This window comes from Ostrinia nubilalis, chromosome Z (assembly GCF_963855985.1).
Source record: "Ostrinia nubilalis chromosome Z, ilOstNubi1.1, whole genome shotgun sequence".
Classification (NCBI taxonomy): Eukaryota; Metazoa; Arthropoda; class Insecta; order Lepidoptera; family Crambidae; genus Ostrinia; species Ostrinia nubilalis.
Window position 1 is genome coordinate 12,770,842 of NC_087119.1, and position 72,089 is coordinate 12,842,930.

Here is a 72,089-nt window from a genome sequence, read left to right on the forward strand (position 1 = left end):
AATCCCTTTCATGGCCGGTCCAGAAATTATAACTATACAAAATCTGTTCAATAATGACATAAACAATTTGTTACTTCAAATATTTTTAAAATAGCCTACAACAATGGACTGAAAATGACGTTTTAATGTTCGAAAGGGGCCGAGGCAGGGTTTTATTTTATGCTGGTCATCAAAATATTGTAAACATCAGACATACAAAAATGAAAATTCTCATTGGCGTTGTAAGGAAGTCATTATTTTACGTTTTCGTGCCGCATCGCATCGCAAGCGTTAAAGGCCCCGTTTCCACTCCTCCTACTGCTCCTACTCTGTTCTCCACTGGTAGAGGGACGAGGACCAATATGTCCTTATGCTCCTATCGGAACCAAACTATTTCAATCAAACTAGTAATTCTTAAGATTAGCGCGTTCAAACAAACAAACAAAAAACTCTTCAGCGTTTTAATATGAACTTGTTGTTGTTGATTTTTGGCGTCGAACCTTGGACCAGGCATATAGCTAAGCAATGCAATCGTGCAGGAGGGGACAAGGAAGAGAGGCAGCCACATTAGGTAACACAGAGTCGTTCAGGAGAGTGTCAGGAAGAGGTGCAGCAACCGCAGTTAAGGAACGGCTGGGACAAACAAGGATAAGCGAATGAAACTCGTGAGCCTTGTTAGGGTTACACTGATTAAGGCGACCCTTTACAAGGCTTGGAAGCATGTGGGTAACAAGCCATTGGACGTGGAGAGGGTCATTAATTATACGTATATTTTCTACTTTGCCGAACTTTAGCGCGAGAACGGTTTGTCCAAAACATATGAATTTGGTCTTATTCAATGCAGGATTAAGTGCCCTTTAACCGTCATGAAGACCACTTTTCGATAGGGTAAGTCCTTTACGCGGTATAACCGGAAAACCGAAAAAAAGCCGCTTTCGGGGGCCCCCACCACTTCAGCACAACTCCGTCGAAGTCGAAAACTTAGGAGAGTCTTAATGGGCAACCAATGAAGCCATTAAAGCAAAAAAATCTTTTGTAGGAATTATTTCCGATTTAATCAATTTTTGTGTTTAATTCTACTGGCCTAATAGTATTAGAATGGGTTGGACTAACGAATTTGTAATTTTTTCACGATTGGACCAATCGCGCCTAAACGACTATAAACGTACGTTTGAAAACCGCCAACGCGGCAACGCTCGAAAATCGCCTTGTGGGATAACGCTTTGAAAAAAATAAAATCTGAATATTTTTTTGTTTTATTTATAGTTTGTAAATGTCTAAACAGAAGTTAATTTCAAATAATTGCATTATTTCGGCGTATTCTTCATTCAATATATCAGCTACTTGCTTCCAATAACTTCGTTTAGGTTCATCATCTTGAATTTGAATACTGACTTGTTTCAGTTCTGAAAAAAAAAACTGGATATAGGACCTACTTACTTTCCCCGTAACGCAAGCATATTAATTGCTTATTTTGGGGCTAGATAGCGCTGTGTGAAATTGTCCAAAGATATTTATTTATTATTTACTAGCGGCCGCCCACGACTTCGTACGCGTGGATCCCGTTTTACCCCCTTCATCTATCTTACGCGGTTTAGATTTTTTCATACATAAGTTTTTTCCCGCTACCTCCCGTTCCCGTGGGAATTTTGCAATATCCTGTTGTAACTAAGCTTTAAGTTTACTAAGACACCTGCATGCCAAATTTCAAGCGTCTAACTTAAGCGGTTTAGATTTTTCATACAAAAGGATTTTCCCGCTTATTCCCGTTCCCGTGGGAATTCCTAAGTATGCTATAACCTGCCCAGGAGTACGAAGAATAATTGTACTAAGTTTCGTTGAAATCCGTCGAGTAGTTTTTGTTTCTATAAGGAACATACAGACAGACAGACAGACAAAAATTTTACTGATTGCATTTTTGGCATCAGTATCGATCACTAATCACCCCCTGATAGTTATTTTGAAAATATATTTCATGTACAGAATTGACCTCTCTACAGATTTATTATAAGTATAGATTTACTTTCATTGTGTATTAATTTAGTTACAGTGCGACACAAAAGAGTAGAAATTTAATGAGGGCACCACTGCCGTTCACATAGCAACCCCGATAGCGCGACTAGATTGGTCGTGATGCTTGATTTTTTTTAGTACTTATTTGGGGCCATTCGTTTATTACGTAAGATGCATAGCAGTGGCGGCGTAGCATGGGTTGGCCCAGCACCCCCCTCCCCCCATAAGTCCTTACAGACTTACAAGAGGTTGAGGTAAGACACCCCAGAATGGTCTGGTGCCCCCCATGATTTTTGGGTTACCGATTGAATGAATGAATGATGATGAAAGATGTTGTCATACTGGCGCCAGTGAGTACTAATCTGCGCGACTGTTGTCACCCCCTGATGAGTGGCACCCGCCCGGGGCGGACCGCCCCCACCGCCCCCACCGCCCCCCCCTTACGCCGCTAGTGCCTGATGTTATTAGTAAGTAAGTAGGATTATACATACTTATTATACTTTTTTTTCGAACCCGGGACCTCTTGGCATAGTAGTCCATTTTAGAACCAATACACCAAACGGCCGACAATTATAATAAATATTTAATACTAACTATCACACACGCCACACGCTATGATCTGAAGCATTTTCCTGAGATCGACCTCGTCGGCCACAGCGCCGACGTACATGAACCGCACCAGCCTCGGCATAAGCTCGAACACTCTGCGTAGAGGGAATGTCGCGAACCTCCATTGATGTATGCTCAACGTTACTGCAAAAATGAAACAGGATTTTCAAATTGAAACCCGCTCAATATTCACTACATGTTTCCCGCCATGATTTGAGAGGAACGCTCGCAGAACCTGAAACAATTTTTGTTGTTGTCTGATTTTAGAAAAATTGTCGTGGGTGACTAAGCTAGAAATTGCTTTCTTTTCCTGTGCATAGCTGTAATAAATAATCGTTTTATGGTATTTATTTTGAATGAAAAAAAAACAGCGTCCCGCTACGGTTGTTTAGTGGAACATGATCTTTCGTGCTCAGGGCACTGGTTGTTCTAGACTTCGAGAATATCTAATCGCAAAGCAGAGTGGTGAATCCGACTTCCTGAAAGATATGGACTATGGTCAATGGTCATCTATGGTCCTACATCTACGGTAGGTATGATTGTACATTATTTATTTATTTACCAAGATTGTGCGCGTAACGAAAAGCAACATGGCGAATAAAACAACTCAGATCTGAGTCTTGCCGTTGCTTCATTTTCATGTCTATACCCAATTGAAGATGAGTTTCCCGAAGTGGTATGCTGGGCGTCAAAAATCTTCTTACATTATCGTAGTCGCGTATACGAACTGAAACATAGATAAATTAAGTAATCTACAGAATGTAAAGTTGCAAATTTTGTCAAAAGCAGATCAACACCTAATAGGTAATTTACAGGTTTTATCTTTCGATAGTACCTTCTGGATTATATTAATTACTCATTAGAGTTATTATGTTAGTAACTGTGCCCGCGACTTCGTACGCGTGAAAACCCGTTTTTGCAACATTTTTCATTGTTGCTCTGCTCTATTACTTGTAGCGTGATGGTATATAGCCTATAGCCTTCCTCAATAAACGGGCTTTCTAACACCGAAAGAATTTTTCAAATCGGACCAGTTCCTGAGATTAGCGCGTTCAAGTAAACAAACAAACAAACTCTTCAGCTTTATAATATTAAGTATAGATGGTACAGGTAGGTATCTACCTATCTACAGTTACTGAAATAACTTCCTAACTTCGAATGGATCTAAAACCTTTTTGCCGCTGAAACTTTTCTAAAGCGTTCAAGTGGTTCAAGTAACAGTGACGAGCTATTACAGATGCACCAGAAAGTCGATAATTTATATTATGTTTTAATTACAGAATGACATCAGCAAATACAGGTCTGGGCAGGCGATGGTGACGCGTCGCCAGGCCGTGTCCGGGATGTCGTAGCCGCCTATGCCCAGCGCGGCGTCAGCTCGACCCGGGGTCTGGTCTTCCCGGCACATCAACTAAGAACGTGGTTAAAATATTTAGGTAAGTTGAATACTTATTTACTTTAAATTATATTTGACTAATGTTACCGTGCACTCATAAGCCTAAATATAGGTTTTTGTCAGAAGTAAGTAGGTTCACCACATTTGTCCAAAAGGCGATGGGGATCGAAATACCGCGCCTCTTACTGACGTCGTTGGCTATTTAATTACCACCAATCAAACATCAATTTCCTTAATTTTGGTCTTTTAAATGTAATGTAGTCCTCCCTCTGAACTCCTCCGCTAATATGGCTAAGAACTATACACTATACGGGACTAGGTATTCCCAACTCTCGTTCCCACCGCTGCACCTCCTGTGTATCCAAAATCTACAGCTTAACCGCCAATAAAAACCCGAGTAGGTATATAATAAAGTATCAGCAATTTATTACACCGATCTTGTCGCGACAAGGAAAAATTTCTGTACTTTTAAGCGATTTTGTGAAAAATATTATTGGCAGGTAGTTGCTAATTGCTCATAAGATAGGCCCCCTGAATTGATAATTTTATTGTCCGTGGTGCATAATCTTTTCTTAAAGGTTTTAAACCTTTGTTTGTCACCTGTCATCCACTTAGCAATGGAGGGAAATCGAACCTTAATTTCGAACTCCTCCTATGTTCTTCTGATTTTAATTTCGTTGCGGGTCCAATGACAGTTTAACTTTCCCCCGGGACAAACTTGACCTTCATTGGTTGAGTTTTTGTGGCGGTGAAGCTGTAGATCCTGGCTACACAGGAGTTGCAGTGGTGGGAACGAGAGGTGGGAATAGTCCCGTAGGTATATAGTAAAGGTCAAGTTTGTCCCGGGGAAAGTTGTACTGTCATTGGATCTGCAACGAAATTAGGTAATCAGAATAACATAGGAGAAGTTGGAAGAGTAAGGTTCAATTCGCTCCACTGTAGTAACTTTCTTTCTCACTCTCAATCTTTTTATATATGTTACGGTTAATGTGATAAATTGAAAATTATTAATAATAACCGGTTATTATTCGGCATGTGACGATGCACAGCATCTGGTGAGAGATGCGTCTACTTCCGGTGTAGTTTTTTTTCAATTTTATACCATAAATGACGTCATTTCCGCAATTATTTAATAGGAATTGATTTGACTTACTTCCGTTTGCCGCCATTTTAGTCACCTGGGGGCGAGCTTGCTCGGAGTTCTTCATAGCGTCTTTAACTTCCAAACTAGCAACATCGTAAGCAGAAACTCTGCTCAGATTTTTACTGAAATAATTTATTTCTCAACGTTCTTATACTAAGTTTAAAATTAAAAAGTGCAATTGACCGCGCGTGTGTGACCGCGAACGACATGTACGTGATGGTGGTTGGCGCCAAAGGGGACGAGTGTCTTCCGGACGACGAGCAGGTGGACCCAGAGCGTCGGATACCGGAGAAACTCGGACCCCGGCGAGATTCAAAACGGATGAAACGAGGTACGTGGGATTCTGATAGCTTTAACACTCTTTTCGATCAAATGAGCATTCTCGCGAATCTCTTTATTGTATAAATAGATTGAATAACGTACCCACAACCATCTTATACAATTTTAACGGCGGCCCCGTCAGCCCCAATCGCAAACATTACCAATCAAAACATAATAATATCTTTATTTGCTTAGACTGATTAAATTAGTTCTTACAAATCGTCAAATACTAATAAGTAAGTAACCTTTACCTACACATCTTATTATCTTTAAAGCAAATACATAAGCCTCAAAATAACTCCCTTTGATTTAGAACAAAAAGCCAAGGATTCCAAATCAGTCCCTTCAGGTCCCCTTGACGACCAATAAGTCAAAATGACCATCCACTCAGCAAATTCTATGGAAGCTGCCTTTGAGCGTACCTATCTTGGGCATTGGCAGGCGTCATCATTTTGCGGAGGTCAACCTTTTACCTGACAACGGTTCCAGGGATGCGTCTGCCATTCACCTCCAAGCCGATGCTTGCCCCTGCAACGCCGTGCTTTATTCAGCGTCTTAACACTCTTGACTGTCTAGCGCTGACCAAATAAGAATAGCAAAGTCAAGTGACTTTCCACTCAGCAAATTCTACGGAGGCTGCCTTTGAGCGTATCTTAGGCCGTGGTAGGCGTCATCAGACTGCGGAGGTCAACCTGTTACCTGACAATGGTTCCAGGGATGCGTCTGCTATTCACCTCCAAGCCGGTGCTTGCCCCTGCACCTGCAACGCCGTGCTTTATTCAGCGTCTCAACACTCTTGACTGTCTAGCGCTGACCAAATAAGAATAGCAAAGTCAAGTGACTTTCCACTCAGCAAATTCTACGGAGGCTGCCTTTGAGCGTATCTTAGGCAGTGGCAGGCGTCATCAGACTGCGGAGGTCAACCTGTTACCTGACAATGGTTCCAGGGATGCGTCTGCCATTCACCTCCAAGCCGGTGCTTGTCCCTTCAACGCCGTGCTTTATTCAGCGTTTTAACACTCTTGACTGTCTAACGCTGACCAAATAAACCGAAATCCTGTTAAAACAGGTGCTGAAATTACCAGATAAGGCACTGCTCAGCATGAGCCTGCTCCTCACAATATTCCTTCGCAAGAAGGACAGACCAAACAACCTATTCTATTAAACGTCCTAATCATTAGATACAATTATGTAAGTATTGAATTGATCCGATCTGAAGTAGTTGAATGCTAAATAAAATTCTAAATCTGGATGCAGATACCGATCACAGAGACACCGCCGGCCTCTCCGCATGTCTTGTCAAGGTACCCTAAAATTATCAATCTCTCGTTCTCTACTGCATACCGAAAAACATTAATACAATTACAAACTACTTACTAAACCTCGTCACCTTTGACAAACCAGGCGAGACAGCAACTACTGGAACGGAAGGTTAGTGTGTAACATTTTATCTTCTGGAACACCTTAAACCTTGTCAATTACGTGAACTCAGGTTCAACAAGTCGTCATCTCTAAGGATTTTGTCGGTAAATACGAAATCTATACGACTCAACAAGTGCCTATAATGGTAAGCTTGATCTCCAGTGAGGGCTCATCACAACTCGACCCCACACAACCGATCCAATACACAAGACTCCAGCTCAGCATCTCTTAACAACCATCTGGATGTCTACAAAATATCAGAAATCATAATCAGCGATGGGGGATTTCTCATTCTTTCATTCATTTCATGTGCGTTCACTAATTTTGCTATCGGACAATCAAAGCATAGCCTATACTCGAAACTAAGGGAGGAAGGGGCACATTCAGAGCCTCTATTGGAACTGTCTCTCTAACTTTTCAACTTGAAAAACATCACCTCCTTTCGGTCCAGTCGGGTAAAAATAGCTCTGACAGCGCAAAATATTATCTCCCAGGTCGATTCAATCAAATTTATCTGACGATCTAGGTCGATTTACGGGGAAAACAACCTACTTAGTGGCATCTCCTGGGTTCAAATCTAAAGGTAAATATTCCAAAAGTTCGGGAAACTGGATATCCAGAGACCCCACAGAGATTCACCAGCAGCCTTTGCAACGACTTCAACCAGGGTGGCTATGGTGGTAAACTAGGCTAAATCTTTGCTGTCCCGTTTCTCACCACAGCAAAAGGTACCTGCTTAGCACCTCGAAGTGACCTTTCTGGCTTTTCTTAGCAGGGTTCGAAGCCGACCCTCAAAATACAGAATCTCCACCAGTTCTTACCACATGGTGACCTCCACGTCAGGATCAGGTAACATGTATTTTTTTAGTATGTTGAGTTGGGGGTAATAAGGTATCGTTCCTAAAACATACCTGGCAAAAACCCACTTTAAAAACTTATAAAATAACCTGGCCTTGGTGGTTAAACTAATGGCCTAAGGAAAACAGTCGTAGCTATATACTTACCTCTTGAAGCTCGACAGCAAGATTTATTTGCTAGACTAAATCGTTTATCTACTCTTCTATTACCTTTATGCCCTGTGGGTCTAGACAAAATTCACTTTAAAATCGCAAACCAGTCGAAGGATGGTCGATTAGCCTTCTTTTTTCTATATGAAGTTATAATGTATCCAATTTTCGATTCGATCAAAAAGTGCTACTTGTCTAGGGGGGCTGGTATTACTAATCTAAAACTATATTAAAGATAACTTTAATTTTCTTACTAAGCATAAGAGCTTAACCAATTTCACTTCCCGATAAAGGCCTTAAACCCAACAGTAGGTATCTAAAATGTGACCTTTACGAGGCTTCTCGTAGACTAGCTTATGTATATTTTTCTCCTACCATCTACATCAGCTGCTGACATGACAAAACATAGTCTCACCTGAATAATTTCAAGATTAAGTTAATAAACCTTGACCTACGAGTAAGTTCGGCACCGTTACGGCATCATACAAACAACTGGGAAAAATAAAACAACAGCAAATCCCAAAAAAACAACATAGGTATGCCCTAGCTACGGTTGCGTAAGTTACTGGAATCAGGCGAGCAGAGGCGAACAGCGGAATATAATAACACATTATTTATTTATTTTTCAACACCAAGTAATACTAGGAATCTACATGGATAAAAACAGTATAAAGGTTGTTGGATTTAAAACCTCTCCTGGCATTGTTGACTTCGTTGTGGCATCTTTAATTTGGGTTGATATTTAGCCATAGATTAAATTATTTGATGAGATATTGGTGTAGGCAGAACAATAATAGCAATATTATAAGGCAGACACTTTTATTAACTGATCTACGACCGATACACCAAATAACATATTATTTAATTAATAACTTTCAATCAACAGATCTAAAGCATGCATGTTGGATACTCTTCAATCACATCGTACGCCTGTATTATAAACTTATGTTGATGACTCGCATGAATCTTACTGCCATACGGGCAAATTATATCAATACACACTCAATCTGCATTTTAATGAGGAAAGAATTTCTGAATTCAGTTCAGTAGCTTTCCAGTTTATTCATTTCAAACATACAAACCCTCCTACTTTGTGATATTAGTGCTGCTCTCACTGTGCATTTAGAACAAAACATGTTAATACCCTGAAATTAATCATGTTCTAATCTAGTTCTGTTACAGAAACTCGAAAACTTTCATCACATAGCGCCATTGGTAAGTAGTCACCAGGAGCTAATAAACAAGTCTCTCACCAGATGCTGTGCATCGTCACATGCCGAATAATAGTACAAGTTTTACAAAACAATAAAACTTGTATTATTGAGCAGAGACGATGCACAGCATCCCAAGAAGGCCTCCTGGTGAGCTCTCTATGAAGAACTCCGAGCAAGCTCGCCCCCAGGTGACTAAAATGGCGGCAAACGGAAGTAAGTCAAATCAATTCCTATTAAATAATTGCGGAAATGACGTCATTTATGGTATAAAATTGAAAAAAAACTACACCGGAAGTAGACGCATCTCTCACCAGATGCTGTGCATCGTCTCTGCTCAATAATACAAGTTTTATTGTTTTGTAAAACTTGTACTATTATGAATAATTACCGACAGTCGCGGTGAAAGTGATAAATTAATCACATTTAACAGTGATTATTTAATAATTCAACCTTAGTAACTAAATTTCATAAAAGAGAACAACATCTTGTGTACGTGCTCGTGTACAGCCAAACTTTAGAACGTTTTGATATCATATATTATTATAATTTGGCATAATGAGTTTGGAATGTTTCTTGCATAATATTACTTTTCCATAATGCCTATAACAATGTTTTGATTTAAAGTGAAAAATAGGTTAAGGTGCGGCAGGGGTGGCCCTTGTGCCACCCCTAAGCCACCTATTTAGTTTTATACACACATAAATGACCTCATATTAATCACATTCACCAAATCATGCGGTAATTATTCATAATAACCGGCGATTATTCATAATTTTCACATTTATCACTTTGACCGTAACATATACATCTATCTTACATCTATATATATAAAAGAAAGTCGTGTTAGTTACTCCACTTATAACTCAAGAACGGCTGAACCGATTTAGCTGAAAATTGTCAGGGAGGTAGTTTAGAGCCAGGAGAAGGACATAGGATACTTTTTATCCCGTTCGAAATAAAAAAAGTCTGCTTATTTATTGCCATTAAGGCGGAACAAAGTTCGCCGGGTCAGCTAGTATAATATAAAAGAAAGTCGTGTTAGTTACACCACTTATAACTCAAGAACGGCTGAACCGATTTAGCTGAAAATTGTCAGGGAGGTAGTTTAGAGCCAGGAGAAGGACATAGGATACTTTTTATCCCGTTCGAAATAAAAAAAAAGTCTGCTTATTTATTGCCATTAAGGCGGAACAAAGTTCGCCGGGTTAGCTAGTTTTTTATAAAAGAGGAATTATTTGCAAAAAGACCTGCAATCGAAAGTGTGGTCTCTTCAGGACCGGCAGCAAGGAAATTAGAGCGCCCCCAGTTCCGTCGGCGATGTGCGAGTACTCCAGAGCAAGCACACGCAGGTTTCTCAGCTCGCCCAAACTCCTCAGGAAGCAGTGCCGCGACTTGGGCCTGGGGATATACTGCCCGCTTCCTAAGAAAGTAAATTGTACAAGAGCTGTAAATAAATTTTGCGTGTCTGTGTGTGTGTACGCCCATGTCGTATTTATTATCGGATAAGTGAATTCGAAAAATAAATGTTTTTTAAGCTCTAAGTTGCTATTTTAGTTTACTTTTGTTTTGTTTATTTTTTAGTCGGGTGCTAATAAATATAGTATAGGGCACTGCACTGCTGATACTGCTATGTTACTCTGCCTCAAAGTAATTTTTATCTGTTTGGTCGATGCCATTATGCTGCATGCATCATATAATAATAATAACATATTATTATTTAGAAACGATATTTTATTAAATAAGGCATAAAATACAATAAATAAATCATAATAAAGTTAAGGGTTGCATTGCATGTTTAGAGCATTTTCGTCCTTTGCTTCATCTTTGTCAAAATCGTGTGCTTCGGGCAAAATGGCTGTAGCTGTAGTATTTTCTATTTTACGATATTGGAAATTAGGTAAATTCTTTTTAGCAGCGTCCACTGTGTGTCTCAGCCTGTCTGTTGTAACGGGACGCGCAGTACGATTCTCTTCCTGGCATTCCTTCACCAATTCCTTCATATCACCATCGTTTAAAGGTGTTATTTTATCAGAAGCCTTCTCAATGTGTCTTTTCAACTCATTTTCTATGCGCAGCAATTTTTCCTTACTCGAGTTAGTTCTCCATGGTCTTTTTGGGTCTGATCCTGATAGTACGATGCTGTCTGCAGCATCTTTTTTAGCCCTATGAACAAAATTAAAAAGAGAAATGTAGGAATTTGAATGATAAAGTCTGGTAAAAACTGAAGTTGACTTAGGTACATAAAGATTGTTTTACACAATTTTATACCTTTGACGCCTTTAACACCTTTTCCTCTATATTTTTAAATTTACCTTTTGCCCTCAAGTAGCAGCTGTTGAAGTTTCCTATCAATTTCGTCTAGGAGTCGTCTGTCCACCTTGTAAGGATTCTCATGGGGTGCGTCATCAGGCGACATTTCCGCCTGCTCCTCAGCTTCTACTTCTTTGCCGAACCTTTGTTGAAAGTCTTTCACTAAATCCGAACACCTTTCTGATAGTTTAACATCTGGTATTTCTATCTCTTGCAAAAGCTTTGCTAATTTAGATTTCTCCTCGTCAGTCGCCATAATGTCAAAGAATATCAATGTTTGTTGCCATAGCAATAGCGTCCGTGGTAACGTAAAAATCTATCCACGCCCTCATTTTTGGCGGAATAACTGGTTTTTCACAAGGAAGTGGAATTCACAATTGTGTTAACCTTCACGTATGCGACATCAGAGTAGTAAGAAAACAAGCCTCCCATGTACACTCCGATCATGCCTAGAAACGTAGCACAAGGCACCAAGAAACAGAAAAGTTTGAAACTCGGGCACAAAATTAAAAGCGGTACACAATTTATCATATTTAAAATCAATTTATTGGTAATTTTAGTAAGATTTTATTGAAAATTTTGACATATCTGGACAAGTAACTCTGTCAAAAACAAAGCCACTTAAAATCACAGACAAAAGTTGGTAGGTAAATAAATTGTCATCAATAAAGATTCCGATAAAAAAGGTTTTAAGAATGATTATTAAATTATGGCAGGTGTATTTAATTTTATACCAGACTAGCGGCCGTCCGCGACTTCGTAAGCGTGGATCCCGTTTTACCCCCTAGGGGTGGTTTCGTAAAATCCGTTCTTAGTGAGCATCTACGTTCTAAAAGGAACCCCCATGCAAAATTTGAGACTCCTAGCACTTGTAGTTTCTGAGATTTCGTGATCAGTGAGTTAGTCAATCAGTGACCTTTCGCTTTTATAGATATACTTATTACTTACATGAGGGTGGAATTAGGATACCTTTGATAAAGATGGGGGAGTTAGTTATTATAAAGCCTTAGCTGAACGAGTAGCAAGAGCCAAGAAGGCAGACCGATTAACATAGCTAAGCGGTTAAAAAAATAGGAGTAGCATCGACAAACCCGTAGCTGACCTGTGATGTAGCTGTAGTTGATTAGAATCGGGTTTTCGTTGGGTCGCACAAACCGCCATAGGAACAGGTACTTGAGAGACTCCGCGTTGAAGCACGCCAACTGCTGGATCAGCCGCACGCCCTCCAGGCGTCGGCAGCAAAGGTTCTCGAACGAGACCAGTTGCAACCGATCCTGGAAACTAAACTTACTTTTATAGTTCGAGTGACAGAGACCATGACTTGTAAACTTGACCTGCACTACTTAAGCACGATCGAGGTTAAATGTTAATAGGTACTTAGCTTAATTAAATCGAAAAGCTTATATGAGCTCTAGAACTGAAATCCAGCATATCCAATGGGGGCTGTGCATCTGATCAGAGCTTTCATTTTTATTTGAGACCATTTATTTCATAATATTCCATTTATAAGTCTCACCTCAAAATATTTTGCAGTATCCGAAAAAAGGTTTTTCTTTTGAAATCATCCAAACGATCAATTTTAATTAATTGATCTGAAATCATTAGGCGATCCATCTGGCATTGTTCAGCTTCCATTTTCTATAACAATGATCGAAAGACCTCTTTTTACTTAATTTTGTTCTTCCTCTTCTTTTTTAGAAAATTCAACACTTCAGAATTTATTGGGTATTTTAAAATTGTACCTTCAATGTGATTTCCAAAGATTGGTGGAATTCCTTTTGGTACAGCTTTGGCGGTAGTTTCAACGCGGTGTTTGCTTTCCAGAAATAGCTTCCAAGGCGCGTGGGCATCCTGAGGTTGGGATATTGGTACGTAAAGAGCACCTGCTCGCAGTGGAGATCGCCGAAGAAGTATCGCTGCACGTCGTGGATGCTCCAGTAGCGAGTGTCCGTGCTCCTGAAGTATGTAGGTACGTGAGTCATTTATATTATAAGCGGGGTAAAAGGGACACGCTGGCGAAACCTTAATAATGAAGTCTAGAAACCAATCTTACATTGTTTCTCTTTCTGTCTACCTCAAGAGTTTAAGGTTGTAAAGTTTCAACCACGCCAATGCGTGCAGATCACCATCGTCGGCGCGATCATAGGTCAATGATAGGTCGCGCGACCCATGACAGTCCAAGCCACCACGTTGGTGTGAAGCTAACTTCAACCACGAGCGTGCACGCGTTAGTGTGGTTGAAGCATTAAAATCCTATTTTTTATGCATAACAAGGCAGGTATTTGACCACACTCTATTTATTTAGATTTTATACTATTAAGTACCCATTTAGCTGATAAATCGACACCAAAAAATCTAGCAGCCAAAAAAGTTTATTGGACCTAAAGACCATGGTTTGTTAAATCTTAAATCAGCGTGTCCCTTACACCCTGTAAAATGTATGGGCAACATGTTTCTATCATGAGGTGACGTACATAAGCACCTGATCCTCGGGCAAGATGCCGTCAGAGCTTTCGACGTAGTGCAGCCAAATGAAGGGGTTCTTGATCCAGTCGCCCAGAGCTAGTGCCCCCGGGCTGGCGCGGTTGTCTCGTGGCCACAACAACCAGCGGACCTCCTCTAGGTGGCCCACGATCTTCACACATTTACAGTCCTCTGAGGAGATCGTATTTTAACCTTTATTGGTGAAACACTTCAAGCAGTTCCATAAAAAGTTGCGTGGCGCCAAAAATGGCTTAGGGAATTTTAGTAAAGTTATTTTTACAAAACTACATGTTTATATGTATAGGTATGTATGAGAATGACCTAGGAAATGTTGTTATATTATTAGTCGTTAGAAATTCAATTCAAGTAGTCCACAAAATTAAAAAAGCATTTTCATGAACCACCTACCTTCGTTCTCCATTTTTTAGTTGTTAATATTATGTAAAGGCACAAAAGTTAAAACAATAAACGGCTCATAATAAATAAGCTTATCTGAATAGAGAACTGCTAAAGAAAATATATTTTATAAACAAATCTTTAGTGACATTAAAATTTTGACGCGTTTGACTCAAAAAACCCGCATGACTGTATGAATTTGCATTTTGGCATCACCGTATTTGCCAAAAAGTTTAAGGCTTTATTAGTATTATTTAACTATTGTGATTTATGTCCCAATAAATATTGAATTAAAGGTTCTAAATATTTTCAACATTTCTTGAAGATAAGTACTTAGTTAGTAATTGTATTTATTTATCCTACTAATATTATAAATACGAAAGTTTGTATGGATGTCTGAATGTTAACATGTTTGTTACTCTTTCACGCAAAAACTACTGAACGGATTTTGATGAAACTTTAGAGTATTGTTTATAACCCAGAATAACATAAGTATAGGCTATAATTTATGGCTATCTGTGACAAACAAAATTTCACGCGGGTGAAGCCGCGGGCAAAAGCTAGTGATTAAAAATAATCAGGGAAGCTCTTAAAATTAGAAAAAAGAATCACTTCAATTTTAGATGTTTGTATGAAAGTCTTAAAAACTACATTTTGGAGAGAAACCTAAGAACCTAAGTATTGAAATGAGTAAGGTAGGTACTAAAATTAAGGTAGGTATGTTAAAACTAAAATAAAAATACAATTTTATTTGGGATTTTGTTATATTTGAAAAAATATACAAAAAACTAATATTATAATTAATTTGTTCTGTACAATGTAAACATAATTAAGGATACTAATAAATGCGTTACATAAAAGTGTAGAATAACTTTTTTAAATACACATTTTAAACCATAACGTTACGATGATGAATTCGACCCGTATCTATGTCTAGCATAAACATCTCAAGTTAGTTCTTAAGACAGATTTAAATTATGTACAGATATAACTAAAATAAATGGTCACATTGACCTGGGTCGGAAGATTGAAAAAGATTTGACTTAAAAGATGCGGTACTCAATAGGTAACTTTAACCAACGGAGTTGGGTTTAAAGATCTGATTCATAGTCCGCCTACTGTAAACTAAATAAGACTCAAATTCCGGCCAAATATCGAATGTTCCTATTACACTAAACATTTATTTAATAACCACGGATTCTACAGTATATTAGCAAACACTGGAAATAGAATACACCTATAAATATTGTATACTAAATACAAAACAATAACCAGTGTATAATCGTCTACCCAGGTTTCAGAAGAATAAGTAGGTACAGTGTCCACAACATCTATAGTATATTAAAACGAAGAAGTGTGTGTCAGTATATAAAGGGGGCCCTAATATAGAGGGCTTTGCTAGAAATAAGTCAAGTTTTTGCCCTTAAGCTATATTTCTTACATCAACAAAAAACGTTAACTCAGTAGGTAGTCGTAGTCGTACAGCAAAAGTTAAATTGTAAGAATGACAAACAAGACGACGACTTCAATGCGTGATTAACATCGCTTTTAGGTTTTTTAAAGTAATGGTATCATCAACATCCTTGTCTAGTTGTGATATTTTAATGGAATGTTTTATGATTAAATCTTCTCATTGTTTAGAGGGAAATTAATTGTGTCATCTACTTAGGTACATCTTTATTTAAAACCGCACAGAAATGAACAATACAAAAGGTGAGCTCATGTCATAGGGCTTTCTCTCCTAGTGGATAATTTCACGACAACATTAAATCTTAGATCTGAAAGTAAGTTGAGTTGGTATAAGAGCGTACTACGATAAGGTTATGTCATGACGAACATTAAAGATATTTTTATTTGATAGACACTGAAAACGTTATACATATTCTACCTTAAACTTATGTTTGTAACGTCTACTTCAATATTGTTAATAAAGATATACAAAAACAGCTGCAAGGATAAAAACGTAGTTCAGTCTTAGGTACAGAACTATACATTTATTTACGGATCTCTAATGCTGCCTGAGCAGATTAAAAAGGACAATGGATTAATTTTGTGTTATCGCAAACAATCACATTTTAAGATGATATCAGACAGTATAAGGTTTCAGTGAAAATTCATTGAATACTACCTATTACCTATACCTACCTATAAATGTTAAAAGTTTACAGCAGGTTGAGTGACTAATAAAATGATACGTAAGTAGACTTAGAGGTTGCGATGGGAAATGGCCAAATCTGACCAAACGTTATTAATTTCTACGTTATTTATTTTATCTTTTATGCCCTTAATTTACTTTATTTCGGTAAATTATAAAGTAATGGCCCGTCTGATGACACCTTAATAGTGTAATTGTCTATGGTTAATTAAAAATGGAAGCTTTACAATATTTTACGTTTTAATTTTGCTATGAACTTGCGTTAAATGTTACCTAATTGCGTAAACAAAAATTTTCATGCAAATTAATGCTAAATAATTGGGACGAGAACTGTTTTCAAAATATTTTTGGACGCAAGTTTATTGTCAAAATCAGATTACAACTTTTTAGATCAGTCTTCGCAATCCGATGATAAATTGGAGGGATTTGCTAGATATAAGCTACCTAAGAATTCAAAATCAACTAGGTACAAGTAGGTATTTTGTAGGTTTCGTTTTTCACGAATATCGTATTTCAGCATTGGCGATGACAATGTTCAAGTAATAAAATTAAAAGGACACTACTTAGGTACCTATGTACACATAACATGTAGTAAGTAGGTATTAGATGCTATGACATATTTTTTTAAATACATTATAACTATAGTCCCGAAAACTATTACTAACGTCAATTCATATTTCCACAAAAAATATAATAATTTAGATCCAAAGATAAATATAGTGTAATAATAGTAATTACAATAATAGAAACCATTGCGACGAATTATCCTAAACTACGCAGATGCAGCCTCTAAGAAGATATTAATTTTACCTAATAACATAAAAATGCATTGTCCTACTGTTCATCATAATCGTTTCTTAACAAAAGCCTATTTTATAATAGATCGGATGAAAAATGTGACAATATTTTAAAATGCAGCAAAAATCAGATTGATTTCGGGTGGTAGGTTTCATAAAAGCCAGACATTATCACAGCCCAAACATAAAAATACGCGTACTTCGGCTACAGTGAGATCAAACACATTGGAGTTCTGTACATTTTTCATTTCGTCCCGTCTATTTCACAGTCCAGAAAGGTAGCTAGTTTTATAGATAGTAAGCATATAAACAGATTGAAGTTACTGCCACACATCGCAAGTAAACGAGTGATTCGCGTTTGCAAGGTATAACGTATACTCGTATGTGCTAACATAGGTACTTTTTACATAGTTATCATAGCAACAGTTAAGCATGGCATAAGTGCAAGTCTGATTCAAGCCACGTTCCAAAAACAGGTGTGGCCTTAGCAGAAAAGAAATCAAAATCTACTTGATAACGATATATTCTACTTATTCCATACTGTACGATGTTAGTTTTCTTCATAATTCAACAGTTGGTTATATGGTGATAAAAAGCTTTGTAGCATGTTTAATTTGACTATGGCACAAATTAGGAATACATCAATTTACTACTCATAGGTACATAATATCTTATAAATTACACGTAAAAAGTAAATTCATAGAACTAAATGTAGTTCACGACAGCTAGATAAAATACTGAATGTTTATTGTAACATACGACATCAATGATGCTAGTGATTAGCTAGGTAAATTTATTTATAAGCATTTACTATGCAATTGCGATTGTTAATGAAATTTTTGGGGAGATACAAAGCAGTGTAACATTTACAAAACACTGGATTGTGTTTTGTTTGTTTTATTTAGTCGAATTTGGGTGCAAATCACGCTACTGCCCTAAGTCGTATCGATAAGTCGACACACATGACTATCCGCCACTTATTACAACGGCAGACCGTAAATTTTGTTTAACACGCAATAATTAACTAGGAACATAAAATAAAATTGACAAAACTCCAACTCGTGCAATAAATACTCGTACATTTGCTTCCCTACAATCGGCCGACTCGTAACGGCCTCGCCGACTATACACTGCCCACGTTACACCATCACCATCATTCACGTTCAGTCCAAGCCGTTACGAGTAGACCAATTCAAACTTACATATCTTAGTATACCTTTCCAAAATAGCACCGCCTTTCAAAATTTTTTATAAATTATTAATTCTAATTTCTTTTAAAATGGTGGCAATTTAATTACGAAATTGGTCAATTCAGTAAGTAAACGTGTTAAACACAAAATGTAATCTATTGTAGAAATTGCCTTTATAAACTTTTAGAATTTCTTAATTTAACCCCATCATTTCATACCAGAGAGCATTACATTAGTATAAAAACTGCTTTGACTTTTATCCAATTTATAACGTTTTACATAACATACGTTTTAAAGGTAATAAATACCAAAATCATTGGACTGAATGTGCGCTTATAACGCACCATAACGGCGAATCAACGTCATTTACCTTGTTAAAACCGTTTTCTACAAAGTGTAGGTTTCGTTAGTTTCCGTAGGTAGGGTCAGTTCACACGGTGGGCTGCGCGGGCGCGGGCGGCGCGTGCGCGTGCGAGCTGAGGTGCGTGGAGTCGCTGCGGCGCGGCGGCGCGGGCGGCGGCCGCTTCTTGATCGGCTTGGGCTCCTCGCGCCGCGGCGGCTGCTCGCGCCCGAACACGTTCTCGTAGAACGGGTCCTCCACGCCCCCGCCGTAGTGCTCCTGGATCCACATCGACACGCTCGTCTCCTTGTAGTCCTGCGACAGCGGGTACTCGCGGAACCCGAGCACCTCGTGCGGCGTCGTCGCCGGCTCCAGCTTGCACTTCTGCGCCACCTGCCACTTCTTCCGCATCACTCTCTGCAAGTCTTTCAGAAAGTCCTTAGGCGGATTGCTGCTCGAATCGGACAACTTTTTCGGCGAAGAAAGCCGCGTGCTCTCGTTCCGCTTGGGCGGCGGTGGCTTGCGGGGCGAAGGTGGGGCAGGGTCCGAGAGGTTGAAAGTTATTTTCTTATTTTTCTTGCTACTGTCAGAATTTGTCGGAAGATCGTCCGCAAAATTGACTTTCTTTATCGATCCGGTGCGTTCCTTGGCGGGCTCATTCGTCAGTTTCTTTTGAATGGACGGGCTTCCGTTGCTGATCTTTTTAGTTTGCAGTTCGACTAGGCAAGCGCCGAAAGCGGCAGCGTTTTGGCCATAAATACTCTTGTCAGAGTGAAGAGACGAGGTTCGCGAAGCTTCGGAGTGCACGCTGTCCAAGGATGGCTGGCGCGGGAACGTGCGGCTCCCGTCGGAATTGCGATTCGTTCGGGACTGCCCCGCGCGCGCCGCCTGTTCTATTTGCTGGGCGGTCAGTTGGTTTACGATATCGTGAACGCGGCCAGTGTTAGCTTCCATAGCATGCTCAGGAGGGGGAGGGGGAAGGCTGAGTTGCGAGCCGCAGAGATCTTCCATCGGTTCGAGGGGCGGCGGCGGAGGCGGCAGGGAGTCCAGGCTGAGCGTGGAGCTGAACATTCCATCGGGAATGTCCTCGCTGGGGGGTGGGGGTAGAGGTAAATCTTCGACTGGGGGAATTTCGGGGGGCCTCTGCACTTTGTCGTATATCGTGGTGTAGCCGTAGAGCGCGGAGCTGGTGTCGGCGCTGGTGCGGTAGATGGGGTCGCGGTTGATGGTCTCGTAGAGGCCGTAGGAGGGCGACGGGGGCTCGAGGCGAGTGGGGCTGCTGGCGGTGCTGAGGGTGCTGCCGGTGGTCGAGCCGTACACGACACTGTCGTTTGATTCTGAAATGCAATAAGGAAAGTTTTGAGGATCTTGGAAAATATTCACCTAATAAGAGAATCAATTCTTCTGATAAGTAACGTGCATGTGATTTTCAACAAAACGAATTGTGGTGCATCCTCTGTCTATAGGGTAACACTAACCAAGCGTGTGGTGTCGCTTGAGCGTAGAGTCGTCGGTCCTCTGAGCACGCGGGCGGCGCGTGAGCGTGGCGCAGTCGCCGGCGCCGTCATCGCCGTCGCCTTTCTCCACCATCTCCTTGAGCTGGCGCGTCATCCAAGTCAGCGGGATGTTCGGCTTCATGGACGGCTTACGCTTTATCGTTCCTGAAATGATGGATTCCTCTCAATGTTATGGTTGTACCAAACCTAAGTTAATTTCTAATATTTTAACTTATAAAAAACCTTACGAGGAATCGCGTTCTGATATTATGTCCTTGGATTCGTTGTGTCAACTATCGTGTGACCGTGTTTACGAAGACATTAATTCTTTTTGCATTATTTCTATTCAATATATCGTTCTCTAGTTACTAATGGTGCATTAATTCTACAGTTATTATAAAAGTTACCTTATATCACAGAATTCATTCGTTAGTATTAAAGAGAACTTACCCATAGGGAACTCGCAGTCGAAAGCACTTTCCGAGGCCGTCCCTCCATCGGAGAGGCAGCCACTGGAGCTGGACGAAGAGGCCCGCGAGTGCCTGTCGTAAACACCACATTAACAACTTCTACAAACAAGCCTACATTATCGCTATAACCCGTAAAAGATCTTAGTTTATAACAACAGCTTAGGGAGGGAAACTGGGACCCTAACTAAATTGCAAGATTTCACCAGGAGCAACTGGGATGTGAATTAATTCCCAGTTACCTCTAGTGTGCGCGGAGCTAATGGGGGCTACTGGGAAAACTTGGTGCCCATGCTTACTAGAATTGTGATCGGACAGTTCAACACGCATAAAAAACAAAAAAGCAGATAAATACATAAATACAATTCGCACTACACAATCAATCGCAAAGCATACAGGGAGCGTCAAACAGTGTAAGAATAATGGGGTCAAGTTGTTTTAGCTATTTGGTACATTCAAGATCGCAATGCTACATCATCAATCACTAAAACTAGATAATCTATGTTACATTTCCAGTCAGTAATGACACTTTTTCGGTGGCTATGCAATTCTTATTGGTCAAAAATGACATAAAATTCGGTCATCACTAATACTTGCTGCACCTTTCCGATACATGTCATGTTACTGACTAAAATCGCAATTAACACTAATAAAAACAATATTATCTGGTAACACTGACCGTCCACTGCTTATATCCGAGTTGGCAACACTGACGTTGCTGGAGGTGGACTGGGCGGGGCTGTTGACGCCGACTCCTACGTTTATGTTGGTTTTGGTTGGAATTGATGTTATCTGTAAAAGGAACTTCCTTTAGAATTCAGGCATATCTTGTGACTTTTAAAGAGAAGAGTCTGAAGATTAACTCATGGTTTCCGGATTGAGTCAAACAAAAGTAAAGCACAAAATCTATGATTCTGGATTTAAATGCTCGTGTTTGATATTAATATTTTATACAACATAACAAATAATTTATATACTTACTGAGCAAGAGCGCGCATGTGCAAGATGATCTAGATCTTCCTGCGTAAGCTCTTCGACTAGTGTTCGATGGTTTTCCAATAGTTGCCTTCCGTGCTGGAAAATTTGATTTAATGGTTAATGTTGTATGTCAGATGAAGGCAATATACCAAAAGTGACTTTGGGTTTTGCAACAACAAAGCTGCCTCAACCTTCCATAAATCAAAACTTACCTTTGCTATTCGCATTGCAGTCACCCATCTCTCCAAGGTGCGTTGGTCGTCAGCGCAGAGGAACTTTATAAACTTAACGCTCTTTGGTTGCTGGAGCCTCGGGTGTTTGATCGCGAAGCAGAAGTCAGTCGGCGACTTGTACTTCTTCTTCCAGTTTAGGCCGATGTAGACCTCGTTGGTGTCGAACGTCGCCAAGCAAACCAGCTCCTTCAGCGTCTTAACCTTGTCTTTAGGAGAGTAGTACAACCCTGTTCGAGGACAAAATCAAAAGAAATATAGAATGGATATAAAATCCAAATGAAATAAATATTTCGCATTGGCCAATTCGCATTGCATTTACGTAGGTGTGGCCACACGTCGCCAGCATTCTTTCAGGTTTACTAACCAGAAGGTCGAAGTACGAAGTGGAATTTCTTCCAGCCCCGTTTGGCGTCGCTCTTTAAATAGAGAGGTCCTTCCATAGGCGGCACCGGGTGTCCGGATATGGACGGCACCGAGCTGGTGGTTCCGCCGCTTTGGCCGAAGAATTCTTCAATGATTACTTGTCTTGAATGCTCATCGTGCTCGCTAGACCACCCTGTAAAATGGATACATTTAATTAAGTTTAGAAGATCCAACATAATGTAGGTATTGTGTTCATTTGTTGTACAATAAGCAATTTTGCTAACACGCGTTACAATCTTACCTCTATCGTCCTCAGATAAAAGGAACTTTTCAGGAGTCTGGAAAAGTGATATCTTATCGGGCCGTTCGGCAAAAAGGATCTTATTCTTGGATTCCCTCGTCCATAACATCAAATTGTCGACTAACATCTCGTGGTCTTCGTATACGCGTTCTAAAAAATAGAAATAAAGTGTAAGAAGGAGGAAGTTATTGTGCTTCCTAATCTACTATTCAATCCAACCAGACTTACCCATGTGTAAATCAGGCAGATGTTCAACTATGGCCCATTTGGGTTCCATAGTGACATGGTTCTTATCGGCAAGCAGCCTCGCCACGTAGCCGCAGGTCATCTTCTCGTCAACTAACAGACTCTTTGACGAACCATCCATAGAGAATGCTTTAATAAATAATTTCTTAACGTTAGCCTCACGCATGCGTTCCAGCGCTAATTTAATCTTGTCGGCCTTTTGCTGGAAACTTGCGTCCTAAAATTTAAAATATTTATTATTTTACCATATTATAAGTTTATAAATAATCATGCTAAAGATATCTGCCAAGATAAACGTCGGGTGTTCGAAAAAATAACAGGAATATCTTACCTTTTGGTTTTGATGGAGGTTTAATTTTAAAGCTTTGCATTTCGCACTGGCGCTACTCGAAGCGGAGGACTCGCTCGAAAGCATTGATACCTGAAAAAATATACATTATAATAAAAATCACCGATAGGAGTGTTTCACGTTTAGAAGCTGCGGTATTGGTCTAGTATTGGTCAGGACTTACGGTATCACTAAAAGCGGAATCATTGTCAGGGGAATCGGTGCGGGTGATGCCTGACGCGACATCACTGCACTCCTTGATGCACTCCGGCCTCTGAGAGCATCCCTCGCCATCCCTTTCCTTAGAAGTTGAGGAATATCCTGCAAAATTATTGTGATTTGTTAATAAAAGTAACATGACAGGGAGCGTTAATGTTAAACGTCTCCCGATCTAAGATGTGGGCATCCTATAATATTCTAATGTAAATATGCGTATTGGTTGATTACCGCACTGTTTACGTGATTGATTTTCTAGCAGAAATGTTTGTGACATTGAACGATGACACACTGGCACTGGTGAGCAATTGCTCTAAATGATTACGATATAAAATCATTGTAATATTAATAACTATGCTACAACAAGGAAAAAATAATGATTTGTCATTCATTGAAAACACTTCATCTTTATCATCCGTTGGCTTAATACTTAGTATTCATTAATAACTATTTATTTTAAGCATAGTTATGTAATCAGAAGATTTTTGACATGAGCTCCTAATAATATTAAAGCATGTTATGATTGAAAATACCTACTTTTTTTACGAAAGATAAGGGGACACTGAACTTATGGGGCAACTTCATATATCTCGGAGTTCGTAAGTGATTCTTATCACCATTCTCTTTTTAGTCCAGTAGAATTAGCTTTTAAATCGGAAATAATTCCTACAAAAGATTTTATTGTTTTAATGGCTTCATTGGTTGCCCATTAAGACTCTCCTAAGTTTTCGACTTCGACAGAGTTGTGCTTAAGTGGTGGGGGCCCCCGAAAGAGGCATTTTTTCGGTTTTCCGGTTATACCGCGTAAAGGACTTACCCTATCAAAAAGTGGTCTTCATGACGGTTGAAGGGTACTTAATCCTGCATTGAATAAGACCAAATTCATATGTTTTGGACAAACCGTTCTCGCGCTAAAGTTCGGCAAAGTAGAAAATATACGTATAATTAATGACCCTCTCCACGTCCAATGGTTTGTTACCCACAGACTTCCAAGTCTTGAAAAGGGCCACCTCAACCAGTGTAACCCTATCAAGGCTTACGAGCTTGATGCGCCTATCCTTGTTCGTCCCAGCCGTTCCTTAGAGTCATTCGGGTCAAGAGCACGCACTTTTTTTTTGATGGCCTCCCAGACCTATAAAGAATTGTATAATTGGCATGTTATGATATTAAATCTGTAGAATATTTAATAAATTTTCACTATTTAAGAAAAATTTCAATCAAGATTAATTAGTTTTAGCCCTACATAGGCTTAACTGAAAACTTTTCCAATGCGTACTCTTGACCCGATGTGTGGGTAAAATTACGCAAGTCTTAGGGTAAAGTTACGCACGCGGGGTAAACGTACGCATTCAGATTTCTAAGAGAATACAATTAAGATTGGCAATAATCAATATTTATTTAATCTTGTAAATAACATTTTAAGAACTTTAACATTAAACAAAATAAGAACTCTTTGTATTATACAGGGTGGAATTTTGTAATGCCACCTGGAGGGAAAGTACTCTTAATATTGTAGATAGAAAATTTTACTCAAATAAAACTTTCCTTAATTTTTGAAAACAAAGAGAACTCCATTCAAAGATTTTTGAAAATTTTACGAAAATTCACTATCATACCATACAATTTTTTGTAAATAATTAAAATAATTTAAGATTTCATGGTTTTCCTTTCATTTAATTTAAGCAAGTTTGTTAGAGAGATTTCATCCATAAACCATAACCCTAACGATCGATGCAATAAAAATACAGGGTGTAATTTTTAACAAATTTTAGTTGGTTTGATTCCTCTACATTACTAAGAGTACTTTCCCTCCAGGTGGCATTACAAAATTCCACCCTGTATCTATTATAATGTGAATCTTGTCTTAAATAAATTATTTATATTGGCAATAGTCCCACTTTGAGATCAAAATAATTGGCCTTCATTATTTGGTCATCTGAGATTAGATGAGGATCCGCTGAGGGGCCTTCCTTATGTAATTTTTCGGCATTTTGGTGTAGGTATTCTGAAAGATTGAACAATTTTTGATATTTTTATTTCATTTGGGGTATAAGTGCGCAACGGGGGTAAACGTACGCGTGCGTACTATTAATCTCGTACTCTTACCCCAATCGGCAAATATACCAAATAATCAGTCACAACACACATGTTAAATACTTTTTACGAATATGATAAACTTAGATCAAAACTACATTAAATGAACAATAGAAATATAGTATACTTACTGGCACAGAGCTATCCATTTAACTACAGCACACTTTTCCGTGGCATAAAAGTTAAACGAAATAAGCGTGCTATAAGTATTCGGCGACGTGTCGCGACCAGTACTTAGATTGCGTCGGCGCGGCACGTGGCTCCTAAACGGCGACAGTAGCGCCACTCTATTTTACAAACACAGACCTCGGCTCCCCCACCCCTGTCGGAGATCGGACCACCGCGTACTTTTACCCACCGCGTGCTGTTACCCCGAATGACTCTAACTGCGGTTGCTGCACCTCTTCCTGGCACTCACCTGAACGACTCTGTGTTACCTACTGTGGCTGCCCCTTTTCCTTGTATCCTCCTGCATGACTACGTTGCCTAGCCGTATGCCTGGTCTAAGGTTCGACGCCAAAAATCAACAACAACAAGTTCATATTAAAACGCTGAAGAGTTTTTTGTTTGTTTGTTTGAACGCGCTAATCTTAAGAATTACTAGTTTGATTGAAATCATTATTTTTGTGTTGAATAGCTCATACATTGAGGAAGGCTATAGGATATATACAATCACTCTACGACTAATAGAGGCGAAGCAGTAAAGAAAAATGTTGCAAGCACGGGAAATAGTATTTAAACTATTTTCACTCGTACGAAGTTGATTTTGTGGCGTCGAACCTTGGACCAGGCATATGGCTAAGCAATGAAATCGTACAGGAGGGTACAAGGAAGAGGGGCAGCCACATTAGGTAACACAGAGTCGTTCAGGAGAGTGCCAGGAAGAGGTGCAGCAACCGCAGTTAAGGAACGGCTGGGACGAACAAGGATAAGCGAATCAAACTCGTGAGCCTTGTTAGGGTTACACTGGTTAAGGCGACCCTTTACAAGGCTTGGAAGCATGTGGGTAACAAGCCATTGGACGTGGAGAGGGTCATTAATTATACGTATGTTTTCTACTTTGCCGAACTTTAGCGCGAGAACGGTTTGTCCAAAACATATGAATTTGGTCTTATTCAATGCAGGATTAAGTGCCCTTTAACCATCATGAAGACCACTTTTCGATAGGGTAAGTCCTTTACGCGGTATAACCGGAAAACCGAAAAAACGCCCCTTTCGGGGGCCCCCACCACTTAAGCACAACTCCGTCGAAGTCGAAAACTTAGGAGAGTCTTAATGGGCAACCAATGAAGCCATTAAAGCAAAAAAATCTTTTGTAGGAATTATTTCCGATTTAATCAATTTTTGTGTTTAATTCTACTGGCCTATTTGACTGAGTCAGTAATTTGATTTCTCATTGGATCTGCATGGGTTAACCAGGTTAACTTACCGGAAGAAACTCTTGATATCTCTTCGTCGTATTCGGAGTCCAGGGCGCATAGTTCCCCCAAGATGGCGTCGAGGTCTGCATCCTGCGTCTCCTCGAGGTTGGCCATCGAGAACCTGTAGGTGTCAATCCTCGGAGCGACGATCTCGAGCGGCTTCAGCGCCGACGCGCCTTCGTTCGACGTGTTCAGACCCTGGAACAATTACCACATTTTTTTAATATTTCAGAGCTGATGACGTAATTTCGTGGTCCTGTCGAGTTTCAGCGCAAAATGGAGGCAAAAAAGGACACTCATATCGTTCTATAGATTTAGCTTGATTCCAATAAACACTAGCCGAGAAAGAAGATACCTATTGCCACCCATTATACATGTCATAGTTATAATAACAATGTGTCATCGTATTATCATACTAATGAACGGCTATACCGAGGCCCTAGGGACGGCTAAAAGTTCGATTGTTCTTATCCTATGCTAACACCTAATCGGCCCCGGCCATGAATAATTCAGGGTGCACTTTGATGAGCCCCAGGAAATTAATCTCAGCCCATAAAAGTATCCACAGGACACCATGAATATGAATGAGAGAACTTATATGTCAAGAATTAATTAACAAACACGTACGAGTGGACATCCCAAAACATAGTTGGGAATGTATTGTCTTTAAACAATGAACATGGTAACGTGGGTATACAGCGATGTAACTATATTCAAAATACATAATATGATTGGCTCATTATTTTTTATCATTCGCAACGAAGTCAACATTGAATATAATTACGCAAATTATATTTGTGCAGGCATTCTAGGGTGGATGCATAATTTACCTACAGCCTATGAATATTTCATTAGATCTAACTATCAGTTAAGTAATGCCATAAATACGAGAGGTTTCAATATTCAATTTAAAAATGTAGGTAAATGCATGGTTGGCATTTTAGTTGAAGGGCAAAATTTACAAAACCGTAATGAGGCATGTCGTAGATGCATCTCAAGGTTGTAAATTTAGCTCATGGGTTGATGAGAATGCAATGAGTGACAAGATTGAACAAGTGAGGGATGAATACATTAGGGAAAATAACACCTGTGTGACTGGAATTACGAAAGGAAGCCATGAAAAATGACAATGAGGGTTTTCGCGATTGAAAAATCCGCCATATGGCAATACGTAGACGCGAGGTCCAAATGCTGCATGATTGGTGGATTTTGACATATCTGTCAAAGTCATGTCAAAAATAACCAATCATGCAGCATTTGGACCTCGCGTCTACGTATTGCCATCTGGCGGATTTTTCAATCGCGAAAACCCTAATTGGAGAAGTGGTTGTTGAAGGCTGATAAAAGATGGGTCGTATGAAGGATCGCTGATAAGTGGACAATCTGGCACATGGTGACAGCTGTCACTACACTATAAGAAAGAGAAAAGTGGTTCCAAGAAAACCGTTTCGAAGTAATTTCCAAGAGATTGGGAATTTGGTTACATCTCTGGAGACCATTTTGTTTACCAAACCTTAGAATTTACCTAAATGTTTCCAAGAACAATACCTACTTCTGCTGGAAGAAAGAAAGCATCTGCTTTTATTATCTTGTCTACGAGATAGAAAAACCTCCCTACCTATTTGAAGTTCATTTTTACCGTTATAGTAATAACAGGTAACGTTAAGATAAGGATTCGTGTCAACTAATCCTATAGAAAAGTGAGGGTCTCGCTCTCGTTATCTCTTAAAAATGTCAATAGTAAAAGTAGAAATTGAGTAGCAGATAACATTGTTAGGGGCATTTTAATATGTATTTTCATTTCATTTTTTGGTCATACATATCGATGTCTTAAGTTCTCACATGGACGTGTTAATTTTTATCAGGTGTTTTTGGTTTAATTAATACTTTTCTGTTGTTAGTGTGCTTATTTTCACTTATTCCCGAGGTGTGTCGATAATTACTGATTAAACCGTGTATAGGAAATCACGCCAGGGTTAATAATGCACGTAAAGAATAAATCACATTCTTGTTCCTATTATTAAGTTTATATGTGCCTACTCAAGCACATACGGTAGCTACTTAGTTACATGTTATGATATCTACTTATTTTTAAATGGAAGGAAATCAAATAATTGAAAATCATATTGCATATTTTTTTTAAATAACCGTGATATTCTAAATCAGGTAAAGTTACCTGTTACTGGACATGGTGAAAATGGTTTTATTTTATTTAAATTGTATTATTTAATAAACAAGACTGCTTAATTCTAAGTTTTCTTACCCTACAGAAATGTGCCCTTGTCAAAGACGAATTTTAAAAATTGTGTTTGGATACTCACTGTGCTATTCATTTCCAATATCTTTTCTATAGATTTATTTTCAACTGGGGAGCTGTTGGCACTTCTAGATTTTCCACTCGCCAAACGAAAACTTCTGTTCAGGGAGGACAAGAAACCTCCACGGTGCCACTTGCTCGGCTCGCTTAACTGCACGTCCGTCATTTCGTTTACATCGCAGCCCGCAATGACTCATGAACCAGCACACCACAACAGCAAAGTATGCCAAAAGGCCGGCACCAAGCACACTTCATGTATTTTTAACATCGTACTTTCCCCATTGCGTATAAAACAAATGCAAATCAGAAACTGCAATGAACTTGCAATTTCTTTCAATTCGAAACAGTCAGTGCCTACTTTGAATAAGAAAGAAATTTTAATTTCACGGCACGGAGACTGCGCGCGAGCGCCACTAATACACTGCAAACGCACACACACTTGACCTCGCCCATTCACTTTATTTCAAAAAGTTTGTTTTCGCGTCCGATAGTTTTATATTATATTTATGAGAGGACAAAGAGCGCAGGCGGCGTCGAACGGGACGCGTACAGCGTACGCAAACTCGAACACTACTAGAGTAGAGTCGTCGAGTAGTGTTACAAAATGAAGCATGGGTGAGTCGGCCGGCCGCTCGCAGGGCAGGCTAAGGCAGCGGGGGGAGGCAGGCAAGTAGACAAGCGGCAAAGCGCCAGGCCGCCGCGTTTCGTGGGCTGTGCACGTGTGCGCGGCCCGCTACGTTGTTTGATTCCAGAATGACGAGGATGAGACTTGGATGTGTGTGTGCGAGCCCCCTCGTCAAGTCGCGAGCGCGGCGCGCTGCCGGCTGCACGCATCGCGCCCCCACGCACACCACCGCACTCCTTGCGGAACCCGCACCTAAGTGACGATGGGGTGGCGAATGATTCACAATCTAATGCCAACATAGATTTATAAAAAATTGCATTAATTAATATTTTCTACAAAACCACGCACGTCGTGGTGTATGAGTCACAAACGATGAAATTAATTAAAATTTATCTCACTTTATTTATTACTAGCTTTCCGCCCGCGTGGAATTTTGTCTGTCACAGAAAAACTTTATCGCGCGCGTCAAAAACCGGGATAAAAACTCCTATGTCCTTTCCCGGGACTCAAACTATTACTATGCCAAATTTCATCAAAATTGGTTCAGTGGTTTAGGCAGAGAGACAGACTTTTGCATTAAAATATTTTATTTATTCTAATGGTTTTAGATCTTATATTAAAAAAATATATTGCTATCCTGATGATAATGATAGGTACATTAGATATACACAAAAAATACTACTACCTTCATATTGCTTAAGAGAAGAAGTGCAATTTATTGTTAATGTAGACAAGAATTGCTTTTGGTTATAATTTAGAAAAAATAAAAACAATATTTTTAAGTCATAACTATAGCTTTACCCTCATATTGAAAGGACATCATCCATTTTGGTCCAAAATCAAAAATGCCGGCCAAAAAATAAAAGTGCTGTATTCTGATAGAATACGTCCGCCTTAGCGTTTATTACTATGGCACCAAAGCTGTAGCACCACTGTGCATCGTAGTATTTGAGTTCTAAAAATATAAACGACTGACTTTGATCTCAAATACTACGACGCACAGTGGTGCTACAGCTTTGGTGTCATAGTAACAAATGCTAAGGCGGACGTATTCTGTCAGAATACAGCACTTTTTTTTATTGGCCGACATTTTTGATTTTGAACAAAAAATGTATGAATCGTCGATGAATTTTAGATCTCAAATACTCGACGCACAGTGGTGCTACAGCTTTGGTGTCATAGTAACAAATGCTAAAGCGGACGTATTCTGTCAGAATACAGCACTTTTTTTTTATTGGCCGACACTTTTGATTTTGAACAAAAAATGTATGAATAGGCGATGACTTTTAAATCTCAAATACTCGACGCACAGTGGAGCTACGGCTTTGGTGCCATAGTAACAAATGCTAAGGCAGACGTATTCTGTCAGAATACAGCACTTTTTTTTGTTGGCCGGCACTTTTGATTTTGGACCAAAAATATATGAAACGTGGATGATGTCCTTTACAAATAAATATGAAAATAATAACACATTGTATACTTTTATTTATGACGCTTTTGAATAACGCTGTCTGTAATCGAACAATTGAACCAAACATCAAGTCATAATAACTTATTCACTTGTTAATAAATCGTACTATTTTTTTAAGCAGTTAAAATAATAATTACTTTTGTTACTGGTTAACTTAAGCATTTCACATAATTTCACAGAAATTTCTTAACCCTTCATTTGATTTTGTTCACTGGGATGAACATTAAATTGAAAAAAATAATATGCCGAGTGCATACGTCTTAATGAGGATCATTTCGATTTTTAGCTGTGAATGCAGATTTATAGGGCTAAGAAATCCTTAATACACAGTCCAAAAATTTTTGTTCTACGACAAAAATGGACGAAGTTATGGCCAAATTACTAAAAAAGTTCACTGACCGCCCGGCGCGGGGACGATGACGTCACTATATCCGATCCGAACGCTGCCGGCGTACTGCGTGGATAGAAAATATTTTTTTCTAGCCAAACTATCAGTTTTAGAGAAAAACTTGTAATGACATTTATTCATCAGAATAAAGTAAGCTATCGATAGGTAATTTTTTAAAATAGTTATTGTGAAAAATAACGCAAATAATCCATACGCTCATACGATTCAATGGAACGCAGAGTCGCGATTGGGGTCTCCGCGGTGGTATATTTGGCGATTTATTCAAATATAAGTGTTGTTAGAGTCATATCTTCTTCCAAGTAAAATATAAAAATGTATAAGTACATATTAATTTATTTACTTCTAACAATAAGGTATAGCTGAGGCAGATACACTCTGCCTAGGCTACAAGACATTGAAATGATCTTCATAGCAATGTCTTGTAGCCTAGGCAGGCCAGAAGCTAGGTAAGGCTAGCCCCTCCCCCCAGCCCATAAGCATAAGCTGGGTATGACTCCCCCTCGGCCAGAAGCTGGGTATTACATACCCCCCCCCCCCCCCCCAGGCCAGAAACTGGGTATGACTTGACCCCCCCCCACCCCCCCCCCCCCCCCCCCTAGGCCAGAAACTGGGTATGACTTGCCTCTCCCCCCCCTCCCACCAAGGCCAGAAGCTGGGTAAGGCTTGCCCCTCCCCCCAGGCTATAAGCTGGGTATGACTTATCCCCCCCCCCCCCCCCAGGCCAGAAACTGGGTATTAGCATCATATTATGTATTATTATGTTCAATACAAACAATCATTAAGTTACACTCACCCCAACCGCGTCTCCGCATTGCATCGAATCCTATGAAAATGTGTTTTTTGGACATAGCGATACTTATTTTTCACAATTTTTATTTTTAAAAATTACTGGTCGATAGTTTACTTTATTTTGATGAATAAATGTTATTAAAAGTTTTTTTCTAAAACTGATACTTTAGCTGGAAAAAAATATTTTACATCCCAATAGTACGCCGGCTGCGCTCGATTCGGATTAGAGGTGGGCGCCGATATAAAATTGGCCGGCGGCGGCGCGCCGACTTTTTGACCTCGGCGGCGGCGGCGTCGGCGGCGTGACCTTGTTTGACCTTTGTTCATTAGGTTTTTTTTTTAAATCTGCTTTTTTAGTATCTGTCGTCAAGACTAATCAGGTGATTTGCAGTTGGTTGTGGTTTGAGGCACTAGAGTGGTTTACCCTAGTAAATTAGCTCTCTTGATCATAGATACTTTGGTATTTGGATAGCGGGTTTGCCTGAGATCAGGTTCTCATGTGCCGATAAAAGTACCCTTAACATGTATTTTTGAGCTCTTTGGAGGCACATAGTTAATGTTGGATTAGCTGACTGTCGGTGAAACATTATATTCAATTCTGTTTTATTTATATTTATGGTCTTTCCATGTCATCCTACGGTCCAGGATTTTAATGCAGGTTGATTGCAGCAATTTGTCGAGGTCTAGATTGGCCGGAGGATAAGTTTCACGTCTTAAATGATAATATGGTGAGACTTTGGGGCTTAATTACATGCGCCACTTGGTCAGCCAAGCAGCTGACTTTGCAGTCTAGTCACTTTAAGATTACAGTTACATTTGAGGAATGCCGCAGCTTTCTGGTGTCTGGGCTACTTTACTAGTAGATGTTTTAGAGTATCAGGACAGGACGTACAGGATTTTTTCTTTTCCAAACATTGTACTGATTATGGTTGGTATGGTTTCTGCCAAAATTTATGGTCGGGTATACTATATTACATGGGTCATACTTAGGCAAGGGAATAAACGAGCAAGAATGATCCTTTTCCATAATTTTAACAATACAAATGTCAGATTAATTGAGCGATAAGAGAATTCATTAGGCGACTTGCCAGCCTTATGAATCATTTTCAAAGTTAAGAGGCGAGGCGACTTGCGAGGTTCTTCTCACTCAGTGTGGTCATTGTCAAGATCATGGACTTCATGGTGATCAGATCAAATGCAAGTGCTTTACGAGGGTCCATTTTGGCTATTTCTTTAGCTTAGCCATCTCTCTTAGCGTTAGTTCTTTCGTTTCAGCCGAAAGACGTCCTGCGCCGCTCGCATCCAGGCACTTCCTGCGACCTTCCCCAAATCGTCGGTCCACCTAGTGGGAAGCCTGCCCACGCTACGTCTTCCGGCTCGTGGTTGCCACTCAAAAACTTTTCTGCCCCAGCGGCCATCAGCTCTACGAGATATGGGCCCCACCCACTGCCACTTGATTTTAGCGATTCTGTGGGCTATGTCACTTTGTCCTCCTGCGTCTTTCGTTCGCAATTATTAGCGTAGTAGGAATCAATATTCTACTTTGAACTTGAGGAGGGTAAGCGGAAATATGGCGGTCAACTCCTCAGATAGTCAAGTACAAAGATGTCCAGAAGCAGCATACGAAAAGATGCAAAATGAGCCCTCTCAAATCACAATGGGAAGGTTTGGCATCACAGCACCTAGAATAGCGGGAGATTGTGTTGTGTAGAGGCGAGTCCGCGAATTCAACGAGCAGCGCACAACTGAACTCAACGCAAAACGCGATGATGTAAATGCCGTCCATCTGCCGCCATTCACTATAGTTATGTTGGCGGCGGATAATTGTGGCTCTCAATGTGCGAGGAGTTTAGGTACCGCGAAGATCGGCTATGTAAGCCATCTTCGGGCGTACCAGCGCCGCTAAGACAGCTAAGTCGAAGTGGTCACCAATAGTCACCATGACCGAAATCGGTCGGATGAATCATCATCATCAGTAGGAATCAAAGGCAGGCATAGCTGCAAGTCTCGGATCAAGTCCAATGTTTGATCTTATTTTTTTGATTGAATTGTAGATTTTTTGGATTATCCGTATCAATGGGTTTAAATAAACCGGCTTGTCATGTAGCAAAGATCTGAGATTTTTCTTGTCAGTTCGCACTCATGTAGTCCGGTAACCGGACCTAATAAGCGGAGAACACTTTGAGGGAGGTATTTTGTTGCCTTCTAGAGGTTGTGGTTCCCATTTGCATTCCGAGACATATTTGCCAATCTCTGTGTGAGTGATTCGCTCCAGACACGCCAGGATTAACTCATTGTAAAGCTCTTATAAAAGCCTATGACCGAAAATGCTCTAAGCAGATCATATGACTGAGTAGGATCAAAATGCGCATCTTAGTTCGAGCCTTCACTGGACACTGCAGCTTAAACAAGCACTTGTCCACTATGGGACTGTCCGAATCAAGAACGTGCAGGATGTGCCAAGAGGCAGATGAAACGCCACTACACATTCTCACGGACTGCGGACCTTTGATGCGCAAGCGGAGCTTACACCTGGGCAAACACAACCTATAAGCCCACAAGATGTAAAAAATATCGCCCCCCAAAAGATACTGCAATTCCTAATGGATGCAGGACTCGGAGGCAAACTGTAAGGAAAAAAGCGGCGATCACAATAGATCGGTACCGGTCGCAGTGATACTAGGACTTTATTGAACTAGAATAGCTCAACTCAATAAAAATATAGTTTTTCTGCGTTTGAAACACATATTAGTACAGTATAGGAGAGGAATAAATTGCAAATAGTTTGTACAGTATCAGTATCGGCGCGCCGACAGCTGGTCGTCGGCGGCGGCGGCGTGAAAAAATTCGCGGCGGCGGCGGCGCGCCGGCGTGGCGCCCACCTCTAATTCGGATATAGTGACGTCACGCGGCCCTGCGTACGTTGACTTTTAGCAGCAAAAACGGCCTATGTTTATTACTTAATATCTTCGTAAGTAATGGTCCGATTTGGATAATTCAAAAAGATATATCTTTCTTATGTCTTAAAGATTTACGTAGATACTAGTTTTATTGAATTTTCTACAACAGTACTGATCCTCATTACTGGTAACTTTTTTTTTTCACTAGAAAGTATTCTTAAGTTTTGGTAGAAAAATATTTTTATGTGCTAGCCACAGTCTGAAAGTGTTAATTTTAGCCAAAATGCCGACATAGCGAAGACCAGGCTTTAGTGTCAAGGTGTTTATTCAAGCTTTACATGTTTTTTATTATAATTGAGTAATGACAGTGGTTTTAACGTATTGCATAGTGTTCATGCTCAATAACTTGATTGACTTATAATGCTCATTTAATAAATAAGCCATGTTATACCAGGTCAAAGTCGAGTGTTCATCCCAGTGAACATTGCCAAATTACTATCAATGTTTGATTGTTCATCCCAGTGAACGTTGTCAAATAGGCTATCAAACGTTTATTTTTGTTATAGTTAATTTTTATTTTGTTTGGGTTGTTGGCAGCTTGATACTGTATATTGCATGAAATGTAATATCAGAATAATGTTTTGTTACTTGTAAAAGTGGACATAATTGTTTTCTAAATTTTCATGCAAAATAATTACATATTTTAATTTAGCGGTTGTTTGTAGATTCAAAATTTGTAGTTCCAAAGAATATTTATGATTAAAATCATTTTTACTTTTTTATTTAAACCCTGAAGAATATATTTTATAAATGTGGGAGCTGTTTTTTATTTTTTTGTGCGACTTGTCCACTTTTAAGTTACATGAACAAAAAATTATGATTTTTTTCTTTAAAAACATTAAACATTATTTTACCTCAACTATCACACAAAATTGTATGGTAATAGTTAATTTCTTACTATTTCGTGCACCAAAAAGCGTTTAATAATATAAATTTTACTTTTTATATGTATAATTGTTTTAATTTAATGCCGCTACCCTAAATTGGCAATGTTCACCCCAATGAACAGTTACAATTCTCCATATATTTGGCAGTGTTCATTGGGATGAACATTGTTTTTTTCTATTTGGTGAAGTTCCGATTTTTTATATATTTTTTTCTGACCTATAAATAACCCTAAAAACATAAATCCGACGATGTATTTTTATTTTTTGATAAATAATGAGTCTGCCAAATTAAGGGTTAAATTTTGGCGCAGCCCATAAAACAAAATCGTGATCTTTAATCTTTATATCTTTTGGATAGGGCAAATAAACTGTGACCTGACATGATGACCTAAATTTCATTTTGTCCTACTTTTGTCCACCTAAATACAGCCGCACCCTTAACCCTCGACGAACGAGAGTTAGAAAATGTATTACGTATGCTTTTAGAAAATAAATCCAAGCAATCTATCCAATTTATTTTATTAATAAACAATTATTTTAAATATTTAATTTTGTGGCTTAATAAACCAAAAAGCTATTGAAAAAAAAAGCAATTTAAATAACCTTGTTTCTAAATTTTATTGCATTTGCAATATCTGCACGGAAATAAATTTATTTATGTCTGTATCTCCTATTCCTATGTGAATGATTGAGCAGCCACCTCTTTATGCATCCAACCCCCCGGCCTTTATCTGCGAGCAAGCAGGAGGGGCACAAACGACAAATCCTTCCTGTAGCCGTCTTAATCTTCGTAGCTCAGTTTCTTTCTATTGTGGTCATTATAATTATAAATTATAAAATATCTTATAAATTTTTACTAAACATTTTACCGGCAATAATATTAAAATGTAAATTTATTTTTATAATAATAATTATAAGTATTATTTGTTATTAAAAAAATGATCACTGAAATGACAGTGACAGTGATTGGTTGAGTTACCCTACTTTTAGTTTAGTATTTAAAATATTTGTTACAAAGTTTTGGATTTTTTCATGTAATAATACGAGTAATTTTTGAAATTAAGTACTTAAAAGTGCTTACAATCTTATGCAAAAATCAGGACGCCATTTCATGTCAGCATATTATTGACAAGCCAATTTTTGCTGGTACACGCAGTCACATAAAAGTTGTGTTTTGACTTCCGGCATGATGAAAAAGACGGACAAAAAATGAGCAACAGGTGGTGCGCAAACGCACCTGCCCGCGCAGATGCGCGAGATCACCACTTTATTGATCTTCAACTCCTCTAGATTGTAGATAAGTGCCCTGAGACATTAAAATTTTAAATACATTTTGATATCCTCGATTTTTCCAACCCAAACATCTGGAGTCTTGGTCACCAGGGCTGTATTTATTTAATACATTTTATATCATAATAATTACAGAAAAATAAGAAAAATTTTCGTATAGAGAGTGTAAGATTAATTTAAAAAATGGAAAAAAAACCTTTATATCGTTTTGAATTCAATAACATACCTACATTCACTTTCATCTGATATAATTCTGTAAGTAGTTCCATTAGCACTTATTTAATTAACTACATTACTTTCTTCAAAATTTTTATCTTAATTTAACTGGTTAATATTTAATTAAAATTTTAATAAGTATTACCTACCTAATTTTGTTGCGAAGTAAAATAAATGAACGTATTTGTTACAGCACATTTATTTTACAAAGTATAGAATAAAATTTTCGCGAATAGCTAAATTGATGTGCTTTTAAAAATAATGTATATTAAAAATTGTTTTTGTTTTCGAAAACAAGGAAACAATGTTAACGGGGTACTTAATTACAAACCTTATTTTAATACAATCGTATGATTATCATAAATACAATTGCAGAGAAAAATAAAAGTTATTATGGCGACTTGAGAGTCTTGTGACGAATTGTTACCAACATAAAATGGTTCTACCTTTTTTCGCAGAACTTTTTTAATCATAATTTTACTATGCATAACAACGGATGGCATAATCTTCTTTACGCAGAAATTCGTTAGGCATACACTCATTTGGTATACATTCAAAACTAATAATTTTGTAAGGCAGAATCATCTTTAGGCATAATTTTAGTATCCCGAATAATTAAAAAGCAGAACCATCACATCGCAGAAAGTTCTTAGTCAGAATAGTCTTTTGGCATACTATTAAAGGTAAAATGTTTATTCCCATATCGCATTATTAAGGGTTGTAGGGATGAGGTGGAGGGAGAGAGGGGGGTAGGGGAACTCCCCCTGTGTATGGGGGAGATCAGAAATTTAGTTACTGAAAAAACTGAAAATGAAATTTTGAGGTTAAGTTGCGTTTTTTTTGTAGTTTTTATTGGAAAACAACTATTTAAGTATGCGATTCTAGACTTAGCGCTCGGCGTTGAGAAATGAGTTTCTGCGTAACGAGATTCTGCCAGATAGAGGGGAGCCACATAAAATAAACCTAGATAATGACTTGCAACATTTTTTTAAAGATATCACCTTTCTGATATATTGTACTAATTTAAAATATTATTATTTCATATCACCAAACTGTAGAGCATAAATAAATTACATGTTAAGGGTATGATTTTACCTGTAGCATACTGAAGGTGTGGAATCAAAGCAAATTATATCGGGATCTGTGTCTGCGCACCACCTGTGCCTGCCTGCGCGTCGATTACTATGCTTTTGTAAACGAAAACGGCTACCGGATAATAACAATATTTTATGCCATCAATAAAAACAGATGCGATGATATCAAAGAAAAGGATCGTCGCTTATGTAATTAAGCATACTGTATCAGTAATTTTTCATTACGCACAAAGTAATAATTTGAAGACACTTTATTTAATAATGATTTCGAAGTTAGGACGTAAGACTCGTAAGGTAGAGCCCATACGCAACGACGCAACGCAACGTGAATGCTGTTATGCATTGCTTGCGGTTATTGTACCTACCTATTGAGACTTAATAATTTCTGTCACTCGAATCTATAAATCTATGACATAGAGCAGTCGTATATCGTAATTCTATATTCATTTCCTGTCAAATAGAGAATCGCTGTGAGACACAATCGGCAACGAGGGTCGGAGGCTCGGAGCACGTGCTTTCAAATGGTTTCATGGTTTGTTTTTGACGAAAAAATAAGATGGTGTACGACACCCCGGTGCGGGGCAACGCAGCTGCCGCTCGAGAGGCCTTCGTTTAGAAAAAAGACGATTAAGCCACAGTCGTGTAACGAAGCAAAGGAAATAATAGAGTGGATTGGACACGAAAGCATCGGGAAAAAACTGTATGGCGATGCAGTTGAAATAAATGAAGACTACTCGCCAAATTGGACAAAGCTATGCGACTACAGGTTCAAAAACCTTTTTCAATGGATCTACGAGATGTTTTGTTACGGTTGTGTAATTTCCTTACCCTATGTATTTTAATTGATTTCGTACAAAATGTAGGTATAGCCTGACCAGGAACATAAAAACCCTGGCATAGAGGCGCGTCAATTGCATTTGATAGTGCAACACTGAGTACAGTCGTACCTGTGTTAAATTAATAGGCTAACTTTATGTATCAGGATTTAGGATTACGGGCTAATTTGATATTTTCATAAATTAACGAAAAAATATTATTATAGGTAACCTGGTTTAAATAAATTAAATGAAACCATCAATCGAGCTAGTAGGATTTATTTTATTATTCATCAATAATCAAATTCAGAACTTGAATATTCAACTGCAATGTCCGCTCATGAACGCTTCAAACTCTGTACTTCTTTCCCAATTCCATAAAATTCAACACTTAGAAAGTGACAAAAAAAATTAAAATAGGTAGTTGAAACAAACCACAGCTAATTTTCATAGTGGACTGTACTATACGATAAACATGTCAGTCAATTTGACAACCTTTGTGGGAAACATTATTCAATGAAAATATTGTCCGAACCCTTAGTATTTCTCTTCGACAAATACTTTAACACATTGTGAACCACTTTTCTTTCACGACTATAAAAAGATTTTAGCAATTTAATTCACAAAATCAATTGCGCACATTTAAAATAAAGTTTGTTTACACTTTGACAGCAATAGACTGACATGCAAGGTGACATGTCAATGAAGTTTTCAGTTACTGTTGCCATTAAAAGAAATTAGTACCATTAGTTTTCCGCAACATGGCGAGGGTTTTTATGTTCCTGGTCAGGCTATAAATGCATTGATACTGAAATGTAATAATTTAATGCATCTTGCCTTTTTCAAATTGGGATGACAAACAGATTGTCGTGTGACAAAAGACAATTTTATTTTAATAAAATAAAAGGTTTTTTTGAAAAAAAAAAAAAGACATCTGTTGTTGCAACAGACAATGAATAAATTCTGAGAAGTACATAATTATTTTAAGTATAATTACAAATTAAAGTAAACCTTGTATTGGAAGCTCCTCATTTCAACCAAAGTTTTAAGAAGTGGCTTCTTAAATAAATAATAATATACGCTACGCAAAATCATGACCGGGACAGCGCATATGCGCCCGCGCACCTGTCGCGCCGGCTGCGCTCAACACGTGTTCGATTTTGTACGTGATCCAGCATCAATCTTCCCTTTTTAGGGACCCGGTTTTAAAATATCGAGCTGACAAGGTCTTGATTGACATACAAAAACTGTGATAATTATGTATTTTTGAAAACAAAGTTAAGTTAATGTGTTTCGAAGTCCACCGCAGATTCCAACCGCATACCAGTAGCGATGGATTTTAATTTTTGCTACATGATTTTAAAAAATACAACATTACTTTTTATTATTATTTTATTATTACTGTTGCCTTGGTTTTTTTTTGTTATCGAAGTATTTTTTTATTACATGACTAAAATAATTTTCTTTCTTTCTAAAGTGCATTGTCGTTAGTAATGTCGAATTTAGTTTTTCATAGCCCACAAGTGTGTAAAGGGTTGTCACCTGTTCGCGTCATTTGGCCACGATAGAGAGGTGGACGCCAACAAGCGGTGTGACCCGGTCTGCGGTGATCGACAGGAACTAATATTTTGCTGTTTTTGTTATAATATTAAAACAATACTAAATGTACGAACATTTTTCCGCTCGAAAATGTATTTTAAACTTTTACGCTCGATTTACATCGAGATATGAAGCTGCTTTCAATTCTTTTTATTTATTCAATTTACGAGGATATCATGTTTAGTGGTGTACGGTTCCTCGCATGCGGCTTCGGCCAGGTGCCGTTAATTAATAACGCTTCTATTAGCTGGCTTCGGTTTTACTTTTACGGGCTATTGAGTATTATTATTTTACTGTCTAATTATATCCTTTGTTATCATTATTAATTTATTCCTCTTATGTATGGATGCTTCGTAAACCTTTGATATCTACACTCGACTATAATGTAATAATGCGAAATTATAAGACCACTACTAGGTATTTCCTGGATCTTGTTAGTAGAGGCGAGTTCAAAAGGTCGTTTTCAGGATCCTTTAGATGTCCAGACATTGTTTGATAGCGCTTGCCAAGTACTATTTTCTGTCACTATCGGTTGAGTGCTTCTTCCAAATAAGTTTTTGTTTGTAATGTAGAGTTTTGTAATTAATAAAAAAAATCGTAGTAATATATATTGTTTTGCATTTGCAACATTCCAAAATAGTTAAGTATTAAATACACAATGTATACTTAAAGTGTTTCATATTTCGGAATTTCACTCAAGAAGTCATTTTAAACTTGAATTTTGCGAAAATTTATACGAACCATAAGAAAGAAGGTTGAAACACAAAATTAAATTGTGTACCTGGAACTGAAAATGTGCTTTTTGCTTGCTCGAAGGCGAAATCTATTTAACCACTTGAACGCCCGTGTCACTGCCAATTTCCCGTCTACGTTCGGGGCATTTTCCGACCGACGCAACGCAGTTAACACAATAGCTTCATCAAAACACGACATCAAAAATTACGTGCAAATAGATGAAAGCGTACCCAGGTAACGTACAGGTAATATAAAACTATAGTAAATAATATCCAAGATCCTATAGTAACATGTGTCATGGTCGTGGGACTCGTGGGTTCCAGTTCCAGCTGATGCCTAATATTGTTTCCAATTCCTGAAAAACTGATCATCGGATTTTAATGATATTTTACAGTAGGTAATGTAGCTTTACAGAAATATTATAACGTGAGATTATTTAATTTTGGGCAAGCGAAATAAAAGACGTCCGCTAGATAGCTTTTGATCCATATAACGATTAGATTATTTATTTTTTCCACATATTTGTACTTATTCGTCTTCTTACTTGCAATATTCGTGCACATACTGTGACGATGCTACAAAAAATTTGAAGTGCTGGTGACGGTACAAGGATTTAATAAAGTTATCGCTTGTGCTTCCTGCGACATGTTGGTAGAGACCAGAATTTACAAAAATCGCTTTAGGAGACATGGACATGTACGTTGTCTACTTTTTTTAAGAGGCTGCACGTGTCCATGGGCTTTAACCTGATTTTTGAGACGTGTCGGTAAATTGACGTTAGTGTACTAACCTAATTTTAGTGTACCTAGCGAGGAAATGCAGCCAATGTTTTCCACACCTGTGCTTGCTACACCATTTTTCTTTTGGAAACAAAAATATGGTGTTTTGTAAATTTTACCTAGCTGAATATTCTCAGATGAAAAAATTGCCTCGATTAAAAATTTTAAACAATTTTTATCATGTAAGACTGGCTAAGTTGTAAACTTGTAAGATAAAGATGGATATGTCGAAATATTTCAATTCGTTTCAATCAACGATTTTGGAATGAATGTGCTTTTGATACCTATAATACAAACAGAATGTAAAAGTGGTACAATAATTACGTACGCGCTACAAGCACTAGCAGCCTCCGAACCTTTTATTCCATTTCTGTAAAACCTTTTTCAAAAAGTAATAACCTGGTTTTAATGATGAAGTCATCACATTGTAGATCCTGCACGCACGAGTTGCATGTCATCATTTGTTCCTGTGGTGTTGAAAATTAAAGAGAATAATGATCGGTTACCGCAGTGAGCACGGTGAGCTCGCCGAGCCACTCATTGAGCAACGCCTCGGGGTCGTCGGCGGCGGCGCCCGCGCCTGTCTCCTCTACCAGCGCCATCTGCGAAATAATAAACACTATTAAAAAAAAAACATCTTGGGCGCAGTTGAAAATTTTAAATGGAACAAGATATGGGAAGTCAGTTCTCGGCGCAGATTGTCCGCATCAAAAGGGTTACTTGCTAGCACTAGCAGTTTTGGATATTTTTCGACAGGACGATTTAAGGTACCTTTACCCGCAGTTACACACGTTTTTAACTATAAAGTAAATTACTTGAATTATCGGTATTTTTATTAGATACCAGTGGGCCGTATTTAAAATTTGAATGCATTCAATGCTTAATATGTTTTATGTTGCTTAAATTTTTACATGAACCGAATATTTTTTGCTTATTCAAGCAGATTTATTGCATGAAAGGACTTTGTCAAGCAATGATTTTGCCGTTAGTGAATAGCACAAAAGGAAAAAACACAGTGTACCACGTGCGCGCCAGAATTGACGAGTCTTTGTGCGCGTGCGCTGCCGTCCTTTATTATTCGGTACTTGTCCACTCAAACTTGTTATTAAAATGTTGCCTCAGCTTTGCTTTACTAGAGTGATGCAGGATGCTAGTGATCAAAACGAGTGGGTGTACAAAAACGAAGCAGTTCTTGAAAATATGTAAGCATGTTGTTATGACGATGTATTGTGTCCACACACACGTTATGATTTTGAAATCTGGATCTACCACACAAATCTTCGCCATTTTTGCGTTTCTTTTTAATGATTTAATCAAGAATAAATTGAGAATTGAGAAATTTCATAAAGACTAGGAGTCATTGATTGCCATTCTGTAAAATTGCATACTACCTACTGATTGTACGTAACTTGAGAGTGAAGCGACAACTTGGAAGCTTGGAACAAATCGAGTCGACATCGATTAAACAATTTATAGCCTGACCAGGAACATAAAAACCCTCGCCATGTTGCGGAAAACTAATGGTACTAATTTCTTTTAATGGCAACAGTAACTGAAAACTTCATTGACATGTCACCTTGCATGTCAGTCTATTGCTGTCAAAGTGTAAACAAAGTTTATTTTAAATGTGCGCAATTGGTTTTATGAATTAAATTGCTAAAATATTTTTATAGTCGTGAAAGAAAAGTGGTTCACAATGTGTTAAAGTATTTGTCGAAGAGAAATACTAAGGGTTTGGACAATATTTTCATTGAATAATGTTTCGGACAAAGGTTGTCAAATTGACTGACATGTTTATCGTATAGTACAGTCCACTATGACAATTAGCTGTGGTTTGTTTCAACTACCTATTTTAAAAAATTTTGTCACTTTCTAAGTGTTGAATTTTATGGGATTGAGAAAGAAGTACCGAGTTTGAAGCGTTCATGAGCAGACATTGCAGTTGAATATTCAAGTTCTGAATTTGATTATTGATGAATAATAAAATAAATTCTACTAGCTCGATTGATGGTTTCATTTAATTTATTTAAATCAGGTTACCTATAATAATATTTTTTCGTTAATTTATGAAAATATCAAATTAGCCCGTTATCCTGAATCCTGATACATAAAGTTAGCCTATTAATTTAACACAGGTACGACTGTACTCAGTGTTGCACTATCAAATGCAATTGACGCGCCACTATGCCAGGGTTTTTATGTTCCTGGTCAGGCTATACTCTTAACCATGAGATAAAACAAAACAAAAATCCAATCCTTCATTGGCTTTTTAATGTAACTCTTAGTTAGATTACTAGACACAATCCAATAAAGTTAGTTATTTTGGGATTGTCTCTACTTACCTAAATTACGCCAGTTGGATTGGATTATTGGATTGCCGCGTGTAAATAACCAATTACATTTTCTACGTATTGTACAATTGTTTTCCACTCGAGATCTTTGTTTTTCAGATTCAGAATATAGCTCTATCAATTCTTTATGAAGATTGCACCAATGTAGCTGAAGTTCCTGTTACTTACACACATTTTAAATAAAAACAGACTGGAGAAAAAAGTCTTAAACGTCGTACCTGAAGCAGTTGAATAAAATTCTGCACCACAAACGACTCATGTTATACTAATTAATCGCCGACTTTTCTCAACTTTAAAAAGCTATGATTTCCTTTGGGTTCGTGTGAAACTGATTTTAATTAACTAATTAAAAAAGGATTGCCTGAAGGTTCTCATTACTCATTCTCTAAAGTGAGTACCAACTTGTAGGCGTCAAAATCGTAGAATATTCATTTAGTAAACGGTCGGAAGCTTACTTACCATTCTCTATGATTACAATAATAATCATGCATAACTCTCCGTTGATAGGGCACTGGCATACAAGATTGTTATAATAGAGGTTTTCAATTTTATTGACATTTAAGTATTCACTTACTTGTAAGGTAACTCTTATTATAGAAAAAGACATTAAATTTTCTATTTCTTGAGTTGAGTTGGATGCAAATACGCATTTATTGACTCATAAACTACTACTCGTAATAATAATCCTAAAGCGCCCTGGCTCCTAAACTAGTGCAAACTGTATTTCAGGGGCCAATATTACTTCTGTTAGTAAGATGAGTGGCATCAAAAACCACATACAGAAGTGACATTTAGTTTTGCTTGTGAAAAACATGAAAAACTGCCTAAGAGCGAGTCGGACTCGCTCACAGAGGGTTCCGTACAGACTTGTAGGTTATGTAAATTAGTTTGTTCCTGAAATTAAGGATTACGACCGCAAAACAGCAGAAAAACCACGTTTGTTGTTTGAGAGCCGCCCTTTACATATTTATTTTATTCTGATTTTTGTAATTGTTTTTATAGCGGCTACAGAAATACTCTACTCGTACATCATTTAAGATAACTTCAACGGTCTAGTTATCACGGTTCATACAGCTGATGACAAATAGTCAAACGGACCGTGGAGTAGGTACATAATATTAGATTAGTAAGCCTAGGCACAGACCGTTGATTTTTCGTCGGCCGATAGTTTAGTCGGACAGTTGATCAGTATGGGCATGTTTGGAAGTGCGCACATTACACCGATTTGATTTGGCCGATTCTTCATACAATTTAAAATCGGGCACAACTATCGGCCAACTAACCTTTATGTACGGAACCTTAAAAATATTTAAAAAATGGGACGTTTGCGCGTTACAAAATCCATACAAAAGACTCACAAATTGTCAACTGTCATATTGAGGAGCGTGAAAAATATCAAAGTGTTATCGAATGTGGTTTATAATAATGCTTGCTTGTGGAAAGCCCTATTTGAACGCGGTCGGCCACGACGGCCCTTGCTTTTTGTTATCATAACCTTCTATAATAATAATAAGGAAGGAAAGTTACTGATGTAATGTTTATGTAACACACAACAATAACGCATAAAAGATCTTTTCGCAACTAGATTACAGCGGTAAAGCTTGTTGTCGTGATGCTAGATTTTCCGTGCTGAGAATAGGGCCGTCCCGTCAGATAAATAAAAAGTCTTCTATAATACTTAAATACAAATTATTATGTTACTCTAAAGCTGGGTTGCACCATCTTGCTTTAACAAACGTCAAAAGTCTGTCAAACTGAAAAAAAAAACATTTGTTCTGGTTAGAGTCACGGTTAAAATAAGTTGGTACAACTCAGCCTTATATACTCGATGTCTGTGGTTAAGTTCGCTGTCTGTGAAAAAATATCAATGAAAAGTAACGTTACTAATGTTCTTTAAAGTATTTTTTTTTTAAATCCATCAAGTACCTACCTAGATTTTGCTTGAAGTAGTACAAATATCCAATCCCTCTATCAAATAAAGTATTCTACATATATTCTATCTTCAATATTTTCATCAAAAGGTTGCCACTGATGTTCAGTTCATTAATAGACTAGAGAGCTCAGTTTCCTCTGATCGGTCCCGAGCTAGATTCACGTCTGGGACACAATCAGTGCTCACTTAGGCTAAGAAATAGCTTTCAGAATCAGATGATTGTCGGCCAGTCCTTTGATTGTGCATTTCGGTAGGGACGTTCCATTCCGGGCATGTCAAAGCCAAAGGCCTTTTAGCCAAAGGCTCGGATCGGGAGTGACAGCTCATTCGATAGATGGACGGCACCCCACAGAGGTATTATATTCATAGCTTCAGATAGCTTTCAACCGAGGCTTCCTTTATGTGGATTTAAATTTGTTACAGAGAATCTCTAAGATAAATAGATAAAACGTTTATTTGCTTATCAGGAACACACATTACAAACAGAAAGTACCAAAAATGGGATTAAAAATAGTACCCACAGGACAATATGACATGGTATGGTACCTACACGTGCAAGTGCAAGTTCTCGAATCAAGCTTTATTTTTAACAAAAGTGTGATTGTTTCTTTGGAAACAATTAAAATATTCATATCTAATTTTTATTTTCTGTATGAAAAAAACCTATGTACCTACTTACGAGTACTTTGTTCTATGTGCACTGTCCAACATCTCGTATCTATGAAATCAAAATTTTAGTCGTGGAAAAAGGCGATATTACCTACTCTTACAGACAAGAGTCACTTACATTAGAATAAATTTACTAAAAATTTTATGGTATTGAGACATTAATGGTAATGAACGGCCCTGCATAGCAAAGTGAATGGCGGCTCGTGAGTTTAAGCCTGTGAGGGCTACATTAGCCGAGGCTTGCTAGTTCTGTTCCTGAGTGCCGTATAAACCGCTCTTGAAGATTTTCTGAGCAGATAGCATCGATCCGTGAAGCAGTCTAGAGCGTGCCAACAAAATTTCGAGACTGAATACGTAATGAATTTCGGACTTAGGTAGCTATGATATTGATTAAGCAAGGACATTTGCTTAAGTATCTTGGGATTTATTCAGTAGCTAGCCCGTAATTTTCCTTTGGAGTAAAATTGTGGTGTTTTTACTTTCATGTTTTATTTTATAAAGAAATTAATCTGGCAGATAGCTACAATAAACATCTTGATGACGGCTTTTTAATAACAGTATTTTAAGATCACATAATTAGCTTAAGAAATCTTTATTATCTATACTTATAATAAATCTGTAGAGAGGTCAATTCTGTACATGAAATATATTTTCAAAATAACTATCAGGGGGTGATTAGTGATCGATACTGATGCCAAAAATGCAATCAGTAAAATTTTTGTCTGTCTGTCTGTCTGTCTGTCTGTCTGTCTGTCTGTATGTTCCTTATAGAAACAAAAACTACTTGACGGATTTTAACGAAACTTGGTACAATTATTCTTCATACTCCTGGGCAGGTTATAGGATACTTAGGAATTCCCACGGGAACGGGCATTAGCGGGAAAATCCTTTTGTATGAAAAATCTAAACCGCTTAAGTTAGACGCTTGAAATTTGGCATGTAGGTACCTTATTAAACTTAGAGCTTAGTTACAACAAGGAATTCTCGAAATTCTCACGGAAACGGGAACAAGAGGGAAAATCCTTTTGTATGAAAAATCTAAACCGCTTAAGTTAGACGCTTGAAATTTAGCAAGCAGGTACCTTAGTAAACTTAAAGCTTAGTTATAACAGGATATTGCAAAATTCCTACGGGAACGGGAGTTAGCGGGAAAAAACATTTGTATGAAAAAATCTAAGCCACTTAAGATAGACGCTTGAAATTTGGCATGCAGGTACCTTAGTAAACTTAAAGCTTAGTTACAACAGGATATTGCGAAATTCCAACGGGAACGGGAGTTAGCGGGAAAAAACATTAGTATGAAAAAATCTAAACCGCGTAAGATAAGGTACTTGATACAAATAAGGCCTACCTAACTTTAAATGCTTATATTTCAATAAATATTAACGCTAATTAACAAAAACAAGGTTAATTAACTTCTTCCATCCTTTAATTTTAGCAAAATTACAAAAAATAACACAATTTTTAACTAAATCTATTCAAAATAAGCAAATTACGAAACCACTGATTTTGGCTTTATTAAATCACCTACACGGAATAAGGCCTACATGATTCAAATGCCTCTAGACCTTAAAATTGAGGTTGTATTAAACAAAATGCGGTCTTACAACATTAAACACGTCGATTTGTTTGCGTTATCAAAATTTTACATACCAAGTAAACAGAAATATACTGTATATCTCTAGATAAACTTAAATTCCACTTATTAAGAATTATACATAAATTATAGATAAAATTAAATATTCATAGTAGCAAAGTAATGATTCCTTACCTAAATTGTCAAAAAAAAAAATGAAAAACAAACAATATTATTTTTTTGTATAGGGCTTATTAAAACACCGTGTTCGAATAAGGCCTATACATAAAACCTTTAAAATAACTCAGTTTGGGAACATCATTTAGTCTTGAATTTTTGTAAACAAAATAAGATCTCAATTTTTGTTAGAACCAGGGCATAAAAAGGCTTCTGAATCATCACTACGAACTCCTACACAATCTTTGTGATACCACCAAAAGCAGCCCTTTATGGTCACATAACTGCTACATTGTCTTCGAGACAGGCATGATAAAACCAGCTTTTATTCTCCTTTCCTTTAGAATTATACATACGGCTTTTTTTTCTTATTTTTAATTGGTTTTGTATTTTGTTTCGTTTTTTTACAGGTTTTGTAATTTTTTTCGACTCAGTTTTCTTTTTATTTTCTGTGCTGTTAGTAACATTCTTATTAAATAAATATTTAGTTACTCTTTGACTCATTTAGTTTAATGAATTTGTCCGTAATCAGGTGTTGACATGAATATCTAATATGGCCTACCATGCTGAAATAAGGCCTAGGCCTTATTAGATATCTCGCTCTTGTTGTCTTTAAAAATTTACAAATAATGCATCTATAGCCAGTAGTACAAATTAAGATAATTATTAGCTAGTAAGAAATATTTAGAAATGATTACTAAGAAAAGCTTAATCTAAAACAGCGTCATTTTACCGAAAATTGAAGATGAAATCGCCAGATTTTTATAAGAGAGCACGAAATCACCCACCACCTTAGAAGAACGCGTGCCAATTGGTGCTGGGATCGTGGATCGGGACGCTCTTGCTCTCTACCGGGTTATAGGGCATATGAGTACGTGTCCTTGAAGTATTAGCCCGCTCGGATTTATTTATCTGTGTTTTCTGATGTATAGGCCTTATTAGAACGTAGGCCTTATTTGTATCAAGTACCTTAGATGAAGGGGGTAAAACGGGTTCCACGCGTACGAAGTCGCGGGCGGCCGCTAGTGCTTAATAAAGCTGACATGACAAGGCGAATGTTTTTTTGCTTTTCAGTCACTTGAATTAATTTTACATACCTACATGTTATCATCAACATGGAGAATCATTAAGTCTTTTGAGCTGTAATTGTAGTCACTTTTAGTTTGTGACATAATAACAGTTTTACAAATCAGTTTTCATTGCTCACTAGCTGTAATAGTAGAAAGTATGTTTCTCAAATAAATCTCCACGCAGGATATAATTCACCCGTCAAGCACATCGACAGCACATTGAGAGTATACATTTTAGTAGCAAAACAGTACATATTACAACAATATAAGGTACTGGTAATTTGATGTGCTGTCGTCCGTAAACTTTCAAGAACCACTCGATGATTGATTCGGCAAGTTTAGTCGGTTATTTATTCAAATTGCATGTTACATGCGGACGCGAAACGTTATGTGACAGAATTGTTATTCATGAATGTTCATCGCCGCCCGAATCCGTCCCGTCGAACTGTAATTTGCGCCTGAATAATTTTGAATCGTTTGGAAAATTCTGAACACATTTTACTAATAACTCGAAGTACCTAAATTTTTTTGACAGTGCACCCTCCTTACACTGTTTTTCAGCGTTAGCGATTTCGGGTCCTTAACTTCGTAGAAAAATCCGTCGCATATTGTCCAAATCCGATAGTCACTTCTAATATGAGTATTTTTATTAATAGCCAGCAATAAAGACCGTGTATGTTAAATACATCGTTGGAAAGCGTGTTTCAGTCACGTACTAACATTTACTTAATAGGTAACTCAAGAAAAATCAAACAGCTATCAATATTTATGCAAACCTTTCATGTCGTCTCCGATAGAGATCGTTTAGTAGCATATTTACTCAATATTCAGATGAGAACAGGCTTCATTGAACATGTTTGCATTTATTACTTCAGGATTTTCAGAAAAAACATTAATAAAAGTGTACACAAGACGTTAGGTAAATTTCCTCGAAGTTGTGAGCATTCGTAAAGTAATAAAGATTCTACTTTACCTCTCAGTTGTTTTAATGAGGGTTTTCGCGATTTAAAAATCCGCCATATGGCAATACTATATAATAATATTTTTGATATGACATTGACAGATATATCAAAATCCACCAATCACGCAGCATTTGGACCTCCCGTCTACGTATTGTCATCTGGCGGATTTTTAAATCGCGAAAACCCTCATTAGTGCCTCACATTAATCTATGACAATTTAAGTTCATCGCTTCACGACAACAAGCGTTCTCGCGTATGTATTGAGTTCTAGGCAATGTATTTTTTTATGACGAATGCGGTTAATACTCGTAGTTTTTTGTTTTACACAAAATAAAAACGTTCATCTTGCTTTACAGATAAAAAAATTTAATACTCAGTTATTAAAACGAACAATAATTATTTGCAGTGTATTGTTGGAAGCAACAATTTCGATAACAATATATCTCCCGCTTACACTTCGCCGCGCGAGCTGTAACACGCATAATGCATCTCTCATTAAGCTTTCGAAAATAAATATTCCCATTTAGTTAGGGGAAAGTGTAGAGCAGTCGTGAAGATAAATTAACGGCGTCAATTTGATCCGAGCGCCCGTCAATAAGCAGTCATGCGGGCACACTCACACACATAAAAATACATACTTAGACTAAGAGCCAGTAAACACCAGAACTACGCCACACCTAGAGATGTTTTTTATGTATAACAAGTCAGGTATTTGATCGCAATCGCACCTGGTGTTATGATAAGTATAGGATGGTATAGAATTATCTGCTCTGTAAGTGCCTATTCACTCTCGCCTTAAAAAGGCCCGGGTTATAGTGTTTGGGAAAGAGAGCAGTAGGCAGCGAATTCCAGTACCTAGCTGGTCGCATTAAAAGAGTTATCGAAACGTTTAGTGCGAGCTGGTGGAATGTCGACAATGTACGCATTGTACGCTATCCTGCATGATGTAAAATGACTGAATCTGACCAGTTACGATTGTCGTAAATAAACCATAAATGACCGGTCATTTATTGTCAAATTCAGTCACGTTAATCATTTTCAACACTAGTTATACCATAAAAGCTGTTTTTTATTGTAATATTTGGGCAATAGTTAGATGTTGTTTTGTTTCGTCATCAAACAGATAGTTTTGACCGTTCCAATCCCTTGTCTAAAAATCATTTTAGGGCGGCTGCCACGATGATCCAAACTTCATGATGCACCAACGTTTTCACCTATGTTGGGAGCATGCGCTGACTTTCAGTTTATATAAAATAAGGTAGGTCTGGCGTTCACTAGCTCTTGGTCTAACAGACACACCCACAAACAAAATAATAACACATATTTTGACTCGTGCACACACTGTAATTATGAGACCAATCTTTAGAACATCTGTATCGCGAATCGAAAATGTTTTAACCGTGCAGTTTAATAATAACCAGTTCCAAGTCGTGTATGATTATAGATTTTCAATTAATGCATCGGTTTCCATTATAGATTATGTTTTTGTTGTCTAGTTTTTTAGTATCAAGCATTCTTCTATCTTTTTTGACGCAGTTTTATCACTAATTACACTTAATTGTTCATAGTATTGCTTGTATTATTTCTGGGCTTTTTTCCCCGACTTTGGGAAGTTGAGTTATTTATTATGCGGGCCTTAGTCAAGCGTGAATGTAGTGTTAAACGTTAACAATCAAGTACAATCATATTCGGGAGACTATGAAAAGTTTAACAGTAGGTACGATATATAGGGTACATATAATTGAGATTTAAATAGGTTTTAAAAAGTTAGAAGCGATTAGTTTACAGCAAAAAGCTCTATAAAAAGACATAACCCTCCTTCTGGTGCAGTCGGGTAAAAATACGAACGCTGACTCCGACGTATATTGAGTTCAATTACAACAATAAATTATAAATAACTTGTAGAATAAAACTTAATCCACAAATTGTTTTTGCTGGTCTTTGAATAATGATAAGGCCTGATCAGAGTGTAGATGTAAGGTACCGACGTCATCACATCAAGCTATACACTGGGGCATCTTATTCAGTTCTAATAAGTGATAATTTACAACAATAATGTTGGTCTGATGTGCTATTAACTGCTCTACCAACAACAGTTTAACAGAAGTACATTTATTGCAGCCAAGTTAATTCATTTTATGCTGAAAAGCCGCTTAGCTATTTCCTCGAATTCATACGAGTATCTGAATTATTGTGAAGCTAACTGGAGCTTTTAGAGGCTTCACAATCCGGAAAAGTTAGCGCGCACTCAAATGTGGGCACATTGTGTACGCCTTAAATGAACAGGCATATCGTGCCTTATATGAACAGGCACAGGCATGTACTTAATGTACTTATAATATGCAAGTACGTGAGCTGGATGTAGAGTCCATCAGCGACATTGTTGAGCGGAACTTTATAATTACTGCATAAGCTCCGACAGCGAAAATGTAAATTAATTTGGCGTAATATTCAGTTTCCTTTTGTATTGTGATTAACTACTTGTTTTATCTTTGGTTATGTTCTATCAAATATATGAATAAGTAGTTAATTTGGTATGTGAGTGAAATACCATTATGCATTTTCTTCTTAATTTTATTAGTATATTGAATTTAAAGCTTTAGTTACTCGTAGTTTCGAAAGTTGTAATTGACTTTAATATGGTAATATAAACCACTACTATAATTGTTACAATCTATAATTTGTTAAATTCAAAGGAGTAATTAAAAAGTTTTTAAGCGGTAAATTAGAAAAATAAACAACAAGTGATTATTTAATTAACATACCCACAGACCTACATTTGTTTGACCAAATGAATTAGCCCAAAATCCATCTCAGCTACCCTTTTGTAATATCATTTCTAAATACAATCATCAATACGAAACATTTCATTAATATGCAATAAAAAATTTGAATTTGAATTTGAATAGTTTCGTTTCATCCGAGCCGTTTATTGACTACCGTTCTGCGGCATATAGAATGGATAAAAATTGTAATCTTCTTAATTTAATTGGAAGCGATTCAGGACTGTGAAACAATACCTCAAATACAATTAGCTTCATTCCACTTTTACGAAAAATACGGTGGAGTTACGTTCGGAAAAAATGTGTTTGTTTTTTGTTTTACCTTAGTAACTAGGCTTTTGGTTTTCATTGCGTTAATTAGTAGGTACCTATTTAAGAACTATTTTGTAACAAAATAAAAACTTTTTCTTTCATTCTATAATTATTTCAAAATGTAGGGTGATTTAATAAATGTAAAGTCGACTGCACACTAGATAATGTGTCATTTTTGTTGCAAAATAACACTAAATAAGTTGCTATAATGTTTAAATCAGTTTGATACGAGTTCATACTTGAATTTATAATAATTTTCATTGTTTAATCAAATAGAAAATATGTACATATATGGCAAGCCAATTATTTATACTAATTATAAAATTGTTTCTATTTTTAATTTGCTTGTTTTTGCACTTGCATATGCATAATTGCATTGCATGGACCATTAGGCTAAACTACTACATGTACAAGCCAATAATTTATAGGTACTTGGTCTGATACTAAAACAAAACGTTTCTGAACAGAAAATTATTGAAGTGATAAATTTTAATCACTCAAGCTATTTTACCAAAATATTTCGCTGACACGAATGCGTATTTCATAATTATTTTCTGTATGGAATCTGGGAGCTCGACGGTTGCCATACTTAATTTAACAATGGCGCACGTAATTAAATATTTGGTGTACGTTCCCCAAATTATCACCAGATTGGAAAAGCGAACGCGTCGGTGGTTTTAATACCATGTGCAGACAACGGCACGTTATGGTAAATACTATGAGCTCTTATGGACTGGAAATATGATCAATTTTGCAGCATAAACGGGTAGTCTGATGTACTGTCGTCTGTAATTACATATTATGTTATAGAGATGGGTGATACTGCGCTACGTCTCATAATTTAATCAACTCAGTCCACTGCGTTGTCCCTTTTTCATAATTTTTGGCGCACTTCATCACAGGAAAGGAGTTTTCCGCAGAATGTCATGAAAAGTTATCGAACATTTTTGTGATATTGCATGATCCCATAAATCTTATTGTATCTATATAGATTAGAACTCAATTAAGAAAATAATGAACTTTCCATTTAGGTGCTAGAAAGAATGAAAAGTAGGATCAAGAAAGGGGTTGCTATAATAAGTAAAACCTTCAATTTTCTTGTAAAAATAGCTCTATTTTCAGGGAACTCAGTCAGCCAGAGTGAAAGAGTTGACGAAAGAAATTCTGCTGAGTTACCTACGTCAGTACGTCTAGTTGAACATTCCACTCTACATTGTTCCCGGGTTTTCCGTGAAGCTGACGGGGCAGTGTAGTGCGAGGAAAAATCGACCAATAAAAATGCTCTGCTATCCCGTCCTCGCACAATGGGTCTACAAAGCGCAGTTTTTTAACGTTTTGCATGGTTGTACTGCTAAGTTGGGTAATACATACAATACATGTCGAATTAACATGAAGTCTACGGCAGGTACCTACATTTTTAAGGAGAATTTGAGAAAAGCTTATAATTTTTAATCTGTTTTTGACTGAAAAGATTAAATAAGTAATAATTATTTTATTATCTTTGCAGGGGCTAGTCAAACTTAACTATAATGCGTAGGATTCGAATTTCGAACTTATCTACAGTTGATACAACCAGTCCGAGAACCGTAAGAAAAAAGTTTATAGCAAAAAAATAATATATAAAAAGCGAATGAAAATTGAGACAGGATTATCTATAGTGAATTAGTAATGCATAAAAATTGATAATATAATAATAATTGCTATAACATGAGTTGCCCGGCGCAATCTTGATGTTACATGCAATTACAGAAAAACCTGTCCGGCTGTCGGTTGTAAAATTCAAGTTATTCTTACATATTATGGTATTATGTTCATAGAGGTACGTAGGTATTTATCAAATGGGAAAAGTCGCGATTGCCTTCAACGTTTTCACCATATTTAGCTCGTGTGTATTGATATTACGTTCTTACAATAGCCAGTATTATTTAATTATGTTAACAAACTACGGGACTATTCCCACCTCTCGTTCCCACCACTGCAACTCCTGTGTAGCCAGGATCTACAGCTTGACCGCCACAAAAACCCAACCAATGAAGGTCAAGTTTGTCCCGGGGGAAAGTTAAACTGTCATTGGACCCGCAACGAAATTAATCAGAAGAACATAGGAGGAGTTCGAAATTAAGGTTCGACTTCCCTCCATTGCAAAGCGGATGACAGGTGACAAACAAAGGTTTAAAACCTTTAAGAAAAAGATTATGCACCACGGACAATAAATTAAATTAAGGGGGCCTATCTTATGAGCAATTAGCAACTACCTGCCAATAATATTTTTCACAAAATCGCTTAAAAGCACGGAAATTTTTCCTTGTCGCGACAAGATCGGTGTAATAAATTGCGGAAACAGATGTATGTTGTATTGAATTAAGCATTATATCACGTTCATGTTTCCAAAGATCACACTCCCACAAGATATGATGGGCAGACTGCTCATGACTGACATCATCAGTGGAACACTCGCAAAAAGGAGACGGAACTAGTTTGAATTCGTGAAGTTTATGTTTAAAGTTGCCATGTCCCGTGAGGAACTGCGACGAGCAATGGTCGATTTCTAACCATCGCCTAGTTAGACGTTCGCGTACATTCGGGAAGAATTTATATAAGTGACGTCCTTTGACTGACGTATCCTATCTTTTTTGCCATTCATTAAGTAGATCTTCTTCAACGACTTCTCGGGAATCAAATAATCGACTTATTTTAGAACGATCGCGGCTATTTAAGAAATCGGAGGTTATATTTTCCCTTGATGCGAAGTACATAGCCGCACGCTTTTGTACCTCTAAGTCGACCGGCAGTACACCAGCCAGGACTGGCAGAGCCTCCGTGCTCACAGTTCTGTAAGCTTTGCAAAGAAAAATCAATGCAAGGCGTTGACTTTGGAGTAGTTTCCGTCGAGCGGCTCCTATAGTAGCTCTGTCAGCCCAAACTGGTGCACCATAGCAAATGGAGCTTAAATAAGTGGCCGAATATATTACTCGGAGGATTTTAAACGTTAGACCCCACGTCGAGGTTGAAATGTGACTTAAGGCATAAAAGTTCTTTTTAGCTTTTTCACCGATCTGTTTAATGTGCTCGATAAAACTAAAGTTTTTCTCTAAAATTAGTCCGAGATAGCAAACAGATTCCCGTTTTTTAACAGTTATTTCATTGAATTTAATGCGAGGCAAAACTTTAAGATTACCTTTTAATAGAAGCTGATAAGTTTTGTGAGGGGCAAACTGCAAACGATTCCTGTCTCCCCATTGAGATATTAAATTCAAGCATGTATCCGCTAGATTTTCAAGCTTTGATCTAGTGTCAGCCTCTATTAAAAGGAGACCGTCATCAGCGTACCCGGTTAACGAACAGCCTTCGGGTAATGGTAATGCTAGAAAATCATCGAAACCCAAATTCCAAAGGTAGGGCCCTAGGACCGATCCTTGGGGACAGCCGCGCGTGAGCACCTTTGATTCAGCATGATGGCCGAGTTTTAATTTAGTTGTACCGTTACAAAAGTACGAGTGCAGTAGTGAATATATATTACTATAGCATCCACGAACTTTCAGTTTTAAGAGCAGGATCGGCCACCAAGCATTGTCGAAGGCACCTGAAATATCGAGGAATATTCCTACAACGTACTTTGCCACCGAGGACGTCACTTTTTGTCTAACAGATATTACTGCATCTGCAGTAGACTTCCCGGCGGTGAAGCCAAACTGCTGCTCGTGAAAAATTGGACCACCCGGTAGCAAACGCGGCACTACTAAACGCTCTAACAGTTTACCTAATGAGGGAAGTAATGTAATAGGTCGGTACGATTTAGGATCTTCGGGCGGTTTGTCACCTCCCTTTGGTATAATTTTAATAAATCCGCGACGCCATATACTCGGAAACACGCCCTCCGAGATACAACGAGTGAAAACATTAAGAATATCCGTTCCGGCTGTTTTACACGCTGCTTTAATCATTTTATTTGATATTTTATCTTCGCCCGATGCTTTGTTTAAGGGTAAACTATTTACTATATCGTAAAACTCATCAAGGCTAGGAATAGAAGACACAGGCGACTCAGGCAGCACCGCAATAGCATTTCTGACGTCCCGATGATAATCGTTATCGTCAGACACACTATCGTCGGGTATAAGCGCGTTAAGAAGAGCACCTGTTGTTTCCTCTACACCCACCGTATGAGTGTTGTTAATTTTTATGTTAGAAATATAAGCAATATCTAATTTACGGTTAGCTTTGAATTCATGATATATCGGAGACCACGGACCCTCTTTTTCTAATCTCTCGACTGTTTTCCGCAGTAATACGCCCTTGGCTTTAGTTACAGCAGCTCGATAATGGGACCTGGCAACCCTCAAAGAACATAAAGCATTTTCATATGCATCCCCAGTAACATTTGCCTTTCGAAGTGTGTTAAGCTTACGGCGAGCCCGGCGAAACTTTTTCCTAATTTCTACCAGCGATTCATTCCACCAATCACATCTACGTACACCTCTAGTTGGAGCGCGACCAATCGCAACATCTGCACAATACGTAAAAGTATCGGACATAATTTCTGCACTATCAGTCGCGCTCAGGTCGGCACGAGTAAAATCTTTGGCATGAGACGCAAAAAGAGTACTGAAAAAAGCCCAGTCGGCCCCACGACATTTATATCTATAGTTGTTGCTGCACTCATGAACTGTGTCTTGTCGCGACATTGGTTTAAACTCGTACACTATCAAGCGATGATCACTACAAGACGCGTCGGGGAGGACACGCCACCTATCCAGCTGGACGTCTGCGCTAGAAAGCGTGACGTCAATATGAGACTCGCCCGTTGGGCTACTGTAGGTTGGTGGTGCATTAGGGGTGTTGTGAATAACTAAGTTCATTTCAGCTATGAAGTCTTCCACGGCTGAGCGACGCTCCACATCAGTCGAGCGGAGCTTGCCGTGCCAAAGTGGAGATGACGCGTTCGCGTCAACTCCAATGATAACCCTACGCCCTGTTAGGGACTGTAATACAAAGCGTAGGTGGTGTAGATGAGGCCCAACCGGGTCAGAATATTGAAAGTAACAACTCACGACAAATATGGAGAAGGATGGGGAGGATACTTCCGCAACAGCGCAATGCGACGAAGAAAGGTTGGCAATAGACGTTATTGTGAGTGTAGACGCGCATGACACATAGATACCGGCGCGTGCACTGTTATTAATTTGAATAGTTTTGCAGCGCACGCCGACACGCTGATATTGTTCTTGTACTAACACGAGATCTAAGTTGTATTCTACAATAAGTCTGTCCAACTCCAACGTAGCAATATTATCGTTATGGAGGTTTAATTGGCCTATGGAGACTTTAGCCATAAACAGTATTTAATATTAGTTGTTCTAATTTTGCCTTATAACTCGGACAGTCGGGCGAACCGCTTAAATGGTCGTTTGGTTTTTTAAAACGTTTACATGCCGCGCAAACTGGCTTAAAGTCTTTGGCGGTATTTTTAATACAATCTTTCGTATCGTGGGCCTCGGCGCAATACCCACAACAGCTAGATTTTTCCGTGCAAAATTTCGCAACATGACCATATTGCTGACATTTCATGCAACGAACTATTTCTACGTCATCGTTAAAGCGACAGGTAGCCCAATCAATAAAAATTTTTTCCTTTGTATGTATCAAATGTTTACGAATCTCGGGCTCGAGCTCTAAACCGATCCATTTTCTACCGTTGTTTAAAACACGACGACGAACTATTTTTGTTGACTTAATAAAATTGTCTTCAGAAATAGACATTTCATCCTTAATATTTTGTCTATACAAAGCTGACATAAATGCGGCGTCTTCTAATGTTGCGGGTACGTCTTTAACAAGAATTCTAGGTCGACGTCCTTTCGGTTTTTCTAAACGTAAGCCCGCGGATTTAATACCGGCGACGGATTGTAACTTTTTAATTTGGTTTCCGTTCGTTACGCGAAGTACTACACCCGCATTTGCCGTTTTCTTTAAACCTACAATTTGAAACCCGTCGTCCGTAGGATTGATCGCTTTCATCAACGCTTGTTTTGTCGCCGATGATGAGCCGAACTCGGCCGAGCGCTCACTAGTGGGATACGCAACGACACAGGGAAGGGGCGTGCGTGTTTCCATTGCCGCAGCCGCCGGAGCGACTTTAGGCATTTTTAGCTTAAGGCTTTCTGCGTAGGTGGGCTTTGAGACATTGCCAATAACATTATTTTGACTACAATTTTTATGTTAACAAACTAGTGTAATCAAATCTTTTATCTCTTTTACCTTAACGAATAATTCCAACACACAACCTCTATAAAAGTAAATTCGTTAGCCCTGAAAACCGAGTTACTTTTTCACTTCAATTCGCTACCTGATGGTGCGAGGCGGCATAATCCTCTTTGATAAACTAAATAACTAAATCTATGGGAGTCGCGTTTTAACTAACTACAAGGTGTGACAAGTGATTAGTAGTGATGTTAATGGGGATTCGCAGAGTCCGATGGACCTGAATTTTGGGATCAAATATTACATAGAATGAAACGTGGTACAGTGAGTAGCTGAGTGTGATAGAGCTGTGAAACATGGTAGATTTAGTGTAGTGATGCGTTGATTAAGCCGCAGAGGGGTTTACATTGCTTTCTGTTTCTCTTTGTTTAAATTATAGTACAAACATTCTTGGATAATAAAACATGTTGTTTTTTAAAACAGCTTCGAACGTGTTTCAATATCCGAATAATAATGCCCATGAAACCAGTTCCCTTTAATGTTATGGAATTGCACAAGCTACCTCTTGACATTCGGAAAGTGTGTCTGCGAGGCGCCGGGTGCTCCCTTGTGCCACTTCGAAGATATCGACACTTGTGAGGAAGAACGACGTATCGTTACTTCAGTTAAGTAAATCATAGACGAAGGTGATTTCGATTGAGCCCTTTACTGACTTGATCGAGAGTAGGTACGAGTAAAAAATAATTTCATATTCGGTTTCCTAATTTATAAATCTACATTATGACAGACGTACTCGTAAATACAATATTTTACCTAGGTAGTGTATCACTTTGATAAATTCATATTATTATACTAAAATAATTGAATGTAGGTATGTATTAAAGTAGTAACGCGTCTTGGAGTTACACTAACTTTAAATTTAGTAGGTACTTACGTCTTCAAATGTACAAAACAAACTTCTAGTTTTTTCACACTGTGTACATTTTGACTAATAAGAAATGTAGGTACACTCGACGATGATGTTTGAAAATTCGCAATGTCATCTTAACACTAATCACTCACTCTCTTAACAAAACTGAGTTACAATATTTCACTCACTTAACAAAACTGAGTTACAATATCTCACTAAAAAACTGAGTTACAATGTTTTTCTTTGCAGGTGCCGGTACATTTGAGTTGAGCCCGCGCATTCACTCTTTACACAAAGTATTTAACGGCTCCGAAGTGCGTCCTAAGCTTATTAGACGCGCACCGACCGGCCTCTATTAAATGAATGAACACTACCGTATGACGGATCCCGCTCTGATAAATATATTACGTTACGTCATTTCATGTTGTATGTACTCTTAACACACCACTTACAGCGGTTCGCTCAGTTCTTACAAGAATAGATAGGGAATTAAGTGCTAAACGCTTAATTATAAGATACCAAGGAAAACAAAGCTATGATATAATTGTGGATAATGAAAGAGAACTGTCAAAAAGAAACGTATTGTTAGCACATGGACGGACACTTATTCAATTATGCAATTACTACTGCTCTGTGGTTTCGAAATTAAATAATAACAACGTTTACTTGTATAAAATTGACAGTCTTTAAGGCTCTACTTGAGTAACTTATGTAGATCCGTCATTAAAGACTGTCGTTTTATTAGGTACAACGAGGGTACAACTAGAAGGACGCTAATTGCTTGGAGCACATGCATCGCCAATTAGCGTCACAGTTCACGTATCTGTTGCGGTCGTGTTGTGGTTGCGGGTACAACGCGCTGCAATCCAGATGTAACCTGTAACCTTGTACACTATTGCCATATTATGTAGTAATATATTAATAATACGAGTAAGTTTTAATTTTGTGACATTTTCTAGAAGGTTTTTACTCCCGTCATAAACAATGTTAAAATTGTGTGGCAACCAGCTATCAAAAACGGATGCCGATGGTGATAAATAATTATAGTAGGTAAATCGCGTAGCTGATTGAAGTAAATCTTTTTTAAGCATCACCAAATTGCATAGAATAGTAATTTATTTCAAAGAATAAATGGTTACAACAGTTCTTATAATTACAAAGTTTTACATATTATGCAACAACTCCAACTAAAATTGATGTTGGTATCATCATCATTTCAGGACGTCCACTGCTGAACGTAGGTAGGTCTTTCCCAATGATTTTATATTGATCGGTATCATACGGTAACCAGTTGGTATCATTTAAAAAACGTATTTTACAAAATACTTACCTGCAATTTTATTATTTTAGAAACGTGTGAAATATTAAACCAAAATGAAAATATACAAATCACTGATCTTGTTACACCGGGATTAAGCAAATTACAGCAAACTTGAGTTTAAAGAAAGGGTTATACCCTGCTTGATATAAGTCATAATATAATGTTTATTGATAATATATTTTGGTTCTATAAACATGTTGCCTTAGGTATGAGAAGTAGAGGTGCAAAGTACTAATATTTTATAAGTTATCGATATACCTATTGTAGGTATGTTATTTTATTTCTATCAGATACTTCTACTTAAACAAGCACCTACTAATACTCCGTAATATCATAAAGCTGAAGAGTTTGTTTTTTTGGTTGAACGCGAAACCTCAGAAACTACTAATCCGATATTAAAAAATAATTTTGTGTTGGTCCATTTATCAAGGAAGGCTATAAAGGCACTGTGTGCCATCATGAAATAACCAATAGGAGCAGAGTATCAATGAAAATTGTTATATAAAAAATATTCTAACGATTTTCATGCGTACCTACCAATTTAAGTTGTGGTAACAACTAATTTTAATATTTTCGTCCCAATGACTAAAATGCTTGTTTTAGGAGTAGATTTACTACTATAGTCCAATGGTAGACTCGATGGTAGCTTAGCAACTCTTGAATGGGTTATTCCGTATTCGACCCATGACATCTCTACCCATTTCTTCACTCATCCCAAATTAGTATTCCTAGCTCTATAGTCAGACACTGACATCTGGACTTATTTTCGCTTCTTTTTCGTAATGGAGAAAACAATCGGAAAGAATTCAATATTATCGATGCCAGAGCTTTCTCGATAATCTTTGCAGCCCTAACGATCGGCAGACGTGTGCCAAGCCCGGCCCACGGTGTCTTAGTCTTACACTCCCGATGAGTCTCCTTCCGCCGAACCATCCGTGAATCATATCTGCATCATTGTTTGAACAAACGCCGGTTTTATCTCACACACACGCCTGTTATCTTTGCTCATTTGTAGTCTAATGTTATTTATTTGAAGACTCTTGATTTTGACAAGTGTACATTTTGGCAAAATTCTGTCCATTATCCATTTATATAACTTTACATTCCACTCGTATTTTCTGTTATTTTTACGAACTTGTCGCGGCAAGGAAAAGTTTCCGTGTTTCTACACCACTTTTCGAACTTGCAGGTAGTTAATTAACAGTTCTCGTTTAGTTAGTCTTCATATAATAGTAAAACCATAGTAGAATAATGAGTACTACGTAAAACGCTAACTGTTCGTTGTGTAAGTAGATTTCTGTCTTTCTTAAAGGTATATTTCTTAGCTAACTATGTATTGGGATGCCTCTTTGTACCTACTGGAGAGAAACAGATCCTCTGTCTCGGGCTCCTATTTTCTTTTGATTAATTTTATTGCGGGTCTAAAGACAGTAGAACTTTCCTCCGTGACTAGGGTAGGGTTGCGATTCGTCCGGGTTTCCCCGGGTTTGTCCTAGTTTAGTGAACGTCCGGGGAGGGTCCGGGCGGAGATTAATTTTTTGTCCGGGTATAAAAATTTAAGTCTTAGGCTAATGCCGAGCGATGCGACTAAGTTTTATAAAAACCTGTTGACATATCTGAGTTCTAGGCTCCAAAATCCGGGGTTTTCACGCGTCTTGTCCTATTTGCCAAATTTCAGAGATGGCTACCCTACTCGGGTCTGACATAGCCTTCATTGATTGGGCTTTTTAACGGAGCTCAGACCGAGATCCTATCTTCTAACTCAGTGGCAGAAAAGAGAGGATTAATCTTCTTAATTACGTAATCTGATGGCTCGCATTTACAACTTTGTGCAATCTTGATTTGACAATTTGACGAGTTTTTCCTTAAAACGGGTGTAATAAGGAAGAGTCTATAATAAACTTATGAAGTAGAGTAAAGTACCCTTATGTTGCTTATAGTCATTCACCTTCGCTTTGTTGTAATAAAACAGCATAAGGTCGAAAGTTATGATACAAAATATGTTTTATTTCAGTCAGTTGGCTGCGCGTGACACTTGCTGTGGGGGTACTGGCCTTGCACCTTTTCATTGCATTTTTTCTATCTGCAATAACAATGCAGTAAATGCAATTGTTATGTCTCAAGGTTTAAAACGTACACTATTTAAGTTTTATAAATTACGGTAGGTTCATTGTGATGTATTTTTTTGTTTTCAAAGTGACTTGCTCCTTTTAGTTCCTATGCTTTTAATATTTAAGTATTGAAGCCACGTCATAATATACGAAGAAGTAGTATTGCGGCTCTACAATGATTGCTTGTGATATAATATAATTAATTAAGGTTAATTACCTTAATAGCTTTTCTGCTAACTATTGTATAGCAATAAGAGAATAGCAATATCCTACAACGCAATCTAATCAAAATAAGGAAAGCTAATTAAGTAATGTACTTATATTAGTAAATCATTTAATCTACACATCCGATAAATGTAGCATTACAAATCAGATTGATATACTAGATACATTTCCTGTTAATACTGAAACGTAAATGGTTAATAGGTATGTAATGTATGTATTATTTGCTTTAATAAGTAACAATTTTGATCTTTTATTCGTTTCTTGTGAATGCAAAGCTAGTAATAAAACATTCAACCGCTGAAAAAATATTTTCAGTTTCAGGTAAATTTTGCACTGAAATGCGAAAAGATAAGCACTGAAATCTGGCTTTTTACATTTTAAGTATTTAATTTTATTTAAAGCAAGTGTATTTTACAAGTTCCGCTTCTCGAAAAAGCAAATAACCAGATTAATAAAACGACTCCAGCACTTGTGCCGTCGTAAAAAATGACAAAACTTTTTTGTAAATGAATAATTATAAACTACTAAGTTACAAAAAGGCAATGTAAAACTTGTAGGTAAGTTCAAGCACCGTAACCCGTTTAAAGTAAAAACACAATGTTTTGTCAAATGCATAGAATCGTTGCATAAAAGGTTATGATGACCATTACTATCACAAAGTTTCAATATGTTTTCAAATACGAATTTGTCAGCAACAACACGATTCACTATCTGAGTAGATTTAAGAATAATTATGACTAAATTAATCACAATGTTTTTAATATTCGTAATAAAATAAATACCTGCCTGTATAAAACTGCGGATTGCATAAGACTTTTTGTGAAAACCTAAGCCGGATGTTTTTGGTGTATGATTATAAAAAGAACAGGAGTAAGACCGCTTTTTGGTAGCGGATTGTCGGCCTCACATCTGTTTTATACGTAGGTACACAACAACGTAAACAAAAAAACTGGGCCAGTGCACACTGGGCCCGAGCCCGAGGCTAGGCACAAGTATTGTCTACGGCTTTCAAATGTTTGGATATATTCCCAGAAGTGGGCCATTCCGTGCTTTGTTTTACGTAAATGGTACAATTAACATTTCACACATATTACAACAATAGCAATACATCTACTTTAAAATTAATAACACATAAACTTCAAACGTTCGTTCGATCGTATACTCGCATTTAATTAATGAAACAATAACCGATGGAATGTGTACAACACAATTTCACTGTTAACTGAACCAACCATCAATTAACGGAAAATTGTAAAAGCGATTCGTACAGTATCTGACGGTAGATACCGCATCCTGTCATCAATTAACTCACCAATTTGACATTAATAACGAGCTGCACTGTTACTGATGCTTTATACATGATTTGTGATGTTCATGTGCGTTGATGTCAAAATTGCGCGACAATACATCGCTTAAATTCCAATTAATAGCCCTATTAAACGTACCCAATCTGAAAGGGCTTATGGTGGACGTTACGGCGGTGAATCAAAGACAATGGACGTAAATTGTGCGCGCCATGTTGCGTGCACTCTCGTCTCGGCCGACGTCATTGATTGAAGCCGAACTAAGTTGTATGTCATCTCAATTGGTAGGCGTATTCTTTGTTGCCTTTTCGTTTGAGCAGCACAATGGCTTCTGCTAATATTTCCCACAATATTCTAACTTTTTTCTTTGAAGAAGATGAATATGCTATAAAATTTCATCATACAAAACTCTCATCTCTCTCATTAGAGATCAGTCACCACCTATCAATTGAAATGTTGTTGTTTCTCCATAGAGTTTTTACTTTAAGTTAAAGTTTTTTTTTTATCATAGTTATCACCAAATTACCTCGCCTACTACTACCATATTGTGTATCCAGTAGCATTTGGAAGTGTTGCATTACAGCCGTTTAATAATCTTTATTTCTCTGGTATTTTTGCTTGCATTTTTTAAGTGAAACGATTAGTCTGTTACTAAGACCGAGTCTTCCGCGGCGAACTGGCATAAGTGGCATAATTAGATTTTATAGGAGCACACCACTGCGAGGATTTGTGCAGCCAAGGCAAGGAGGTTAACGACTTGCATTAGGCTTCCATAAAACGTAAATGTGCCACCCAAATTACGTTTTCAGCGTGTTTCCTTCAACTCACTGAGGTTCTGAACCAATGCTAACGTAGTTAATATTTGACTGGTTAAGTTGAACCACAAGAACTTTATTACCTTTAAGCAGTTTCACGTCCGTTGCACTAAAAGATTTGAGTTTCAGATGGTGAATAGAACGAGATCTTGTAACAATTAGAGTGAAAGTTTAGTGCTTGTCTAAAGTAGTCTAAACTTTGGAATTTGGAATGTATTTAACCCTATGTATCTATACATATAATGTATTTACTAGTTTCTATTGCGTTTTAGCGACATTTCGTAATACAATCGTTAAACTATTACAAGAGATCTAGTTACATAGGTACTTAATTTACTAGAGGTTTTTCGCGACTGCAATTTAACTTAAAGTGAAGAGAGTAAAGTTGCTAATTTCCCTGCGCAAATGTACGGCTGTTACCCAACATCCTGTAAACACCGTGCCGTAATGTTGTTATACACTAATAGCGTTTCCCCGCGGCTCTGCATGTGGAATTGTGGAGAGATTGGGAAATGTCACAGTAACCCTACGGGAATTGTGAGTAGACCCGAAGTAGAAAATGACGTTGTGATTTTCAGCCACAATTTCGCTTTTTTTGAAAACTTTAATATCTTTTCATAACATCGTCAAAGATGTTATGCTTGAGATTCGTCTTATACCTAATATTCTTCAGATTAAATTTATTGGGAGTTTCAAGTTCCAATATCCTGCTATCTCCCGGGAATACTTCGTCACTGGTTTAATTGGCGGCCAAGTTATAATCCCGGGAGTTGATGTGATATGTGAGCAGAGGAGTAACTTTATTCAGCTTTCTGAAAGACTGGGATGTGAGCCATCCCTCTATATTCTCAAACACATAAACAAACACTCCTTTTACAGCATTAGTTCGAAAACGAAACGCAAGACCAGTAATACTTAATCAAAACGCAAGTTAGAGTCAGCCAAAAAACTTGAAGTCGTAAAGTTGTTCCTGTTTTGCCCGTAAACTGGGCAAATGTAAACAGCACATTTCGTCGCGCGCGCAACCATAGTATAGCTATTTCGGTTCACCCAGAATAGTTGCTTTTAATAATATCCGTTCGTTTTCCAAAGATAGTCAAAGACAATGTTTACACAATTTATTACATTTAATCTACATTCCTTCTTTTATCGCAGAAATTTCCCGAATATTAATCTTAGGTAGGTTCTAAACGCGAAAAACGCCTTGAGCATAATCAAAATTACATGATTGCCTACTAGATTATTTTCATATTTTCCGATGTTGTGCCAAATCAAAAATACATAGGAAGTAGGTAAAAAACATCTTTAGAAGATTAATCTCATCTCTGTCCCCCCCCCCCCACCCAATATTACGAAAATCATCTTCGATTTACAAGATGTTTTTTTGATGTCTATAAAAATATTATGAGCAAAAAAGGAAGATGAGGTGTCACGTAACACCTTTCTAAAAGATCTGTTGAACACGAAAGCCATAATTTTACTAGACTAAGAAAATTATTTGTAAAAGGTTTCTTTTTAAAAATAGAGTAGGAACAAAAATTAGCACTCTCATATTGTAGCTACTTTCTAGGCAAGTCAAAGTCAAGTCTCTCAAAATGCTAAGTACGTTCATCAAGTACCTACCATGCATGAATACACAAGATTATTTAGAATCTTTTTATAGCTTTATTGTGAGCGCGATTAATTGTCTGGCATTAATAAATCAACAAGTATCTTAATCATTTCAACATCTTGAATTTTAGGAACCTGCTAGTAGTTAAAGTGAGTCCATAGGACTAAAAATGTCAAGAGCAAAGCGTGGGAAACAAAGAGAATTGCAATTGGAATTATCGAAATGTTCTCGAAGCGGAATTCAGCGAAGTAGTGATGTGCCGGTCACACGACGTTTTTTATTTAAAAGAGCGGCACACTCGGCTCGTACACAAAAAGGTAGAAATACTTTTTAAACCTTTCATTGTTAATGTCTTTCTTTCATTAATTTATGTATGTGTTACGGTTAATGTGATAAATTGAAAATTATTAATAATAACCGGTTATTATGAATAATTACCGACAGTCGCGGTAAAAGTGATAAATTAATTACATTTAACAGTGATTATTTAATAATTCAACCTTAGTACTAACAAATTTCATAAAAGAGAACAACATCTTGTGTACGTGCTCGTGTACAGCCAAACTTTTGAACGTTTTGATATCATATATTAATGTAATTTGGCATGATGAGGAATGTTTTTTGCATAATATTACTTTTCCATGATGCCTATAACATAATGTTTTGATTTAAAGTGAAAAATAGGTTAAGGTGCGGCGGGGGTGGCCCTTGGGCCACCCCTAAGCCGCCTATTTAGTTTTATACACACATAAATGACCTCATATTAATCACATTTACCAAATCATGCGGTGATTATTCATAATAACCGGCGATTATTCATAATTTTCACATTTATCACTTTGACCGTAACATATGTATCAAACTATGCTATAAACTATAAAGTCTAGATGTGAATTGTGGTTTTTATTTAAGATTTTTTTTCACGCTCCACATTTGCTTTGCTTATAAGTTTTAGTTATGTTTTTAAGATTGTAATGTACGCCGCGAAATAAAAATTAGGTTTATTGATCCCATGTTCCCGACAAGACAAGACTCACCTACATAATTTTAGGGATTACCAGCAAGCAAATGAAATATCTAACTATTTAAAAATATGATGTTATCATTCATTACTATAGAGTAATAACATTATCTTCACCAAAAAAAGGTAACAATTCCTGAACTTTCACTTTAACAATTAAATTGTGATGTCAAATTACTGATGCCTACCGAGCTTAGCATCATGCGATGTTACAACTTAAGGCGTTAAAATAAAATGTGATACTCAAACCAGCAACATAAAGCGTGATACTTAAACCCCGAATCACGGGGCATCTCTAAAGTTGAAAAAGGCGCGGGTGACAACCAGATTGTAACCTTGAGACGATCGACATACGGAATGCACCAGCCTTACCACCTCCCTACGTGGGGTGATGCTTTCCTTACAAAGCCTAGCATAAGTCTCATAAAAGATTAACGATTAAAATTACAGCCTCAAATTTTTATGCTCATGTTTTATTAACTAAATGACTTTTGACCGACAACATTTATCATAGGTCATGCTTTATCACCGTGACCTTAGTTTAGGATACAATTTAATTAAAATAAACGAATGAGTGATTACAGTGTAGGTTAGGTACCTACTACACAGAATTAAAAAAAAAAATTTTACCCTACTGTACTGTGTGTGTCTTTTAGGAAATTGGATTAATGTAAGGTAGAGTTGATACTCTACTATTAGTCACGTCGTGATAAATCATTAAATAGTTTGTCTATCACAGTTTAGTTTCACAACGAAACTCCATCTGCAAACCATAATGGATTTTAAATATGGACGGAAAAGTCAGCGTCGATTGAGATAAACTTAGATACAGACAGGTGAGTGCGCAGTCTGGCGGTCATTGCTATGCCCAAATATAGAGCAAATTCCTGCCGGTGGAAGCAAGCATTAACGCCTCCCCCTCCCCCCTCACTGGTGGCGCCAATCTGACGCGTGCCGTCAACATCCACCAGCTGCTTTCTTTTCCAATGCCCGCTCTAGCCATGCAAAGTACGATCTAACGTAGAAATCACACGAGTAAAAGCTAAAAAATACATTTTGTGCAGTCACTTTCGTGATTGAATTCGGTATAGCTACATTTACCGACGGCTGGTTTGAGTGAAAAGTTAATCAAATACAGTGTGGTTAATCCTGAAATAGCACAGCCTAGCCCGCAGCTATTGTCAAAATTAATTACTGCGTTCGGAGTGTGGTCCCGCTTGGTTTTCATGTGTTACCTACAATTTTGGTTATCGAAATTTTGTAATAGCTATCGTAAATAGAACGAGTTTCAGGAATGTGCATAAATGCAATTCATCAAGGAATACCTGAAAGCCTGTCGTTAGCTACGAGTACTTCTTTTGTATAGACCGAAATAAAACTAATGCCCACCACTGACTTGGTCATTTGGTACATAGCTTGATATATGTATTTTTAACTCTATATCAAACATGATAGTGAGTTTACTGATAACAGACGTGTTGTAGTGGCCCTAGGAAGGTCTTCGCACCTGACTGCGCCAGACTTCGAGAGGGGCGCCGAAATTCACTAAATCGAGAAAATGCAGTAAAGCACAACTCGTGAGTGACATACGGGTCCGACGGTCGATCGGTATTGCTAAAATAGCGGGTAGAATAGTTTTAATACCTACTTCAGTCATAAAATCCTCCTGATTCTCCCAAAAAGAAAACTTTTTAAAATACCTTGGATATGCCTTAAAAGTGGTAGATCGATTTCCCATTTATGACGAAATGGACGAAAAGAAATCTTTATCATCCAAGACACGTTAAGCTAATTTAAAGGAGAATACCAGTATTAACTTGTTAGTTATCC

The 72,089-nt window shown here is 37.7% G+C and overlaps 3 protein-coding genes across 3 annotated transcripts; all 3 read right to left on the bottom strand.

Annotated features, from left to right (window-relative positions):
* Positions 1-1,219: 1,219 nt before the first annotated feature.
* LOC135087208 (uncharacterized) lies at positions 1,220-14,470 on the bottom strand. Its single transcript, XM_063982048.1, has 10 exons — positions 14,308-14,470; positions 13,890-14,070; positions 13,158-13,371; positions 12,932-13,053; positions 12,518-12,696; positions 10,353-10,525; positions 3,880-4,012; positions 3,164-3,328; positions 2,587-2,745; positions 1,220-1,385 (listed from the first exon to the last, which is right to left on the bottom strand). The coding sequence occupies exons 1-10, from the start codon at positions 14,318-14,320 to the stop codon at positions 1,240-1,242; spliced, it is 1,485 nt and encodes a 494-aa protein (XP_063838118.1). The 5' UTR covers positions 14,321-14,470; the 3' UTR covers positions 1,220-1,239.
* Positions 10,816-12,020, bottom strand: LOC135086596 (uncharacterized). Its single transcript, XM_063981348.1, has 2 exons — positions 11,418-12,020; positions 10,816-11,268 (listed from the first exon to the last, which is right to left on the bottom strand). The coding sequence occupies exons 1-2, from the start codon at positions 11,669-11,671 to the stop codon at positions 10,881-10,883; spliced, it is 642 nt and encodes a 213-aa protein (XP_063837418.1). The 5' UTR covers positions 11,672-12,020; the 3' UTR covers positions 10,816-10,880.
* A 570-nt stretch (positions 14,471-15,040) lies between the features above and the next one.
* On the bottom strand, positions 15,041-29,822 carry LOC135087206 (amyloid beta A4 precursor protein-binding family B member 1-interacting protein). The gene is made up of 13 exons (XM_063982046.1): positions 29,242-29,822; positions 26,929-27,118; positions 23,374-23,510; positions 23,193-23,282; positions 22,844-23,078; positions 22,616-22,765; positions 22,316-22,507; positions 21,931-22,178; positions 21,722-21,814; positions 21,420-21,532; positions 20,724-20,815; positions 20,256-20,438; positions 15,041-20,114 (listed from the first exon to the last, which is right to left on the bottom strand). Exons 1-13 carry the CDS (start codon positions 29,401-29,403, stop codon positions 18,868-18,870), a joined length of 3,132 nt encoding a protein of 1,043 aa, XP_063838116.1. The 5' UTR covers positions 29,404-29,822; the 3' UTR covers positions 15,041-18,867.
* Between the last annotated feature and the right edge of the window lie 42,267 nt (positions 29,823-72,089).

Coding starts and splice junctions, on each gene's coding strand:
- LOC135087206 (XM_063982046.1), bottom strand. CDS start 29,403: ATGACGGACGTGCAGTTAAGCGAGCCGAGCAAGTGGCACCGTGGAGGT. Junction 23,079..23,192: donor ACCTCCATCAAAACCAAAAG/GTAAGATATTCC, acceptor TTTAAATTTTAG/GACGCAAGTTTCCAGCAAAA. Junction 22,179..22,315: donor CTTCGTACTTCGACCTTCTG/GTTAGTAAACCT, acceptor GTCCTCGAACAG/GGTTGTACTACTCTCCTAAA.
- LOC135087208 (XM_063982048.1), bottom strand. Junction 13,372..13,889: donor CCCGAGGATCAGGTGCTTAT/GTACGTCACCTC, acceptor TACATACTTCAG/GAGCACGGACACTCGCTACT. Junction 2,746..3,163: donor TCGTTACGCGCACAATCTTG/GTAAATAAATAA, acceptor TCATTTTTGCAG/TAACGTTGAGCATACATCAA.
- LOC135086596 (XM_063981348.1), bottom strand. CDS start 11,671: ATGGCGACTGACGAGGAGAAATCTAAATTAGCAAAGCTTTTGCAAGAG. Junction 11,269..11,417: donor CTGCTACTTGAGGGCAAAAG/GTAAATTTAAAA, acceptor TTTTGTTCATAG/GGCTAAAAAAGATGCTGCAG.